At 32.9% G+C, this 68,261-nt stretch overlaps 3 protein-coding genes, 1 long non-coding RNA gene and 1 other non-coding gene across 7 annotated transcripts in view; 4 read left to right on the forward strand and 1 right to left on the reverse strand.

The window, feature by feature from the left end:
• Nucleotides 1-17,034: 17,034 nt before the first annotated feature.
• Nucleotides 17,035-18,912, reverse strand: LOC124440124. The gene is made up of 2 exons (XR_006946565.1): nt 18,743-18,912; nt 17,035-17,694 (listed from the first exon to the last, which is right to left on the reverse strand). It is a non-coding gene; the product is annotated as an uncharacterized LOC124440124 (long non-coding RNA).
• Nucleotides 18,854-45,298, forward strand: LOC124440118 (macrophage mannose receptor 1-like). Of its 2 annotated transcripts, none has more exons than XM_046990446.1 (34): nt 18,854-18,950; nt 20,791-21,219; nt 21,313-21,363; nt 22,571-22,755; nt 23,227-23,443; nt 24,961-25,386; nt 26,148-26,296; nt 27,301-27,447; nt 27,691-27,829; nt 28,547-28,633; nt 29,541-29,759; nt 29,845-29,937; nt 30,568-30,612; nt 30,799-31,288; nt 31,530-31,696; nt 32,391-32,588; nt 33,643-33,834; nt 35,356-35,412; nt 37,141-37,443; nt 37,645-37,795; nt 37,933-38,204; nt 38,289-38,324; nt 38,436-38,520; nt 38,851-38,999; nt 39,993-40,160; nt 40,286-40,330; nt 40,416-40,599; nt 41,193-41,419; nt 41,494-41,544; nt 42,594-42,750; nt 44,041-44,282; nt 44,394-44,435; nt 44,658-44,800; nt 45,050-45,298. In XM_046990446.1, exons 1-33 carry the CDS (start codon nt 18,896-18,898, stop codon nt 44,771-44,773), a joined length of 5,574 nt encoding a protein of 1,857 aa, XP_046846402.1. In that variant the 5' UTR covers nt 18,854-18,895; the 3' UTR covers nt 44,774-44,800; nt 45,050-45,298. The 2 variants fall into 2 exon arrangements, with proteins under 2 accessions (XP_046846402.1, XP_046846403.1); XM_046990447.1 differs by having other exon boundaries at nt 31,539-31,696.
• Nucleotides 42,332-42,406, forward strand: Trnaa-ggc. The gene has a single exon. It is a non-coding gene; the product is annotated as a tRNA-Ala (tRNA).
• Nucleotides 45,299-49,633: 4,335 nt separating the features above from the next.
• On the forward strand, nt 49,634-56,177 carry LOC124440120 (lactadherin-like). Its single transcript, XM_046990449.1, has 14 exons — nt 49,634-49,772; nt 49,845-49,982; nt 50,090-50,220; nt 50,434-50,601; nt 51,124-51,265; nt 51,730-51,872; nt 52,037-52,186; nt 52,448-52,616; nt 53,370-53,405; nt 53,906-54,015; nt 54,118-54,176; nt 54,996-55,135; nt 55,531-55,560; nt 55,621-56,177. Exons 2-14 carry the CDS (start codon nt 49,952-49,954, stop codon nt 55,806-55,808), a joined length of 1,497 nt encoding a protein of 498 aa, XP_046846405.1. The 5' UTR covers nt 49,634-49,772; nt 49,845-49,951; the 3' UTR covers nt 55,809-56,177.
• A 561-nt stretch (nt 56,178-56,738) lies between these two features.
• LOC124440116 overlaps nt 56,739-68,261 on the forward strand; it is a 32,470-nt gene continuing 20,947 nt past the window's right edge. The window contains exons 1-16 of one of the 2 annotated variants that reach the window (XM_046990442.1): nt 56,739-56,853; nt 57,228-57,317; nt 59,120-59,557; nt 59,717-59,767; nt 60,391-60,575; nt 61,241-61,457; nt 62,101-62,526; nt 64,079-64,227; nt 64,641-64,784; nt 65,292-65,430; nt 65,689-65,781; nt 66,095-66,322; nt 66,405-66,494; nt 66,993-67,037; nt 67,239-67,728; nt 68,046-68,200. In XM_046990442.1, coding sequence (XP_046846398.1) covers nt 57,263-57,317; nt 59,120-59,557; nt 59,717-59,767; nt 60,391-60,575; nt 61,241-61,457; nt 62,101-62,526; nt 64,079-64,227; nt 64,641-64,784; nt 65,292-65,430; nt 65,689-65,781; nt 66,095-66,322; nt 66,405-66,494; nt 66,993-67,037; nt 67,239-67,728; nt 68,046-68,200 — 2,905 coding nt within the window. In that variant the 5' untranslated portion in view covers nt 56,739-56,853; nt 57,228-57,262. Of the gene's footprint in view, nt 56,854-57,161; nt 57,318-59,119; nt 59,558-59,716; nt 59,768-60,390; nt 60,576-61,240; nt 61,458-62,100; nt 62,527-64,078; nt 64,228-64,640; nt 64,785-65,291; nt 65,431-65,688; nt 65,782-66,094; nt 66,323-66,404; nt 66,495-66,992; nt 67,038-67,238; nt 67,729-68,045; nt 68,201-68,261 lie in introns of those variants that run through there. The other variant, XM_046990441.1, reaches the window with a different exon arrangement.

Consider the following 68,261-nt stretch of genomic DNA (forward strand, 5'->3'; position numbering starts at 1 on the left):
GTAATAGTAAACCGTTTAAGGTATTGTATTGGTGGTAGTATTCAGTATCAGGCACATATATTATAATGTATACATATATGTATAGAGTGAAAACACTTCTTATTTTAGTAAAGGAAGTGTCATTGCTGATTTGGAGTTGGTATTCAATCCACGATTTTCTCGAAACGAGAATGTGTCCAAACCACTTATGGATGCGGTGTATGCTGGGAAAGTTGGAAATTTGACTGTTGATAAAAATCATTTTACTATTAATGGTATGCTCGTTAAATAAATGATATGAGTCTGATCTTTCATGAAAGATGGTTATAAATGTACGATGGGTCATTGAAATACAGTCATTTTTGTTGTATTTCTTTCACACTTAGAAAAATAACAATAATTAATTACATCATCAATCTGCATGATTTTTAAGTTGGACTTATAGTCAGTCTTTACGCAAATGGAAAACTACTTTTTACCAATTCAACTTTTTAACGTAACTGAACAATGAAATGTTTGATTCAATTTGTATGCTGACTTCTTGTATTTACCATGTTTCTCGACCAATATCTTTATATTAAACTTATTGTATTGCTTATTTAGAACCACCAAATGTGTCTTTTGTTTCTAAATCACGTAAGTTACTGCTCTATTTATATTTTGTATGCTTTATTGAACTATGGAGGAACTTAGATATTACACTGAAATCAATATTTCATTACGTAGAAACAGCAATAAATTATCTTATCCGAGCGTTTACTGGGTTATTTTTGCAGAAAGCAATGGTCTCTCAAATGGTATGATAGCTGGAGTGGTTATAAGTGTCTTGTTTGTGCTGTTAGCCATTATTGGTATGGGTTTGTTATGGAGACGTCAGAAAAAGAAGGAAGATTATAAACATGAGCGATTCAATAATCCAATTATGTATCGGGCAGATGAGGACGATGCAGATGACTAGGACTAATATAAATTAGCTAATGAGCTCCTTCGAAAAGTTGCTAAGCGTTTTTTCTTGTTTTATTTTATGATTCATTTGACATGTGACGATTATTTTGTCGTTATCTCAATATCTAAACCAATTTTTTTTCTTTTGAAGAAAAAAATAATTTTCTTTGATCCCAATTTTATACACAATAAAACTTCCCTACACGAGTACTTAAGACTATTAATTACTTGATGAACAAGAATAAATTGTAGGATGATAAGAGTAACCTGCAGAAAATTCAAAATTGTGTGTTGACAAGTTTTCTAGCAATCTTATTGAGTCTTTAACATTAAATCCAATAACAGCCGAAATATATAAAGAAAATACTCCGAAAAACGGTCTATTTTGTCATGGATTTTGCAAATATTGAGAAATAAAGATGGCATTGTATGGGGAGTATCTTTATATTACATACATGAAGTTTTATCATTTTCAAGTTAAACATGCAAGTAGAGAGCAACAAAAATCTGCATAACCTAGAGAAACTGTACATTTAGTCGAATAGTTTACTTATATACCAGACCTACCGAAATAAGTCATCAATTGCTGCCTGTTACGATCTATTTTTCGATTAAGGACAAGAGAATCTGACAAAATTGTTATATTTTTACGGTTGACAAATGAACAACCAAAAACAGAGTTATAAGTGTTGTTCAAATTTCATGGCAATTTGCCTTGAGTGTACGAGTAAAAACATATTGTATATCTACGATAATGACGTTTTAAGAATTTGACAAGTGCAAACAAAAATTACTTTGAATTTATTAAAACATATATGGGAAATTCTTTAGAGTAGTGGAATTCTTAAATAATACCCGTTGAAGACATTGAACGTTTGAAATAGCTATAATCATGCACTGCATAGGTTAACTTTTGAGGAGGACGCGTATATGCTGCTGACACCTGTGCTTGAATGGCTTTTTATGGAGGGTCGGAGGTCGAGTGTATATCAAAAGATTATGATCGAACGTTTGGGCTTAGTGCAGAAGATCTCAGCTATCTTATTGAGTCAATTATCATAAACCTTTTGATTAACCTGAACTTATTTAACAGATGTATTATTATTTGAAAAATGATAAAAAATTCTACCTCAAGTTTGAACTAAAATATTAAATCCTTTATGTAAGTATTAACAGGTGTCGGTTTGAGTTTATTTTTTCTTCCGTGCATGCGTGTGATTTTAAAGTATTTCATTACTGCTACAAATATCTAAAATCCTGAATAGACCGACTTTTGCTATGTATAAGATCATCTAAATGAATATTTATGAGACTAATAAAAATGGTAATTATTTTTTTTCGTTAAATGACCACAAAAGTGCTTTTTGTTATCGCTCTTAGCTTCGTTTTTTCCTGCTCTTTAACTCGTATAAATTATCTTCGTTATAAGAATTGTATAAATTATCTTTCGTCACTATAAGAAGCGTGTGTTGCGTTGTATACTCACTATTCATAACGTTTCATCTTGTGAGGTGACGAAGAGAATACTGGACATACCACTATTCATACACTCTTAATATTTCATCTCGTGAAGTGATAAAGAAAATACTGAAGGTAATTGCCAGGCATTGTATGTATCATATTGTAAAATTCTGTTTTGGGGGGAAATATTCAGTGAAATTCAATTGCAAATACAATGAATATATATTATCAAGCGCAGGGTACAACAGTTGAAAATGCATGTTGCATGATTAGTATTGGACCCTCGTTTTAAATAGATAGTTGGGTAGTTGAGCTCAACATTATTTCAATTTTCTTTAATCTTCATATTTGGCACAGATGCTACCCACCTTATATCGAATCAAAATATTGACAGGCACACTTGACTAGGTCATGTGATAATTGACGTCATCACTTTGTTAAAAAGGCCAAAGATTGTAAATATTTGTATTGAGAAGAAAATTTAATGGTGATTAATTTTTACCAATGGATTATTCCAAACATTCATAAATCTAAATTTACAACGTTTAGATACATCTTTATTGTTTACAGTAGTTATACAAACATGTTAGGAAACAGTTCACACCTAGGTGAATAGCAATCATCTTAATATGGCCAATTGTGAAAAGACTGACTAATTCGGTTAATTTATGAAAAAAACTAGTGTGTTTTGTTTTTAATGCAGATGCCTCATTTAACAAAAATCCGCCATGGAACATATCAAAAATTTTACATTTATATACTCGACAAAATTTGCACAAAATGTGTTGACGTCATTAACCACGAGACCTAGCAAAAATACCAAATCAGCATAAGCTGGTATTTTCTGGGCCAAGTTTGAACATTTTAGAATAATATTGTATTGTTGACCGAAATTATAATTCATATCGTTTCAACTTTAAAAATACATGCAAGTATATGTAAAAAGTTCAATTTATTTAACTATTATGTATTACGATTAGTTTGCTCTTAAAACCTGTGAAATCTCTAAATTCAATACTGTTGAAATTCAATTGTAGATTGCTAATAGCTCAATCGCCTAGGTTTTCAACACCTTAAGTTGTAGCTTATACCGAAAAATCAAATTTTTTTATTTTTCTGTCAATAATAAGAATTTATATTGTCAAAATCTTATTTGCCTTTCAAACCGTATTTGTACTCGCTTTTAATATAGAGACAGAAATAATGGCATGATTTGAGAAAGGCTAGATGTACATTTAGTTGTGGATGTGGTGCTTAAAAGAAGTGCATGAAAAACGGATGATATCTTTTGATTTCAGCTTTTATTCGTTACTCTATGTAGTATCTTAACTGAAAAATAAAAAAAAACACGCAAGTATAATAAAACAGACTGTTCCTTTATTTTAAACCTGCAGCACACAAAAGCGAACAGCTGAGCTAAAAGTTACTTGTGCCCGTGAGCTCACGCGATAGCTTGCTGTGTGCGCATGAATTTTACTGAGTTTTATGGCTCGTGCAACCTTTTCTCGCATATCAAGCATGTTTGATATTTTTGGCTACGTGAGGCAAAAAACTCACTGTTTGCGCTGAATGTGAGCCTGGTGCTCGCATATAACCAAACAAAAAACCAATAGCGACGCGTTCTTTTGACTCGTGACCAAACATCAAAATATAAGCCACCACTAAAAACGAATAGATGAGCGAGTACATGTTAGACAAGTTTAAGTCTTTGACAAACTCGTTGACTTATGGCAAAGATACCCCTTTGTGTTTGATGTAAGTTCTCCAGATTTTAAAATAACAAAGGCTACATTGCATATGAAGAAATCGCAAAGGAATTAAAGCAGGCAAGTGACAAAATCTTGGGAATAAAATTATTTGTATGTTGACCGTTAAAACATACTTTATTCTCGGCTTTATTCTCATAACATCATGAAATTTTTAAAAATATGTAGTTGAGCGGGTAAAAGCATGAATGGGTATTCATTACCTCTTTGTAATCGATATTTTGCTGTTTGTTGCACGAGAGGAAAAGATGTATCAATATTTATTCTTTAATTGGTTTTATGTGAGCATCTAGATCCCATTCAGTGAGTTTTTTACCTCACGTGGCCAAAAATATCAAACATGTTTGATACGCGAGAAAAGGTTGCATAAGCCGTAAAACTCAGTAAAATTCCTCCACACACAAACAGCGAGCTATCGCCTGAGCTAACACGTACAAGTAACTTTTAGCTCAGGCTCAGCTGATAGCTCTCGTTTACTGAAAGTTTCCACTGCAAGATTCAAATGCTCCTTTCTAATAATGTGTTCTGATTTATGATATTTCATATTTTTATTATTTTATATGCTGATGCAGTATTTCATATATAATCTAAATTACGAAAACTAATTCTAAATTCATATATGTGATCAAATCATAAAAACACCCAGGTTTTCTGGATACAACGATTATTAAAATAAAGATTTAGTATTAACGATAACGAAAATTCGCTTCAAAAACGCTATTTTACACTATGTTTCTCACTCTTATATTTTTTTAGACTAATATTTTAGCATTTTTCTTGTAATAATTTAGCATATTTTAGCATGGTAGCTGCTGGAATGATTGTTAAATTACAAAATTAACACTTAAAATTAATGTCCACATTTCTTAATCCAGATTTGTTTTTCAACTGATGAAAAATATCGAGTACTTCGATGTTTTCCATAATATGAAAGCGTGTTTTCTATGTTGTTCAATCAAATTTACGATTATCCATTTATATTCCGTTTTAAGGTCTTACAATGATCCGTTTCATCGTTACACTGGGGTTAATGTTAAGTGTGGTTCGTGATTTTGCTGTTAAATTGGGATGGAATGAAGAGTTTGAATTTTGTGAAAATCAATGGAATGAATTTGTTCACGAGAAAAAACAATGGGAACAACGATGCAAAAATTTGTCTTCAACTGTTGGTTGCATCGAAGAGGAAGGATATCTTTTGGATCGATTCATAATGTTCAGTGAAATTTGTCCACTCGAAGGTGCTTTATATATATATCTTCCGGAAATTTTGATATAAGGTTTTTGTATAAAAAGAAATTCTCAGTCAAACATATCCTTTACAACATGCTTCTACTCCATACTCTATGTTTGCAAAAAATGCATTTTGACTTTTTTGAATGAAGTAAACTGGCTAGATATAATGTTTATAGCGGCAATTACTAAGTAAATTCATGATCACGTCAGATAATTAATCACGAAGTTCAAACCAAGTGCCTCGTTTCTACTGTTGTGTCAATACCTACAGCTCCTTCTTGTGGTACAGGTTTTCCACGTTTCCCAGTTCTCAGCTATTTTTTTCATGTTGGCAGCATGCTTACTTCTACTCATCCTTTTTCAGTTCATTTAGCATTGCAATCGCTGTCTTCCTTTAGGTGTTTAACCATTAAATACTCTCTCTCTCTCTTCATCTGCCATTATCAGCATTTTTTATTTTCCTTTCTATTCAGCCTATACTATTCATTCTTCTCCATGCAGAACCACGGCATCTATGTTTGTCATTTCCTTCGCTTTTGATGACCATGTCTGATCCATATGAAAACCTTCAAACAATTGTGTTCATAATTTTCTTTTTCATTTTCTGTTACAAAATCTGTTGTGAGTAGACCGTTCCTTCTGTTTAAAGCTAATTTTTCCATTGCTATTCATGCTTTTATATCTCTTTAATGCAGCATTCTTTTAATCAAATGACGAAACTGTGTCAACTGCCAAATTTTTTTTCATTTAAAACTATACATTCGGTTTGCTACCACTTTGTTTGGAAACGATCATAACTTTTTCCTTCATCATAACTTGTCTACCATAACTTTTTGATATATTGCCCAATTTATCAACGATGTTCTGATGTTCTTTCTCCGTCTCTTTATCATTTTGCCTTTATCATCTGTAAACATATCTTTGATCAAATATCCTGACACTGGGACATCCACTGCTGCTTTGACCTCACAAATCAGTCTTCTGTTTCGACTCGTATTTTTTCAAAATATCTGTGGTCATTATTGAACTTTACCCTGTCAAATGCTTTCTCGTAATCAACAAACGGACAAGCACCCCCTTTTCATTATCTATATGATTATATCACATATGCATTTAATGCAATTTGATATAAAGCTGGTTTTGTGGGTCTTCACATGCAGTTAGTTAAGCATGGGTACTTCAAAACTGACTCTGGACGTAATTGAGTGAATGGATTATTTTTTTATATAAACATTTGCAGAACGACTTCAGCGCACTGCAGCTGCTTCACAATAATGAGACCATACATGCCTATTTTTGTTGAGTTATTTCAATTGTTCACTTCAGGACAATGCGGATGTGCAAAGAATGCGGTGAAAAGTACTCTTAAAGTTGGAGAAAATTACGCAATTGTATCTTGGAGCCAGCCAGAAAATTTCACCTGCCCTCATAAACACATAATGATAAGAAAACAAGAAATGTCAAATTATAGTTCTCCATATTTATTCCTAGCTGGGCGATATAACGTTCCGTACATGTACTTTTTATACGGTGGAAAAAAATCAATATGTTACGTGCATATAAACGTTGAAGGTAGGATTACTCAAGTTTACAATAAATTAATACAGGATATTAGTTATTTTGGAAATATAAGTTGGGGTTTTTGGTGAATCTCGATTACGAGACGGAAAATAGTCTGAAGACCTTTCTCTTTTATCAGAAATAAATTAAAGGCCTATTTACAGAATTGTTGCATTTGACATCAGCTTGACTTCCTCAGTTTATCATTGACATTATGTGAATCAAAAACATTCAAAAGTTCAAAACAATTTGAAATACAACAAAAGAATTATACTACACAATATTGGCTATTCAAATTATCCAGTTTTATTGTACGTTTCATCTAAAAACTTTGATGTTTTTATCTTTTCTTATAAGCAAACCCATGCTTTCTGGGATTTTAGTGATTAAATGTCTTGCAAATCGAGGGAGGTTTAGTAAAAGTCAGAGGGCGCTGCCCAAGGTATTTTTACTAAGCCTCTCGGGGCTTAAGAGAAAATTTAATCACTAATATGCCTGAAAGTATGCGTTTAATTTATAATAACTTGGTTGCAAAGGGAATAATCTATGCATTAGACTCTTCTGTTGGTAATTTCATCCAATTCTGAGTTGACGATTTGAATATTGATAACCATTGATGGTGTTAAAAGGGTATCTTGTTAATTGTCAGCGAGAGAATAAAAAAATTTACCTAGCTATTTAATTGTGAAATCTGATGTTGAATTGACTCGGTGAACTTGTATATGAATTTTCCTTTGCAAATACATAGTAGTCCGACTTTTTAAATTAATGTTGATTATCGGTTTTCACAAGTTATTGACAAGAAAGTTGCCGGCACGAAGGAAAAACGATATTTATGTTACCACTTAACGACATAAAGTGAAAAGCAGAGTCTGCAGAAATGAGCTAAGGCTTGTAATAATGGGTTTGGACACTTTGAAGGGCGAAAGATTTACTTATATCTCAATTATTGAAAAAGTAACAGTTAAAAGTAACTTTTGACTTGGTAAACTTGCGCTCAAAGTAGTATGGTTTTATTCTGCTTGCCAAAGAGATCATGCTCTTGACCTTTTCCTTTCACCAGATTTAAAAATGATTCAGCAATGGAAAAGTCAAGAAGCAAGCTGATCCAATTTATACAGTCAACGAGAAAATAATGTGGAAAAAACTCGTACTCATTTAATTGATAAAGGATATTTAGTCTAACGTCCCTAAAGAATGAATTGATGAGGGATATTTAGAACTCATCCCTGTGTTTGGAGGGAAATACGTCATTAAACGTCCCTGTAATAACGAAACATCCCGGGGCAACCACGTTATTAGTCTAATAATTATTCACAAATCCAACGTAAACGTTTACGTTTACACGTGGATAAATATGCCGTAAACACGTGCAGTAATTTTATGTGGTATAATATGAAGCATACTCCAAATAGAAGACTCATGTTTAACTCAATATTTGAGAAAGAAACAATAAATTTTTTTATTTGAAAAGTTGTATTTCGAATTCGTTACATTTCCCTCCACATTTTTTATTTTCGAATGAAAAATTTCTTGTTTGTTTCTCAAATATTGAGTTAAACAAGAGTCTTCTATTTGGAGTATGCTTCATATTAAACGTGCAGTAATGTGTATAGAAAAAGAAATGTTCAAGTATTATTAATTACATGTTTGTAGAAGTATATAGTCGAGGTTAGTAAAATCCTGAGAAGAACTTTTGATGTTGATGTTGAATGACGTTTTGACAACCCTAGTGGTAGTCATCTTCAGAGTCAAGTAAGGAGTAAATGTCAAGTTTGCCATATATACTTGTTCATACGTCATCGCTTGTGTGTACAGGAAATTTGTGCATGTGTTGGTGTCAAAAATTGTGTATTGTAATCGTGATTAGTCTGAGGTAATTTAATTATTCATTTGCTTGAGGTTGTGAATAAAGTCGTCTGTAAGGTGCTGGTAATTGTTATGATCTGTTCAGTGGGTTTGTCTCTAAGTTAGTATAATAACTTTCTAACAAAAGCCGGTTGTCTGTAGTCGGTACTGTAAGTAATTCATTTCTTCTAGTCCAAGTCAATGCTCTGTTTTATCAGTCAGTGATTTTTGGCAATGTAATTGGTAGTTGTTTTGTTTTCAGTAAGTTTTATGCTTAAGTTCCTGCTTGTCTCCCCGATATAGAAGGCGTGGCAGTCGGAGTATTTATTTTTTGTATAACTGCACCTTTTCGTTTGTTTCGAATTCGCTGTTCTCTGTCCTCGAGACTTGTCCTTGAGGTACTAACCTGGATTATCGATAGCTACAAATCTGGAACGATACTCCCGGGTTCAAACCATTTACTTGAATTATTAATGAATTGATATACAACAGTTTTGTTGTTTTCATGGTTTTCTGTTTTCATCACTTCTCTTCTTTGGCAATTAATCCCATTTGCAACACGTTCCGTTTGAGTTTTTAACTGTTCATTTTGTGAAATCTGAAGTATATGTGATTCGTCTCACTCGGAGTTTTGAACAGTGCCATTTCTCTGAACTGAATCAAAGTCTTTAACAAAGTCTTTGTATATTGTAACAAAATCCTCTTTGCATGCTCATTTTCTGAATACTGAGCTCTAAATCTATGTTGAACACTTGTAATTTAATGTTAAATGATTTTCTGTTGGATTTTCAGAACCTGTTACGCAGAATTTACTAAACTACGTAAATTGGTTCGATGACAAAAATACTTCCTACGCTCTTTTTCGCTATTCACATGTCATTCAATCAAGGTCTTGGGAAGACGCACGTGTCTATTGCAAAAACATGCGTGGTGATCTGCTTTCGATTGGCTCGCACGCCGAGAACAAATTAATTACCAGTAAGATTGCTTTCTATAGTCCGCTTTCCTTTTGGATTGGATTGCATCGTTGCTTTACGGTAAGATGTAACAACATTGAGAAGTGGATCTGGGTGGACGGAGCATATGCAAGTTATACTAATTGGTCAAAGAATGAACCAAATAATTACACTGATAGGAAAAACTGTGGTGAAATAAACAGCAAATCAGGAAGATGGCACCACAGAGATTGTCGCATTCGGATATCATTTATTTGTAAAGGGAAAAAAGGCAAGTTTGAAAAACAGCTTCATATAATTAATTCGAATCTATCACATAAATGGCACATCGAAGAGTGTTCTTAATGTAGAAAGTCTGATACATTTTTAAGTTTCAAAGTTTGAAATTTTTTAGCTACACTTCTGGAGAAAAGTTATCGTGAAAAATGTTACTTTAAACATGTGCTAAACATATAATTTTTTTAATTTGCCAAGTTGATCGCTATTTTTGCCCCTTTTGTCTATTTTTTTTTTTTTACCGATGTATTTTGAATGAATGTGAATAAGAATTCAGTGGTTATAATTTAATATTTTTATAGCTATTAATTGAAATTTGGTCATAAGGCTTGTATTTCACAACAAGGAAGCCTACTGTGAATTTTTGTAAAAATTTCACTCAACATTGTATCTAATTATCTACAAAATATTGCTCAAGTACGACAAATAATGATTTTGATCTTTGTGGATCATGCATTTTAATGTGCCTCAGATAATACTTCACTGCAGCGTTGCGATATTGTCTTACTCGTATTAAACATAATCATAAAAGTTGTATTATATAAAACCGTTCGAGTGTTTTCAGTATGGCAATTAAAATCTAATTTTCTTTGACAGATGAAATGGGACTTTCAACTCAACAAACCATTCCATTTCCAACAACCTTAAATTGTAAGTTTAATTGACTTTCACTTTCGTAAAAATATTAAAATGTGTATATTTATTTTAAGCCATAAATATGAACCGTGATTGGCTACGATAGTGCTTGGCTGGTTAATAATAGTTTTGTCGGGAATTGCTTGCCCAACACAGAATTTCTCTCACTTAGTAGTTTTGTATCAGTGTTAATTATTGATTTCGCTTCCACAATTCTCAATATTACGATCACAACTTCGTTCAATGTGCCTTCTCTCTCTTCCGTTTCTACCGTAGCTTCTGTGGTTACTTCTCTTGGCCTTTGTCCGAACTTGATGGTCTTTTTAGCCATTTCGCACATAATTGATCTCCTTGACGGCCTCGGCTTCCAATATCGGCGGTCTTCTCCTTTGGTCTAAAATGCTTTCATGAAATGTACTTTTCCCTCTTATTGACTTTACCGATTTGCTGCGAAATTTCTTGTAATTTCCACATCCACCTATTTATTATAAGGCAACCTCGCTGTTGAGACATCCAAAACTGTGTCTCAGAGGTAACCCGTCAAAAACTGATTGCACGTTGTCCATCAGCCTTGCCGCCATTTGAGCAGAGACTAACTCCAGTCGTTGCATGGTCAACCCCTTTTTCTCCAATCTTGATTTTACTGTTATTAGTTCTTGACCAGTACCTTGGCTTTGTTGAATATAACTGCATACAAAGCTGCTCGCGTGCTTTGTATATTCCAGATATATTATTCACAGAAGCGATTTATTTATCAATACGTAATGACGCTTATGATAATATAATATAAATGTTTTAGTTTTATAAAGTTACACTGATTACTTTAATAATATTAAAAGTAATCAGTGTAATTTATCTCCTTTGTGTGAGTGCAACCGCGAGTCTTGAGTCTTCAGCGTTCGTGAACCCTGATCATAATCCAGCAATGACTCACAATAGTCTTCCAAATATATTAAAGTTACAAAAAAAATTTTTTATGGCACAAAGACGAGGGTCTTCTTTTAGTTTGAATTGTCTATCAACCTACCTCAGTCAGTGAGCTATGCCTCTTAGGTTGTCTGATTTGCCTCCTCGTAGTTTGCACTCAGTTGTCTCAACTACTCATATACATGTATACGCATGCAAGCAACCTTGTAGATTTTTTATTGGTTAAGACAAAACAAAATTGGCTAAAATTAAGACATAATTAAAGATAAGTAAAATATATAATAACTATAGTGCTAGTTTACACATGTTATTACATATGATACTTGCTGTCATGTAATATTAATCCACTCAAATTTTATAAGAAAATCTGCGTACCATTACTTTGAATTTTTATTGACCAGGATCGAGGTTAAGTGGTGTTAAAGTAATGTGACCATATGGTCATGATTCTAACCACAATCCTGCATCTGCATGGGTTAAAATTTCAATCAACACAGGTTTATTATACAGGACGTTTTTAGAATTTAGAAGTGAACATTGGGGTTTTTTTCCTCTAGCTACTACGATCTGTGATGATGGATGGAAAGCTTTCAAAAGTTCCTGTTACAAAATCATAAATAACCGTATATCGTGGTCACATGCCAAGGACAGTTGTATTGACTGGGAAGGACATTTGTTAATAATTGATGATACAAATGAGCAGGATTATATTTATGGTGAAGTCAAAAGCAGAGATTATGACGTAAGAATACATTTTAGGTCACGTCTCGAGTTGTCTCCTTTAAAAATTTTTAGAATCCTTTTCACCTGCCAACCCATCTGAAAAAATACTTGAACTATGTGTTGAGTGTTAGGTAAAGTAGAATTATAAACATTAAAGAAACGTCATCAGTGCGACAAACATGCAAGCATTGTTAAATATTTTGCCAATTTTAATGAATTGTTTGAGATAGTGTCGCATGTTAATTGTCTTTTATTTTTGAGATAAGTTTTAAAATATTTTTAATGTTTTGTTTATTATATGTACTATCAAGCATTACTGGATCGGACTTAATATGCTTGATAATGACAAACAATGGCAGTGGACTTTTACTAATGCACCTCCAAATTTTACTAACTGGAATATCGGAGAGCCTAATGGCGGTACGAATGAATGGTGTGCTGAAATGTATGGTGGGGGCTAACTGGTTTGTGGAATGATGCACCGTGTGATCAGGAAAATCAATATATTTGTGAAAAGGAAGAAGATAAACGAAAAAATTCATCAGTAAAAAACCCTTCAGGTAAGAGTAATCTTAAAAAACGACTATGAAACGACTAAAAATAAACTTAAAGGACTTACAAAAGGCTAAAATTTAATTTACATTGCTTTTCTATGTTTATACAACTGCAATTTAAAATATGTTTCATTTTGTGTTTTTGTGTTTGTGTTTCGGTTCCATATAGTTAAAATAAAACCAAATAGGACTCAGACCGTTCTCTGCTTCAACGCAAACTGGTGGCTGTCTTTTGATGAAACAGGATGGTCAACCTGTGGCCACAACAGTGATTATATAACTGGCTTTTATCGTAACACGCTCTCTAGTGTAAGGAATGATGGAATTTACAAACTTGAAGAAGCTAGATGCTGTACTTCTCAGTCACAAAGACCAAGTATATGCAAAAATGCTGACTGGTGGGATTCTTTTGACAAGTCAGTACAAAATTTTTAAACTAATATTTTCTCTATACTGTGAAGAACAAATATCAATTTTAAAAAACATATTGTTCCCCGAAAACTTGGTATACTGTAAATGTACAAGAAACCATAGACAAAAACGGAAAGAAGTCCATCATTTTGCAAAAGTAAAAATTTTGATTTTCTTATAAATGAAACTGAAGTCTTACAATCAATGTCTTTTTTCAAATACATGTTCCTTAAATTTTGTGTTGTCAATGCCATTATGGTTGCTCAAAATTTTTTAAAGAAGTCATGCATTTTACATAATATGGCTATAGCTAAAATGCGATTGGTTTTTCCATTGTTTATCCCCTACTTTTAGTTTAAAATGGCATTTAGAAGTTATGTTTTTTTTAACTTTTAAAGTTAGAATGAAACATTTTTGTATTAATTTAATGATTAACAGTAATTAAAAGCGGGAATATAATATGTTTGGTGGGTAGAAAGTCTGCATGAGCAAGATTGCAAGGTTTTACATATTATTTACGAAACGTTAAATAATAAAAGAGCAGTGTGTCGGTATTAGTTAATATATAATCATTATAGCTAGACCAATTAAATTATATTTTCAGACCCAATACTTGGAGTCTTTGCCCATCAGGCCATTTCTTAAGTGGTCTCTATCGTACCAAAGGCAACAGATTACACAATATTGAAGGAGGAAAATGCTGCAAACCAATCAATCATCCAAACCAGTACAGTCACTGTTACGATGAGTACGTCAGACATGGGTTTGACAAGAAAGGATGGACTACGTGTAAAAAACTTGGCTACTATATCACTGGGTTGCACAAAGATCATAAGGGGGACTGGCTTCACAATATTGACTACTTCAAATGCTGTAAAATGTGAACAGGTAATATTTTATCATTATATTTATATAAATACTATAATTACAGTGGTCATTAGCGGTGCTAGGTCAAAATAAATAGGGAAACAATTCAAGGGAGAGGGGGAGGGTTGAATTAATAAAAGTGTCTGTACTCAATTTGATCGTTTAGTATCCTTTTGAACGCTTATGGTAAAGCTATTTATGAATTTAATGAAGTATGGTTTAACCCCAACTTTTTATTGTTTTTAACTCGACTTATTCTATGACCAAACAAAATATGAGTGACTGGTGAATGCATTTATACCAAAACGTCATTTTCAAGTGTCTTTTTAAAACAATGCAGCTGTTTGGAAAATCTTTAAATACACATGTCAACAATTAAGAAAATGATCAGAAGATTTTGATATTTGCTTTGCTAAGATGTGTGTTTAGCGCGGCTAGAAAAACGTCAATGACAGGATAAAACACTATTCTTCTCATGTCTAAGGATCTTAAAATAGTACTACATTTGCCTATTTGATGAAATCACATATTCTAATTTTCCAGGCTCTTTTCTACCCTATATTTTATACTGATGATTCTAGATATGATTGTAAAAATATATGTATGGTTGTATGTTTAGCTTAAAGACTTTCATGCATTTACCTGTTTATCAAAGAAAATGATGGACTTGGGTCGAAGAAGTTGCTGTAACTCAGAATGAATGTATTGTTCTGTAAAACTTGTGTGACGAAAGATAATTCAAAAACTTTTCATCAAAGTACACATACTCATTACAGTATATTTAAGGTTAGCATTAGTGCTATAATTTCTTAAGAATTTCCCTATTTATTTAGTGTAATTAGCTACAATAAATAATTTACCTTTATGTTATTCACCCTATTATATATAATCTATACTAGTACTAAAGGCTGCCATCTTTCCTTTGCTTTGGAAGATGAGTTACCAAATATTAAAACTGAATGTTATTAATAAAATGGATTGCTTCAACAAGCTGAATTATTTTGCATTTAAGCGGAATATTTTGTATTTTATCCCTCAAAACAACTTAAAACGAAGTTTATAAATTACACGTATTAAAAAGAGATAAAGCAAAAGGGCTGAGTGTTGGTAGTAGACTAGAGATCAAGTAGCTCTCTTAACTCTTGAGCAACGAGGGTTTTGTAAGCAGAAATATGAAAAATGTCAAAAGGCAGAGTTCAGCAAACCTTGTAAAAGCTTTGAGAAACTAATTCCAATTTTAGGATAGCATGATATGATTGTTAGGTGGCAAAGTTTACTCAATACTTACTTGAGACTTTGTTCTATGTTTACATGAAGAAAAAAAACGGTGTACCGAAACAGAACTATGACAGCTGAAATGCCTGAAAACATTCAAGTAAAAAGTCCAACAGAAATGAGAAAGTCTGAGACTTATAGATCAAACAAGGGCTTATCTACCAATAGTCATGATAAATTAAAGCAGCTCAATTTTAAGTTGATTTGAAATGAAACTGAGATGAAACGCTTTGATGAAACGTTTTAGCAAAACTTGTACAGTTGAGCCACTGGGTTGACCTCATGTTGAACTGGTTGGGCTCGAAGCTTGAACCTTGTAAATGTCACTTGAAGTACAAAACCGCAGACATAATTCAACTGGATTGCGGGCGTGGTCAAAATTGCACCGAATTTGAATTGAACAAAATTTTGCTACACCACGATACGGAATTATATGCTCAAGACGTCATGAAAAACTTGAAAATAATACTGTCTGAACTAACTTGGGTACTAATTAGAAGCTTTTTAATTAGTATCTATGATTAACTGTGGAGTAATGCAACAAATTTGGTCCAATCCCAATACGTTTGTTGGCAGGAGGTACGTATGTGGCCCTTAATAAGGCATTATATAATAATTATTTTCTTAACAAAATATGAACTATTTTATGCCAAATCAGGAATTATATGTTAAGAAAATACCCATTGTAGTAATATAAAGAAAATTTAGAAACAAGTTGTTGTTCAATTACACTGTTGTTTTTTAAAGCCTGAAATTGATCATTTCGACATTTTGTGGTTTCAATTTTGTTTGAACCGTAAGTGCTTTGGATGTGCACTTCCTAATGAGCACTGAAGCCATAACTATTTAAGTACCATATTGAAACAAAACCTGTTTAATTTATTTTTCTTCAACACTTGGGTGCAGTGAGATTATCTTTCACCTGGATGCAGTTTGAGCATAATTCCGATGTTGACCATCATGGTCAATTAACCTTTATTTGGTTGTAATTATCTTCGGCTAAAATTGTTCTTGTTTTATTTAAGCTCTTTGATACAGTGAACTGTAATATAATAAAATGACAGCTCTTTTGAAATTCCTGACTAACATCCAGTAAGCTTTCAAAGGATTATGCAAGATCTTTTAGGATACAAATAGAAACAAGAAATTTTTCAAGATCCTGTACAGGTTCCTGGTAAAATCCATAAAATCTAAAGCCAGAAATTACCCTAGGTTCACTCAGTCTGAGCACTTTGGAGCAATATCCAATCAATGCTCATTTGACAGGAGGTGCGCAGATTTTTCAATGCAAGTGCATCATTGTGTTAGGTAAAGGTGATAGGGCCTCAGGCTATTGTAGACTTAAAGGCTTATAGACAAGTGAACCATGAAAAATAAAAGTGTTGTTAGTTTTTTAAGAATTATTTGTAAACATAAGTAAATTTTAAATCCAAGATGTATAGCTGTACCATACTTCCTCAAATAATCAACAAAGCTTCAGAAATTATGTATCCAAATATTGCCAACGACAAGTGAAACGCGATTACATCAGTTGTTTTCACACTTGACAAACCAGGGACAAGCAAATGAAGGTCAAATAAAGTTGACAAGGAAAAAAGTGAAAAAGTAACAGGATACTTCATGTTTAGAAATTTATTTCAATTTTAATGTTTCAATTAAAATTTGCATGCTAGAAACTCTGTTGCAAATGGTGATAGTATAAAATATTTAACTGCCTTTGAAATGATAATTTCCACTTTTTACTCAGTCTTACTGATAGTCTACAGTACATAATACCATTTTATAATTTTTCCTTTGGGGGGGGCTTTACAATTTAGGGGGAAGTGTACCCCCTGGATCCCCCTAGAAAATATGCACATGCTTACGAGGTACGCCCTGTTTCTACTGGAGACCAATATTTTTTTGGATTCTAAATATCGTTACTATTCCAATACTATCTTGAAAATAGGATTTAAAACTGTGTATCTTCATGTCAGGATCCTAAGATATAATGATTCCAAGTGGAATCCTTGATACTTTGAGATCCTATGTTAAAATCATGACTACATTTCACAATTAAATTAGGATCATCGTTATTCTTCATCAGGATCTTCGCTGTTGAGAAAGTTTTAAACTTCCCATACCTATTCGCTTAATTTGCCAAAAAATGAATCATTTTCCTCATCTTCAGTTAACAGCGAGTCTTCATCGACATTGCTTTGACTCATACCTTGCTTCGCCCGCAAATTAGTAATCCAACTTTGCCCACTTTAAACTAATACGATGTTGTGTCACTACCTGTAAATTCATTTATGGCCATGAGAGCAAAACACAATTTTTTACCCAAAAAACTAAAAATCGCATCAATATTGGCGTATTTCTTGTGGTCATATTTCAGATACCACTTCTTTGTATTGCTAAAACTTTTGTTAGGCTTACACCACGAGGATGAGGACGTCGGTACCCCTATGACATCACTGATGGCCAGCAAAGCGTGTATGACTAACCTAACCGTGTATCGGCCTCTTCATGGTTACATTTCGTCACGTCAGTAACTTTACGCTTAATGCATTTGGGAGTAATGAGAAAATGAGAAAAGAATTAGCAAATATAATTTTAACTGTCAAAAAATTTTTATTGAGCATGATATGCTATACATTTTTAGTCGCTTTCATTGGTCCGTTGACTTAATAGAGAAATAAATTCCACACCAGTATGCAAAATGGTAGTTATTGGTCAAAATCCGAAAATTGAAAACAAGACTTATTGCGAAAAAGTTAGTAATGTAACAATTTGTACAGATGTGGTGATCTCTAAAGATACCGACGTTCTTAGCCTAATTGTATGGGTCCATCGAAAGATTCGCATTATGAAGTAATGGTATCTGAAATATGACCACAACAAATATGCAAATATTGGTGCAACTAAACTAGCAACCTAAACTTTCGGTGTTAAAATGTTTAGTTAAGCATTTCCTTAGTACGGTAAAGCATCAGCCCCGTCTATGTAGTAGATTCATGTGCAAGATACTGAAAGGTATGTGTACAACTGGAGTAGGATTCTTGTGAAGGAAACATTAATTTTAAGACTTTATAGGACCCTGGATAAAATATACTATAAGGATGCTGTTCAGGATTCTATACAAGATTTTCATAAATGTGGCAATATTTTTCTATCTAACATACAGAGATTTGAAAGCGTAAAGAGTCGGGAAGGGTTTATAATTTCAGTTAAATCATTAATCCTTTTTTGTTTTCAATTGATAAACAAAAACTTTAAAGTCACAAAAGTTCACGTTAATTACAAAAATTAAGAAATTTTGGGAACGATGTATTTATGTACTTACAATCCACTGGAGTAAGTAACTTCCTGTGCAAAATATTAACAAATATCATTTATTAATGCTGCAAATACTCTCATCACACATATCTCATTTCAATTCACTTGAACACTGGTGCGAAGCGCCATTACAAACACTAGAGCAAACGACAAGCATCAGATGGAGCTTTATAAATTGTATATTGGGCTTTTTCTTGTGACGTGTGCACTTCATGGTGAGTGAATATGAGAACTTGTACTGGTTTTACTGCAAAAATTGCTGGAAGTTTTGACATCACGCGCTAAGTAAATACAAATTGACTCTGGTGTCAAACGTTATCATGTATTGGATGACGCAAAAATTGCGCTTTTTTACTATTATTGCCGTATCATTGTCTGTTTGAAAGGTTTCTTATGATTTTGAAGTGCTTATTTATCATTGCTGTACAAATATTGATTACGTATGACTTATTTCATAGAAATATAGTCAATTTTGCATGCTCTAATTTCTATATTTATTATTCGCCGCTAACGAGGTCATCAAGTCACATGCTTGAAATAAGTATTTTGACATTTCATAGAAGTTGTCATTAATTGCTCCTTTCTTATGTGTTTGTTTGTAAGAATTAAGAAAATACTAATGATAACATTAATTCCTTTATAAATACGCAAGTGTTAATTCTTCAACCCGATACTTAAATTGTTATGTTGTGCTGTTTATTTTATTATTTTTGCCTGTTCATCGTAGAATGGACAGCCAAAGCAAAAAAATTTTTGTCTTTTTTATCTTGAATGAGTATGAGCTGAATTGTATTTTATATCTGAATATCAAACACTACCACTAAGCTAATAGTGTAATTTAAATAAACGGGATTGACATGCATACCATTCTTGGCGTGTGGACGTGACTGAATGACGGTATCATTTTCAATTTGAAGTTGAATTTTAATTTATTGAACTTTATGGGGTTGAATTACAAAGGCTGTAATTGCGATATTAATTTTAGATGTGATTTCCAACTCGTCAGTGAAAAAAGTTTTTCAGTTTTTTGAATCGTTTTATTTTTACGGCTGTTTAAAGTTGTCGAAAACACTCCTTTTGATGGACCTTACCCGTCGTTTGAAAAGTCTAGGACGACTTAATTTGTGACGTCATGCACGTGATTTCTCAATACAAGATATATACGTCAACTACCTTGGATGACGTCAGAATTTGGCTAGACCCAGACTTCATGCCACGACGGACAAGGTCCGTTGAAAGGCGACTTAAACCTCCATAACAAGAAGACGATTTGATCAAATTGAAAAATTTTCTTCACCGATACGTTAGATATTACACCAAGTTTTGATATCGCAAATAAAAGTTTTTGTTGTTAGGGAACTTTAAACAAATATTATTACAATGTTATTATTACTTAATTCGTGCAACCAATAAAACAATTAAAAGCATAATATCTCCTAAAAATATTTCTGATAATATTTTGTAATAAAAAGGAGTTTTTAAAACGTTCGGTCATGCAACAAAGATGATCTATTAAGAAGGAATTCTCTTTGGCAAAAATTCCTGGCGTTTGGGATTGATATTAGTGTTCTTAAAAAATTTGACATAGCCTGTCACAACCTTAAAATATTCACATAGTTCAAGGCCTTTTTCATGACTCAATGACGATACAATTCTTTTCAACGCACGTTTCTGTTATTCAATGTCTTCACATAAATAGTAGGTAATATTAAAATGCCATACAGGGCAAGCAAGCATATTCGAATACATGTCTAGTCAATGTAGTATATTGTAGTCTATATTCTAGCCAATGTGGTACATTTCTTGGAAGTCGTCATTAATTGTTTTTTGTATTAGTATTTGATCGTTTTAATGTTCTTTAGTTTTAATAAAAAAGAACTTTTGTGTTGTTTGTCAACATTTTGCAATCCACTTTAACCTTGACTATCTTTAGATTCCGTGCCTAAAAAAAAATTTACATTGTATACGATGCATTGGAAATTTTCAATGTTGAAAAATGATTGTTCGGATTCAACTATATAGATGTAATTGGTTTAATCTTTTGAAATTTTTCAGTGATTACAAGTCAAAGATGCCCAAAAGAGTGGAAGGAATTTGGAAGTTCGTGCTACCGCTTTGTCGTACCTACTCTACAAATTCGCCAAAAAAGTTGGGAAGACGCCAGAGCAAACTGTTTGGGCTACGGTGCAGATTTAGTGTCAATTCGCAACTCTACGGAAATGGATTTTATATACAATACAACCAGCCAATTGGGAAATTTGAAATTCTGGATTGGTTTCTTCCGCAATAAAACAACAAACTTTCCCAAAGAAGGTTGGGTATGGAGTGATGGGAGCAGTTCAAACAACACAATACCATGGTCACGTGGGGAACCAAATAATTACAAAAACAATGAAAATTGTGCTGAATTTTTTGCACGAAGTAAAGATTGGAGTGATAATGATTGCGCCAAATCGTTTGCTTACATTTGTAAAAGAAGAAAAGGTAAACTCTGTTTTGTGTTTTTTATCGATGTGGTGTGAAATAACTAAAAAGTCTTCATTTATCATTCATGCTTTAATTTCATATTTTAATCAGGTCTCCCAGATCCAACCACTCCAAATGTTTCAGCCATTACTCCTACAAAAGGTATTCTTCAATTTCATTCTTTTGTTGAGTTCATTTTGTGTAAGAAAGAAGTTTTACTTTCATTGATTAAACATCTAAAGGAAAAGTGTCCTCGTAACATGTTTGATTTACGTTACAAGAGCACTTTCTGATTAAATATTGCATGGGAAATTGTGCTTGCATTATGTTTTATGGTTAACTGGTTATAAATATACATGCAAATTTTTATTTTCGTGTATGATTTATAGATATAATCAAGACATCATTTTTTGTATGTTTTTAATATGGCAATCATTCACGGAAGCTGATATGCAAACGACTTGATTTACATTACACGAGGTTCATTGTCACAATAAGCCAGACACCTATTTGGTGTTTTCTCAAGCTACTTGGGAACAGTGTTATATTTGCGAATTATTGTACATGGCTAACATCACAATGAAATTAACGTAAATGCAATTTCACATGTGAGAATGAATTATGTCAATCATGTTTCATTTTACGTTTCATTATTGACAATGACAAGTGAAACGATTCAAGAAAGATTTTGATTTTCTCAAGGATTTCGTGTGAATTGTGCAATCTTGCAACACGACAGGAAAACTAAACTTAATTTTAAGCTCAGATCTCATTCATCTCCAACGTTGGCGATAGAACTTTTACGACTTTGGCGAGCGTTTACGATTAATGAGAACGCATTAAAAATTGTGTTGCCGATTTTTTATGACGTTCGCTGAACCTCGGCGCTGCCATTGCAATAAACAAAACAGTTTTGTTTCTTGCGATCATCGCTGATCATTGCCGAGTGCTACTTGCTTAAAAAATCATTTAGAACGAGAATCTGTTTAGTCAGGCAACTTCGGCGACAACTTCTATTATAAACATTTCAATCTGCACAAACATTATCAACTTTATATTAAAAGGAGCAATTTTTTCTTTGGTATGAGTATCAATGTGCGTTGACTAATATATCCTCACCGATTTATGAGAACCTTTCGTGCACCGGCCATCTCTGACTATCGGCAATGAAAGTCGCCGAGTATAGCGACGCTTTGTGATGAATGAGAACTAGGCTTTACCTTCGGTAGCCCGAGTATTGAGTTGATGGGAAAGGGCATTAAATATAAGAGTCGACCGTATGATCATTAGCATTTGGTCACTAACATTCAAAGGAATCAAAAAATATATAAGTATAGGTTGATAAAGAATTTTTCTAAAAATTTTATAGCTCCTCCTCCTTTGTGTGATTTTGGTTGGATGCCATACAATCGATCATGTTACAGATTTTTTGAAATTCCAAGATCATGGAATGCCGCAAAAACTGCTTGTCGAGATACCGGAGGACATCTTTTGAGAATTAATGATGATAGTGAGCAACATTTCTTGGCTTATATTGCGCGTCCGAAGACTGAGGTAGTTATTTTCATGTATTGTTGTGTATTAGTCTGATAAAATTACTAGGCACCTGTATTCAAGTTAAATTATTACATCAAATCATTATTTTATTAACTATCTTATTGCCTAATATTTTAGCATAATGTTTTTAAACATGCTGAGAATCATAGGTTGACAGATTTGGATGTTATTTAGTTAATAAAAGAATGCAAGACGTAACTAGAACGTTAATTGGGGGTGGGGGGGTTTGCCGTACTGGTTTCTTTTGAAGTTCAATTTACTTTCAAAAGAAATCAGTAGCCCCAATTAACGTTCTAGTTACGACTCTGGATGCAAACGTTTGGTGATAGTTTTAAATTTGTCGATTTAAGATATTCTTAACATTCACTATAGAGGAAAACTGTTGGTTTAATACAACCTACGACATGTCTTTTTTGACTGGATTTAAACTTAATCATTATGAACTTTTTCTTAAAAACATTCATCTAGAATTTCTGGATCGGCTTGAATAACCTTAGTAAAGCTGGACAGTGGATGTGGGAGTTTGGCAATAACGATACATTGACATACACAAATTGGCAAAGTGGTGAACCAAATGGTTTTGGAATACAACAATGTGTTGAGATGTATAGTTCTACTCAAGCTGGTTTTTGGAATGATGCAGGTTGTCAAGAAAGGAAATTTTATATCTGTGAAAAAGAAGAAGGTAAAAAGTCTATTGAAAAGATACAACAGTAGAGAGTTTTTGAAAATGTTTGAAATGAACATGTATCTACGTAGTTTGAGATTGTATTTTCTTATTTCAGACTGCGAATTTTAAATATCTATGCATAATGTTGGATTTGATATATTTTAATTTCAGACGACCTTTCAAAGCACGTCTCCATATAAAAATGATGTGTAGCTACATTTTTCACATGTGAAGAAGTATTTTTAAGTACAAAATCTAGACCAATTTGACTTACCAATGTTGTGCTAGTAAAGCTATCTCTCTCTATATATACAAAGATTTACTTATTAGGAGTGTGGCTACAAATTACAGTAAGTTAAGTGTATGTAATGAAGAGACAAAAAAAATATATTAGGAAAAGTGTTAAGTGAGTGAAGAAAGTCTTAAAATGGTCGAGTGGGATCGAACTGCCTTGGATATTCAGTGTGGGTGCGAATTTATAGATCAGAAGGCTTTCATGGATCATTAAATCGGGGATGTATTGTGAAGAAGAGATGATAGTAAAGTCGGGAAAGGTAGCTGACTGACCTGATGTGTTAATATGGGACAAGATGCAGGATTATGAGCTTTCGCTGTACCCAAGAAGCTCATCTATTTCTGCCCTCTACGCTCTCAACTTAACTGCAACGCTGCCTTCTCTCACATAACCATTAGGTTTGTTTTCTGTCCTTCTACACGTATTTCTTCCTTCTTTTCTTTCAAGGACAAGATCCCCAAGTTCCTGAGGTCTGGTGTTGTTTATCCTTTTTAATGTGGACGTTGTAACGCGTCGTATATGGGTCAAACCACTCGTCATCTTCACACCATAATCTCAGAACAATTAGTCATCTTGCCTTTGACACAAAACAGTTATCATGCTCCACTAAATCCAGCATCTTATCCCATATTAACACATCAGGTCAGCTTCCTTTCACGAGTTCACTATCATCTCTCACCCTACATCCTAGAATTATTTAAATTGAAAGTGTTAAAGCCTCCTGATCTCTAAACTCACCACACACTTAATATCCAAGGAAGTTTGATTCCACTCGACCTTTTTTAGGTATTCCATAACGTTTTGCGTTCATTTGCAACATCTGTATTTTCGCTAACACTTTATACTTTACATTTTTTCTTGTATTTTTTTTGTCTTGTTCATTACACTAAACTCATTCTAATTTAACATTAGTAACCAAACTCCTTATAAGTAAATCTTTGTATACATGCATATATAGCCGGGAGGCACATGGTTATACACGTTGTACACATATAAACGCACTCCTTGACCATTTTAATTATCACTCTGATTATGTCTTGTGTAAAAAGCAATAGCAAATTATCAATAGCAAAACAGATAGTTCCTTGATAATAATCATTTTTTACTTGCTTTTTATGATAAATTATAATTAAATTTGCTGTATTTACATGTATTATATTCATAAGAAATTTTCTACCCTAATTCAAGAGTGTCATTTTACATTATAAAGCCTGATCTCATGTTATCTATATTATAGGTCACAATGTATGCCCAGACGGTTGGATTGCTTATGGTAACAATTGCTATCAGTTTAACATGCTACCATCACAGAAAATTACCTGGTCTGCTGCTGAAGCGGCGTGTAAAGCTTTTGGTAATTTTGCTGCTCTAGTTACAATAAGGAGTCAAAATGAACAGGATTTTATAAAGAGAATGATGCAACGGTACAATGGTTTAAATGCTTGGATTGGTCTCAATGACATAGCACATGAAAATGTTTTTGAATGGACTGGCGATAAGTCGATTTTGGATGGAAATGATTTCAAGATTTGGGCGAATAGAAAACCAATTGAAAACAGAAAAGAATGGGATTGTGTGACATTGTTGGGGCTAAGAATAGATACTGCATGGACGGTTCAAAACTGCTCACAACTTCAAAACTATATTTGTATGAGACATAGAGGTATGTTGTTGATTATAAAATATGGTGCAATCAAGTAACCGAAAATTTTCCTTTAGATTTTAAAGTGCATTAATTTTAAAATTAATGTACTCTAACACATAATTCTTGTCATTATATCCAGATTTATAATCATTAATAACAACCGACCGAATTGTTCATTTGAATTTTCTTCAGAATTTTGTGAATGTTAGCAGTTGAACTGGATACTATTATTTTTTCAAAACACGAGATGGTTTTCAATGACATAAAATCGGCGCATTCGAGGCTTTTATGAACGTGTAGCAAATGTGAAACAATGGTGGAAAATTGATAAGATTATTTGGGATATTTTAACGAACAAAAAATTTTCTCAATCTTGCTTCTTTTAATATATTACTCTATAGGGTTTTTTGAAATTTGAGTATTTACCTTCATTTTCCAATAATCATTCTTTGTATAGTTTTGATTCTTATTTGAGTCGACTTTAAGTATCGACAAAATATATTGTTATATAAAGTTACGAAGCAACCTTTTACCGAAAATACATAAAATCATACGTGGTAGCTTGTTATGGAAAATCTGAAGCAGCCTAAGCTGCAAGATTTTGGTCAAATATTTCAGAAAGAATCATAAGACAGCCAAGCGCTTTAAATTGGTTTTGTTTAGGTCATTTTATATATGGTTTGATAATTTTCACCTTCAATCATAACCATTTTACGCTATATTCAATGCTAACATGGTGTATACAAATGCTTAAGATATCACATTGGTTTGGTATCTAGATCTACCATATTGTAATGCTCCCTTGGGAATGGAGAATGGAAGAATCTTGGATCGCCAAATTACAGCCAGTAGTTTCCAGGCTTCGCATGAACCAACACAGGCTAGATTGAAACACAGTGGTTCATGGTGTCCTAGTATTAAAAATCAGGTAAGAGTATCTTGTGTGTTAGAATAGCTTCTAAGCCATAGTACGACAGTATAATACCATGAAGTGTTCACGTATGTGAGATTAACGAGAAATGTTTGTTTGGCAAATATAAATTCAGACTGTAATTGCCAAGAACGTCGAAACCACAATGCATGTTGTGAATACTGATCTGCAGTGCAAGATTGTTTTCGTATAAATTATTTATTTGTCCACTAAAGCGTAATTTAGTAAAATCTTTGTTGATCGTTCTACAACAAAGCTAGGTCGATCAAAGCAGGGCAGAATTAAGCACTTTTAAAGTTGGACTTTATTATGTATATTTTGACAACAACGAAACGAAAACTTACATAGGTGTTACTGCATGCACTTTTAAGACACGATACCGAAACCACATTAAATCAATGACGAACAGTAAATACCGCAACGAGATAGAACTTTTTAAACACAAGTGGACACTGAAAGAAAACAAACGAAACTACAACATTAAAAGGGACTTCATCAAACAACTTCCACCTCCGAACAAAAACCAGAAAACCTGCCGTCTTTGCCTTGAAGAAAGACTACTAATCCTAAAAGGACGTAAGAAGAACATTTTAAATAAACGTTCCGTACGATCTCTTTAGTGCATGCCGTCATGTAACCTATTACTTTTTAATGAAATGCATATATTCAGTGAATAATAAATAATCGGTCAGTTGCCTGAAGATCGCCCTACGGCGTGAAACTCCGAGTAGCGACAGCAAAAACTTGTCTGATTTTATTTTATAACGTATATATTTTTATATATATATATAACGTGTATACAATGTGTATGTTATACATATATACATATAACACTTTAAGACTATTGACATATGGCCCAGGGGTGAAAACTCAACATAATTCTAAGAAAAATTTGATTGGCTTGCTGAAACGTTTTATATTTTACAATTTAAAAAAAACTGAGAAAGTTAGCCCAAAGACTGAAGATACGCGGAATTTATAACAATTTTTTTGTACTTCAGGAACAATATCTCCAAGTTGAACTCCCTTATTTGGCTGATGTAAGAAAGATAGTTACCGAAGGAAATATCACTTCTTACATACTCAAAGCTAGCAGAGATGGAAGGGGATATAAAACATACAAGACTTCAACTGGGAAAAAAGAACTGGTACGGAGTCACAATAATTGCGTTGATCAATGCAAACATTGATGAAAAGTTATTTAAATTTTGTCTGATTTTGTGTCATATATTTTTCATTTAGAAAAATTAGATTTGTTATTTATCAAACTTACTGAGACTGGCCTTCTTTCAGATACTTATGAGTCATGTGAATTTTTACTGATTATGGCCAAAATTAATGAAAGAGTAAATTGATAAAATAATTAACAATTAAATGGTTCTAATTTTCAGACACCGACCAAATTAGATAGCTTTGATTACCTTGACACAAAATCCTTGGTGGCAAAGTTCATACGAATATTTCCTAAACGCTGGAATATAAATAAATCTCCATGTTTAAGAGTGGATTTTTCTGGTTGTCCTGCACAAGGTAAGTATACATATATACTATAACCATTATCCCAAGAAAGACATTCAGCAACAGGTTTTGCAGGATGTTTTACTCATTTACTGTATGTAGGAAAGTACGTTATGTAAGGATTCACGATTGATGCGAGCGAAAAGTATTTTATGTGTGTTCTTTCTGCTCTATAACAATGATCATATAAAGTAAATGGTTTGAACCCTGGAGTATCGTTACATGTTTGTATATGAAGATCTTCCAGGTTAGTAGAGTCCTGAGAAGGACTGTTGGTGTTGATGCTACCGCTAAAGTTGTCGAAACGTCAGTCAACATCAACAACTGAAGCCCTTCTCAAGACTCTACTAACCTGGACGATCTACATCTACAAACATGTAACGATCATATAAGTTCACATGGAACATATTTGCATTCTAGTGTACTTTTATCAGTTGCCTGTTTAGTTCGTCGGGAATATTTCACAACATTTAATACTACACAATAACTAACGCCATATTTCACTGCGTCTGTATATGTATTAGAAAGGCGTTCTGATGGAACAAATTTGAGCCATTCACATTACACCTTCTCTAACTAAAATCGTTTCACTACGCCTGTGTATGCATCAGAAAGGCGTTTAAAGAGCAAAGTTAAATATTTCAAATGTTGCATCCTTTAACTATGCATATACGTATAATTCAACTCTCAACTTCCATTTCTATTTCAATTTCTTTCATTTTGCTCCAGTATTCAGCAAGTGTGGGGAGAAAAACTGGATCAGTGGACCAGGCGATCTTTGTTTACAAATCAACAAGAACTATGCAACATGGACTGGTAATATATTATGTACAGCTGAGTCAATTTTAATGTTTTCACGTTTGCGTATAAAGTCATTCTTATAATTAGTGCATGATACTGAAAAATAGCTATACATCACGTAGCTATAGTCTTTCAATTTTGGTTTTTCAAGTACCTTCTTTTGTATCGTACGCACAAATACTTGAAGTATGAGTTCATGATTGTTATTTCTGGAAAAATGGCAGTGTTCTTAGTGAGAGACAAACAATAATAATAAGCATGCTAAATTTTGCTTCAATTTCATGTTTACAGCTTTCTTCGATAAACGTAAAAATTGCAATTGCCGTGCACTTTTGCAGAATTGGCAATTATGATTTTATCTGACTAGGAATGACATGAAGTCTTACACTTGATTTTGTACTTTAGCTGAGTCATGCACGATGAACTAATGTTAAGTTCTTCTTTAGAACCAGTGAGATAAGCATGAAAAAAATTCTTCCATATTTTTACTCATAGCTATACACTGAAAATAAATTTAAAATATTTTTACAACCGTATTAAAGTAAAAGGGGCAATATCTGTAATGAATACTGAAATATTTAAATTTACAAGCTAATTTAGTAAAACAAGAAAACTGCTAAAGGATCTAAAAATTAGTTGGACTTCTTTTTCACCATGTTTGAGATCACAATATCACATCATTATGCAGTTTTGACAGTGTTAAAATGTAAAAGTCACATTTAATTGCTATTTACGCCCAATTCTCTCAAAATTTTTTCTTCACAACATAAATAAACAAAAAAATAGAACTTTTGCGATTGTCTGTAACTTTACCCCTTGCACCTAGGCTAAAAAACTTAAATTTAAAGGTAAAAAAATGTAATTGCTCTCAAGATTCGTTTTTATCATTGGTCTCCATAACCATAATATTGTTTCTATCCAGAGGCTCGGTCATCCTGTATAGAAAAAGGAGGAGATTTACTGACAGTCTCCACGTATGACGACATGAGCACGATAAAGACATTGTTACAGAAAAACTCTGCATATAATGATTACTGGATCTCACTGAATGATCGGGATTATAATAACGTTTATTATTGGACTAATTCTGAGAATGCTGCTTACTTCAATTGGGGTTCTGGATCTCCTAACCTCTGGTCTAGTGAGTATATCCAAATATAATTGTATATTTCTCATTGTTCTTGATTATTTTGTTCCATGTTTTAACTATATCTTATTTGTTGTAGAAGTGAAAAAGTGTACTTATCTGGAAGCATGGACAAACTATTTCAAGGACGAGGATTGCTCACTTCGTTTTCAATTTATCTGCATGAAGAGAGGTATTTGTATTTCATTTTTTCTTTAAAGAATATCTTTATTATGCCATACGTACAGTGTTGAATAAAACAGTGTTGAATATTTGAATAATATGTAGAGAACAAACAATAGGAAACGTCCAATAAAAGTCTTTTTGTGTCTCACATCATATTACTTTGGTTATTACCATAATGGAGCTAGTAAGTTGATTTTCTGACCTATAGGAACGCTGAGTTGAGACGTAGCCAGTATTTTTATTAAATACCCACACGACTTTGTTGCACAGCGAAGTTTTTATTATGCTTCTTTTCTTTATTAAATCAGTATTCAAACTCCCAACGTTACATAAACAATTACCAATTTTCCCATGTAATGTTTTATTCTATTTAATATCCAAATGTTTTCCTTGTATCCACTATATGGCTCCTACAAGCTAAAAAAAAATAGTTAAGTTGGAACCTCTGGTGGATAATCTCACGTACATGTAATCTCAATTACATTTAGTATATCTCAAGACTGAACGTAATTTTTTACTATTTTCAGAATTATGTCTTAAAGTCAATTTGTCGTAAATGTATGCAATCCTGAATATATTACTAAACTAATTGTAAAAGTGAAGTTGAATAATCATTTATTTGCAATTTGACATTTAGGGCAACGTTTGAGAACAAACATCATCCAGTCCGGTCCAACTGGTGGTATGTTAACTATTATTAAACAAAATATTGTTTTGCATTTTGATGGTATAATTCTTCTGCACAAATAAATAATATATCATTAAAGAACTCACCGACCTCATCTAATTTTCTCTTTTTTTCGTCAGTTTTCTATTCTGAATTTGTTTAATTATTTGTATGAGATGCGTATGTTATATTTTTCGATAGTATGGGTGAGCAGTACCAAGTATTACTGGCCATTATCTGATGATGAGGTTGTACTTGGTACAAGATCTGGTAAATTAAATGGAAAAATTACGCTTGCAACTGGCGTCAAAGGAAAACCAAACTCTGCCCTTCAGTTCTCTGGTGAAGGATCTTTTATTGATGTAGGAAAGTTTGATAAGGAATGTTTTGGAAATCCTGATTACTGTTTAGCTCTTACTTTATCTTTCATGGCTTGGTTTGACGACAATTCAATTTCATCAACAAGACGTTTGAATATTTTGGACTCCATCGAAGGAAACGAAATGACAAACAATGGTCTCGGCGTTTACCTTCAAAACAATGAAATGTATTTTGTGATCTCTAAAACATCAAACTATTTTAAGAGTTCCATATCCATTGTGGCAAACGAATGGCGACATTATGTTATGATATTTAACGAATCATCTGGAATGAGTATTTTTGTGAATGGTCAAATTGTTCCTTCGAAAAGGTATTTATAACGTTATTTCCCCAAGATTGCTTTTTATAATGTATGAGTGGATAAATGGGGTGTTTAAAGTACTTCATTGTTATTTTTATCAGAAAGTTGCTATCATTTATACATCAAAATATATGTAGCTATTTTGCAAAATCACATCACGCAGATTACTTCCTCCGACATCATTTTGTGTGCTTTGATTTGTTGTTTTAGTTTTAGGCTCATTATTGCATAATCGATATCTTATCAATAGCATTTCTAGATCCACAAGAACTGGGAAAACTGATAAGTCAACAAGAAGTTTCAAGATAGGACTCTACTATCACTCTCCTGTCAAAAACAGTAAAATTAAGCTATCGATGGTTGCCTTTTGGGAGAAAATGTTATCTGCAAAGGATATTTCATCTATTTATAACGCAGGTGATTATTTTGTTGACACTATTCAATTGCTGAAGATTTCAATTCATGCAACCCACAATGATTAGATTTTTGGGGGGGAGGGGGGCGGCTGGGGAAATGTTCATGTTTCGTGTCATATAATCCATAGAAAACAAAAGATTTCAAAGGAGCTAATACGCAGAACATGCAAGTATGGGTATATTAATATTGCCCCCACCGCGATCGACAAACTTAGACGCCACTAAAAGACTGCATACCACACGCAGCATATTCGCCAAATAAAACTATGGATCCAAGCAACATTATAGCTGCATTTTTGTTTAAACTTTAACATACCAAACACGAATTGAGTGAATGGGCTTAATTGATCGAGAAAAGCAAAAAAATGTGACACTTCATTTTTCAATTTTTAAATCAGATTCATCCAAATTATATTAGATAGACACAGATAGACACACACACATTCAAGCTTCGGTCTGGCTGAGGGGATGAGACTGATGTATTTAGAATAAATTAATTCGCAAACATACCATCCAGTAGTAATTATTGGTTAAAATAATGTGTCCGAGCAAGAATTTGCCGATAGTTTGCCTGCTGGCTAATCTATAGAGTTAACTTCATGTAGCTGCATACAGTAATCGTCGAGTCGTATATTTTGATATGCCTTTAATGGATCTGTTTTGTTTATTTGACATTTCCATTTATCTTGGTGTAGAGTTTGGTGTTTGTCTCAAGAATTGGATCGAATATGGAATGTCTTGCTATCAATTAAATAAAGATTCAAGATCGTATTATTGGGCTCAAAGAAGATGTCAGAGCTCAGGTGGAGACCTCGTCAATATTGGCAGCAATGTCGAGCAAGCGTTTATAACTGCATGGCATTTAAAGTACAAAGTGGTTCGATCTTGGATAGGTAAAGCTTATAAATGAAATTGCTTGTGCATGTAATATTATTTTTTTAAAAAGATTTTATTTACAATACTTTATATAATAACCAGAAGAATTTGAGCAATTTCATTGGTCGAGAGTAATAATCTACAAGAGGACATACGCACGGAATTGACGTCACTGAAAATTTCATGTTTATAAAGACAAACAAATGGCGGATATATTTGAAAATTTATCGCAATACCTCCGTGAATGGGAAAATAAAGATATTCACAAAGACCTAGTTTAGGCAGTTGACGTATTTGAGCAAGAAGAAAAGAAAAAATCCGGTTTTCAAACATTAATTTGTGATTTCTATCAAGGCATGTCAATTTCTTTCGTCATTTTCAATAAAATTAAAACGGACATTATTGTTTTTAAACAAGCACTCATACACACACATGGCAAGTACCTAGAATTGGATACTGCGATGCGACTTTTTGGATTGGGTTTTAAATTAGTTATACAATAGCAAATGAATATATTCGACAAATCGACTTCAAGGTAATTCTATTCAAAATCATCAGACATATTTAAGGCTGGCTAAATTCTAAGTTAAAAAAAAGGCTGAAGTTGTTTCACCGTTTGCAGTATCCTTGGATATTATAGTTTATTTGTGAAAAAACTCCCATTTTAGGACTATGCCTCCTGATACCTTTTCATGATTTGTACCTACATTTACCTGTCGTGTACAAATGAGCTTGGGATTACACTTGCCAAAAAATCTGATGGTTTGAGATGGAGTTATCATTTCTGACTTTTAAAAATATTGACATAGGGGTAATGAGGAGCTCTTAATTAAGCGCAGATTTAGCTATTTTCTAACAAATATATCAAGTTGACATTTGAAACATATACATGACTTGCCTTGTTTACGTTTAGTTGGCAGGCAGACTTGTCCCAATGGAAGTAAAGCATTGTTGCTAGTGCTGTCTAAAAAAACTCGACCAAATCTGCGCGACAGAAAACGTAAACAAGGCGATTCATCTATAACTGAAAATGATGACTTTTTTTACATTTAATTTTTTCAACCATTTTAGGAGTTCACGATAAAAAAAAAGAAGGGTCTTACGTTGACACTGATGATAATTCAGTTGTATATTCAAACTGGGCGCCAAAGCAACCAGATGATTGGGGGAACAACGAAGATTGCATTCACATTTTACGTAATGGCATGTGGAATGATTTGCCGTGCTATCGTTACAACGCGTTTATTTGCGAGAAAAGTAAAAGTAAGTGATGTTTTTAAAAATTTTTATAACTTGTTTGCTTTTTATTCTCAATGATATGTTCTTGTTCTTTTACTATTCATTCAGAATAAGAAAACATGTAGTCATCATTATGACTTTCTGTACTTATAGACTGCTGTACTGATTTTCTGTACTTATAGACTGCTGTACTGATTTTCTGTACTTATAGACTGCTGTACTGATTTTCTGTACTTATAGACTGCTTTACTGATTTTCTGTACTTATAGACTGCGTTACTGATTTTCTGTACTTACAGACTGCGTTACTGATTTTCTGTATTTATAGACTGCTGTACTGATTTTCTGTACTTATAGACTGCGTTACTGATTTTCTGTACTTATAGACTGCGTTACTGATTTTCTGTACTTATAGACTGCTGTACTGATTTTCTGTACTTATAGACTGCTGTACTGATTTTCTGTACTTATAGACTGCTGTACTGATTTTCTGTATTTATAGACTGCTGTACTGATTTTCTGTACTTATAGACTGCTGTACTGATTTTCTGTACTTATAGACTGCTGTACTGATTTTCTGTACTTATAGACTGCTGTACTGATTTTCTGTATTTATAGACTGCTGTACGGATTTTCTGTACTTATAGACTGCGTTACTGATTTTCTGTACTTATAGACTGCTGTACTGATTTTCTGTACTTATAGACTGCTGTACTGATTTTCTGTACTTATAGACTGCTGTACTGATTTTCTGTATTTATAGACTGCTGTACTGATTTTCTGTACTTATAGACTGCTGTACTGATTTTCTGTACTTATAGACTGCTGTACTGATTTTCTGTACTTATAGACTGCTGTACTGATTTTCTGTATTTATAGACTGCTGTACGGATTTTCTGTACTTATAGACTGCGTTACTGATTTTTCTGTACTTATAGACTGCTGTACTGATTTTCTGTACTTATAGGCTGCTGTACTGATTTTCTGTACTTATAGACTGCGTTACTGATTTTCTGTACTTATAGACTGCTGTACTGATTTTCTGTACTTATATGCTGCTGTACTGATTTTCTGTACTTATAGACTGCTTTACTGATTTTCTGTACTTATAGACTGCGTTACTGATTTTCTGTACTTACAGACTGCGTTACTGATTTTCTGTATTTATAGACTGCTGTACTGATTTTCTGTACTTATAGACTGCGTTACTGATTTTCTGTACTTATAGACTGCGTTACTGATTTTCTGTACTTATAGACTGCGTTACTGATTTTCTGTACTTATAGACTGCTGTACTGATTTTCTGTACTTATAGACTGCTGTACTGATTTTCTGTACTTATAGACTGCTGTACTGATTTTCTGTACTTATAGACTGCGTTACTGATTTTCTGTATTTATAGACTGCTGTACTGATTTTCTGTACTTATAGACTGCGTTACTGATTTTCTGTACTTATAGACTGCGTTACTGATTTTCTGTATTTATAGGCTGCTGTACTTGTTCGAGCTTATTTACATCAATTTTTTTGTTTTCCACTGCCGTAGGTGTACCAGTGCATTATTCGAATGTGACCCAAACGAACACCACGTTACTAAATTTAGGTAAGTTACAAATAAATCATTATATTTCTTAAAGGTCAACATTTACATTTACGTACGTCTGTATTCTAAAGTTCACTCATACATACTGAGTGCAACACAGAAATCTCCCTCTCGCTAGTCTACTGTGAAACTCATTTCTCCATCAATGGAAAGATTTTTGCCGAAACATTTCAAATCCAGCAACTAGTGGATTGAAAATACTGTTTTGGAATATTTGAGGTAATTTTGAAGACCCACTTTGTGGGTGTGAGGGTTTCTTTCAGAATACAGGCGTTAGTATGTTTGTCTTCCTGTTACATAGAATTTCACCTCAAACTATGTATATTGTTAAACATTGAATGTATTAAGGCCTTGACATATTATAATGATGATTTGGCCCACAAACGAAGAAGTGTTGGAATACTTACACTTATTTTTCTAACTAGTTACGTTTGCGTACGTCATCAAAGTTATCCATTTGTTTGGCTAATACTATCAAGGAAACATGTTGTTCCTTGAAGTTGCTTACTTGTGTTGCACAAATCTTTTCATTTAATTTGATCAGAGGTGAATTTTAAACTTCAAATGGGCGAGTAAAGAAAGAAGCCTCCCACCGAATATTGTCGTTAATAGGTTCAGAGCTTATCAAATTTCATGAAGTGATGATATAAGTGAAGAAAAATCCTGTTGAACAAAAAATGTTACGTCAGCGATCTTAAACTATAACTACAATCAAAACAATTAAAAGAAAAATATATTTTTAGCAAGAATAATGCCATGCTTCTCTAAGTAAGAAATGCATCAACTTGACATATTTTCAACTAGCTTAGTTGGCTATTCATTCCAACGATTTCCAATCAATAGAAAAAGTTCATCGTCATTTAATGGTTTTTAGTTTTTTGTCATACCATCTTGTTCTGCCTATAAGTTTTAAATCTAGTGACTGAGTTTGCCTGAACATCACATCGCTCAACCTTATTCTCTGTGAGATATTCTAAAACAACTCTACTTGTGTGTTTGCGGTCATTTTCATGTAGGAACACGCACCAGACTATATATTGTGTGAACTTTCCTTTTAAAGATAATGTGCATACCAAGCTATAACAAAACGGCTTCATCACCGTCAAGTAATCTAATTATCTATGTAATATTAATAATGGGGCTACTTTTTTGTCGACCCCTTGTACATTTCGTCATTGGTAAACGATGTGGTCTATTTTAGTCTTGTACAGTTAAACAATCTTTCGAAAGCTGCTCTTTCGGGTACATTTGTGTTTATTTCAACAAAAAGTCTCAGCAACCTTAGCAAACACGCGCATAGAGTTTCTAGTTACCGTTTCAGTTACTCAAGGAAGTAACGAGTACATGCGTATATAACTATGATTACTTAAAACGAAGCTACTTCTTGTACTGATACGAAACTTCAATGTTATAATTTCAACTGATAAAATTTTAGCCGGAATATATCATTATTAAGTTGACTGCTACGATTTCAAGCTCAAGTATAAGTAATGACGTTACACCTTCTAAAAATAGTAATTGCTTAGTAATGAGAACAATTGGAATTGTTTAGGAAATAAATGAGGTATGAACAAACCATAAGCACACCATGCAATCGTTTATTTACCCCCTACTAACAAAAGAGACAATATAGAATAATTAGCCAAAAATTCGTTTAATGATAAATGTAGATTTGCAACTTCCTCACCGCTGGTCACGTCTAAACGTGTAACATTTTTTTGTTTCTAGTTTCAACAATAACCAAATTCGAAACATTTTGTCATTACACGCGCTCTACAATTGGCTGTCCTAATGACTTGGTCATCAATATAACATCAGCATTCTGGGGAAGGCGTGATAAAAAATTATGTGTGTACATCATTGTTTTACCATGTGGAGAGAAAGACATTCCAATTATCACTAAAAACTTAAAGAAGAAATGTGATGCTTATGGAAGTTGTGCTATCCATGCTTCTGAATCTGAGTCCTATCTAACCGATCCTTGTCCTACAATCCATAAATACTTGCAAGTGAATTATACATGCGTGAAAGGTAATATTCTTGAAGACTTTCTGCTCAATTTTTTACCAAGAATAACTGACGGGAATGACTCCACATTTTTGATCCCTATTTTATTTGTTTCTCGTCGTCACTTGTCCAACAGATTTATTATCATCCCCTAGCAGTATTTATATTGATTAACAAACGCAACATTATTATTGATATTCTTTTTTTGATATGATATTTTGATAGGTCATTCAAGAAAATATCCTTTATCTGGTTGGAAAAATTTTGAACATGACAAAAATCTTTACTATCGTTTAATTGACACTCCACGAACATGGCATAATGCTAGGAAGTTATGTAGAGAGTATGGTGCTGAACTTCTTTCAATCAAAAATCAGTAAGTTATCTTGAAAATTTAAAAATAAAGTTAAAATTGCTCTTTGAGCGTTGACAACACGTGCAAAGCCCATAAAGTATGTGCCAAAGTTAAACATGAGAGAAATTATGTTTTTGAAATTTCCTATAAATATATAGATTCGAGCAGTCTGCTGTGACAAGTCTCATGGAGAGAACATGGTATGAAAAAGTTTGGATTGGTTTGAATGATATTACTGGTCGGGGTGTTTATGGATGGTCAGACGGTTCTGAAGTTTCTTGGACCAATTGGTATGTTGGTCAACCTGATGAAAGGCTCCTTCGAAGTAGTTGTGTATCAATGAGTCTACATCGTGGAAAGCGAGGCTGGATGTTTTGGAGTGATGAAAATTGTACAAAAGAATATCCATTTGTATGTAAAAAGAGTTTTAGTAAGTGATTGATATAAAATTCCCTTAAGGTGAGCCCTGCTTAAAAAGTATAATAATGATGATGATATGTTTGTACTTTTGCAGAACCAGTGATAAAGCCGACGCCTACAAAAAAACCGAGTAAGTTTTATGATTACAAATGGGGCAAAGGGTTAAAACTCTCTCGAGTTACTTCGTTTTCTTTCGAAAATTATCACTGTCAAAATAGCATTCACTTTAATACTTTGATAGGTTATCCAGGAAAGTGTTATCCACATATTGGTTGGTTCACTAATGACAGATTACGATACTGCTATTTTTATAAATCAGGACTTAGGTAAATACTAAAATATGTGAAGTTATTTATGCATTTAGAGAGCGGTTTGATTCGTTTTCTTATTATTATTGGACGTTTTGACTTTAAAATAGCTCAAATAGTTTAAAGTTTTTGCTTTAAGCAATCTACGTATAAAAGGGACTAAGTTTGGATTTTTTTGTAAACCAAACTATTCATACTCGGTGAAAGGTTGAAAAATGACACAATATTTTACGAGATATGTAATGATTACTCTAGATTTTGTGTTCGTTGTCACGGAACAAGCAAAAGGCAAATATATTACTTTTAGTTTTATTAGACATTCATTGTTATCAAATTTATGTTATACAGGAAAAATTGGTTTGATGCTAATCTTTACTGCAAAAATTCACTATCTTCGACGCTTGTAAGTGTGTATAGCGCAGAAGAAAACGCTTTTGTCATGAAATTATCCAATGATTCCATGTGGATTGGTTTAGATTCGAAGGGTGTGTACCGAGGTAATGTCCAAGTTTTATATAAAAAGTGTGTTCTGCATGTGTTGGTATGATCTTATGGATTAATAGTTAAAACTTGGGAAAAATATTGCGCCTGCGTATTCTAGAAGTCTCGAGCAAGTGATTTTAACTCTAATCTCTGGATAAACTACTATTTAAACATCGAATTCAATGTTGTAGGCAGCATTTGGTTGTGCTATGTGTAAATTTTAATGTGTTCATTCAGTATATAAAAGCAATGAGTTTCTAAAGGAATACATAACCGTAATGATCTGAAAATTACATAGCAGGACTAAAACTTGTAGGCTGGCTGCGCTTGCGGGCTGGCTACGCCACTGATGTAATGTGATGTTTATTTTCTGTAAATTCATGGCTCATTCAATTAAAAGCTTTGCTAATATGAAGAAAATACATGAAGAAACAAGACATGTTTTGTTTTGATATGAATACTGTCATTCAATCATATGTAGAAATTAAAGTTCCTAGCTTGGGAAAATAACATCTTGAGAACATTTGCAATATATTTGATGAGTGGAAAAGTTTACCTTCAAAGACTTGTTGGGTCTAGAAGTAACCGCCGGAAGTGACGTAAAAAGGAGAAAACACAGTTCTACTTTTTGTACGTTTTCTTTGAGCATTCGCTCAAACGATGTCGTCAAACTATACACCTCTTGTCGTTGTTATTCAGCAGTATGAAATATAACTTAAATCGACTTTATAAAAGTGCTTCTCTTCACCAATGTTATGGCACTTTCTTCTACGTAATGAAAAAAGCGTTGTTGCAGAAATTAATGCATGTTTCAAACGTCGTACTTTACATGCACCGAGCGTATTAAAGACAAAAGAAAATGTGATGAACGTCCTCGTTATCTTTTGTTTTAAATGCGTTTGACTTATGTAAAGCTCGACGTTTGAAACGGGCCTAACAAAACCTGAAATACAAGTTAATAATAAATACACAACTAGTTTTTTCTTTAATTTTTGTGCTGTTTGTAGGCTATATTTGGGCGAAGGGAGGACCGGTGAAATATACAAACTGGGAAATTGGTCAACCTGACACTTACAACGGTCTTGAAGCATGCGTTGAAATTAATCCTGACACTGGAACTTGGTCTGATAGGGATTGTCGTGAAACTAAAAACTTTGTTTGTATGAAAGAAAAAAGTAAGGAAGTCTTGCGTATGTTTTGTTGTATTACTATTTGATAATCTGTTTTATTAGAATAATAATCAAAAAGTAAAGCAGAGTATTAGCAAGTGCACACTTTACATTGTTTTCTATCTTGTAAGGAAAAATCACACCAACAGCATCACAAAACGTTTATCCGACACCAGGTATCCAATAAACTATATATTGAAGTTACATCAAGTAACGATATATTTGATAATATTACATTTTATGTTTATTTTTATTTATTAGGTTCAACACTTTGTCGTCAAGGCTGGACTCTGTTCAATGGAATGTGTTATATTGTTGGTAATCAAACGTCGAGTGAATATATCTCGTGGTTTGAAGCTGAAGAACGATGCAAAAAACTGGGAAATGGAGGGCATCTGGTTAGCATTCATAATAAAGATGAAGGGAATTTTTTGAAATTCTTGAGGTACGCAACTCATAATGTTATACGTAGATTTTTTGCTCACTGCTATAGAGTGTCAATAAATGCATGGTGTCTGCATGCATTCTATTATGTTTCTCGCAGTCAGTGTAATTTTCTAATCGTTCTAAGACGCGCAACAAAGGAGGACTATAAACTTAACCAAAACAAAATGTTGTTGCTTGGTGTAATACTGTAATAGTTTAGTGATCACGTGCGCATGCTAAAGGTCGACATATCAAATATGCAGTAACCTGCAAAGCACATTGTTTATGCTATGGTTTACTAAGTAAATATGCAGTAACCGTTATTTACCTGCAAGATACACTATTTATGCTATGGTTTACACTAAGTAAACATGTAGTAGCCGTTATTTACCTGCAAGATACACTATTTATGCTATGGTTTACTAAGTAAACATGCAGTAACCGTTATTTACCGGCAAGATACACTATTTATGCTATGGTTTACTAAGTAAACATGCAGTAACCGTTATTTACCGGCAAGATACACTATTTATGTTATCCAGTAAATATGCAGTACCGTTAAAAACATACAATGCACACTATTTATGCTTTGGTTTACTAAAAACGGGATAGGAAAAACAGTAGAGCTACCAACTTCTGGATTGGCTTGAATGATGTCGGTACTGAGGCTCATTACCAGTGGACAGATGGCTCAAATTATGATTATGTAAACTGGAACTCAAGAGAACCGAATGACTTCCACCGACAAGAAAACTGCATTCACACATTCATCTATAATGCAGCATGGAATGATAATCATTGTCAAAGAAAATTTTCTTACATATGCAAAGCCTACAACGGTGCATAAAGTTACATTTTTGATTTTTACATTGAAGGTTAATGCTATTGCTTAGTGTTTATTTTTTCTTGTTAGAATCTTACAAACCTCCTATACAGCCAACTGAAGTCCCAAGGCCGGGTAAAGGTAATATATCGTCACTCGTATTTTCTAACAAACTCTAGACATTGTTTACTCCAAAGAAAAGCGCATCTTTTATGTTCGCTTTTACAAGTGTGTTGACATTTGTTTTTCTTTTTTCGATTAATTAGTGATGCGCTATCCATGTAATATACATATCAATGACCAGAACTAGGTTGCGTTATCCAGTCTTTATTTATATCAGTGCTCTAATACTGTTATATTAATGCCTACACTACTTAATACCAGATTAATACCCTTTAGAATTTTTTTCGTGGGGGGGAGTGAGATAGAGAATTTCGAGGGTACCGGTGTACACCCAGCAGTTCTCTAGAAAATCTGCCACTTGTAAACCATCTGACTTATTATCAATATTTTTAAAATGGGAATGGAAAGTTTTACATCACCAACTGTAATTTTGTAACGTTAGTCAGGGTCGTTGACCCACCTCGTTTGCTGGTCGTAATATCTTCTGAAGAATGTTTTATGCAGTGCGGTGTTTGAAATTAAATGAAGATATGATCTTCGCACTTTGCTGGACAATTTAAGCAATTGTCTCATGAACCTGAAAAATTCAGGTGACTCAACGGGATTCGAACCCATGACCTCTGCGGTGCCGGTGCAGTGCTCTGACCAACTGAGCTATGAAGTCACACAGTGGTGAACAGGTCAATTTTGTTGGGCTCATATCTTCATTTAATTTCAAACACCGCACTGCATAAAACATTCTTCATATGACATTCCTTTCACGAGAAAACATGAGCCCAACAAAATTGACCTGCTCACCACTGTGTGACTTCATAGCTCAGTTGGTCAGAGCACTGCGCCGGCACCGCAGAGGTCATGGGTTCGAATCCCGTTGAGTCACCTGAATTTTTCAGGTTCATGAGACAATTCTTAAATTGTCCAGCAAAGTGTGAAGATCATATCTTCATTTAACGTAATATCTTCGTTAACGTTGTGTGGAACATACAACAGTTCTTATTACGCGCGCGCTATTTTACATGATTCCTTAAATGCCTGCAAGATTTTTATCCATAATGTTTTATACTTAGATGAGTATTGTCCTGATGGTTGGGTGGCTCATGCGCAGTATTGTTATGAATTTCATACTGATCCACGTGAATACAGAACATGGGATGAGGCCAGAGATGCTTGTGAACTTGGTCACAATTCAAGTGCTTATGGAGAGTTAGTCAGTATTCATGACGAGTAAGTATTTTCCTTATTTCCTTCACCATATTTCTTAATTTTCGTCATTGCCTCATTTTATCACTTTATGTTTGAAACAGCCGACGAAAGGCTAATCGCCTGGGTAATACTGCTGATTTGTACAGGCCTGCTCTTTTAGGCAAGCCTTTTACATTACCTCTAGTATAGAAATGAACAAATGCAGCTCAAAAAATTAAAACAATTTTAAAAATACAACGATTAAAGCAATATATGTGGGAAAATAATCCAAGTGAGGAACATACTATTGTCACTCGCTTAAAAGGATAAATATCATTTTATTTCAATTAATGTCACCACTTTATGATTATCCGTTGAAATATAGAATTCGGCGGTCGTTGTCACTCCATCCTAAATAAAATATTAATATTTTTTGAACTGCTTTTATATGTACACATTTATTTTCATCTTTCTCTACTCCCGTGACGTGTGGCTCATTTTTAAATGCGTTAAAAACTTATGTCTTTTGAAACTAAAAGCAGAATTGAGTACTTATAGCTAGGGCTTTGCAAAGCCCTGGCTGTCTGGTTGTTTAGACATTCACAGTTTTGGAATGTGGTTATACCTTGAAGGGCACCCGAAGATTTAGCTTCGTAATGTTTATGATATATTGAATTTCATGTTTTTATACAATGAACAGACCTTTTACTCTGACAAAATGCAGTTAAAATAAGAAAGCCAAATTAAAATAACTAAAACATCAACTATTATATGCGTCATCACATAGTGAATTTGTATCACCCACAACCTTTAATAGCTTTCAATTAAAGCCCAACTTATAAGTAGAATTATAAAAGCAGTAAGTCGTCGCTCAAAGTCGCTTTATATAAAGCTAGTAGTGTTATGAAATAGTGAAGTCAATAATCGAATGAATGTCAACATTTTGATCTTATGTTTTTTTACAAGCTAAAACATTTGCGAGCATTTCAAACATATTTTTTGTTCTTTTGAGATTTTTATTTAACGTTGACAAACCGTACATTCATGACTAAATGTCATGTTTAAAATATTATATGTATGATGTAGCTATTTAGACGTCACTGAAATGATCAAACAGGAACAAATTAATTTTATTGGATTTAACAAATTAACTTTATCGCTCTAAACAATTCATAACTATATAATGGACTTTGTTTGCTGAAAACATTTTTTGTAATTTTATTACGTCACAACATCTTGTTCAATTATATGTTTTGAAAAATCCTGCCTTCGTTTGAGTTCTCATTTTCCTTGTAGTAAGTGACAAGATTTAAATTATTGCGTATTTTATAGATTTGAAGAGGCGTTTATAACGACCAGATTGAAAGGAGCAAAGCAATGGCTATGGATTGGATTAACCAATAAATTTTCTGCATACTTATGGTCAGATGATTCACCTACTAACTATTTTAAGTGGAATACACGTGAGCCAAGAGGATGGTCCAAATGTGTTGAAATTGTTCCGTATCGTTGGGCTGCTGGACGATGGAACGCGGCCAGTTGTTTTAAAAAGAATGGATATATATGTAAAAAGGGTAAGTCTTTTTCTTGCATTGCGAAATACATCATTTTATAAGAATAATGATGATGAAGTTCGTTAGGTATTTCAAATAAACAAGATTACATTTTTTTACCTTTGATTTTAGTTGCCACAAAGACACCGGTGAATTCAACAATTACTCCTAAAGGTAAGTAATAATTATCAATAATATAGTAACATATAATTATACGGACACTCTGTTAAATAAAACCTGTTGAGAATATTATATATTTGTGATCGAATTGTGCTCAAAAGATCTCGATTACGTATTTCCAGAGTATTTTACTGGCATATGAACTATCTAGGTACGAAGTAAAAACTATGCTATAATTCATAGCAGTGAACTCATTTTTATGTTTGATTTTTTTAGAAAAAAAATGTAAAATTGGTTACAAAAGTTACGATGAATCTTGTTATAAATTTGTAAATGCAAAGAAAACATTTGACGATGCGAGAAAATTCTGTAAAGAGGAGGAGGAGATCTAATGATAATTAATGATCAGTTTAAACAAGGTACAAATGTCAAATGTACATATGGGATTTATAGGCCCGTTGCATGTATATTTGCTTTGTGTGTACTAAGTTTATGAAATATGTTCTTTGCCTTGCTTTTTGCGTTGATCTTTGTCTTGTTCTTTATTTGTGTTATTTATATGAATTCTTATTTACTATAAAACTTATTATAAAAATATGGTTAATTTCTACATAGGTTGTTTTAAGGTTTTTTCGGTGTTGATTTCTTCATCCCATGTTTATTTTTAGCTTATCTTATTTACTTGTTGGAAAGATTTGTTGGTGATGTCTGGATTGGTTACATTCACGAACCTTACTCTGTGTTTAAATTTGTGGATAACAGTTTGACAGCTCACACATACTGGGGTCCAGGTCAACCGAGTCGTCGGCTTGAGCAACGATCATGTGTACAGGCAAATGTTACAAGATCTGTCGTAGGCTTCTGGGATGATGTTGACTGTAGCTCTAGTAATTCCTTTGTTTGTGAAATCTACAATGGTAAGTTTCTCGTGCACCCATGTGAAAACATTTACCATGTCAATAAAACTTTTTTCTCATTAATTTTCTTAATTATTATATCATGTAACTTTTACTTTATAAATTTGTCGGTAGAAGTTTTCATATGTTGTTATTGTTGTTATTGTCGTCCTTGTTGTTTTTCTTGCTGTTGCAGTTATTGTGGTAGTTGTAGCGAGAGACTTGCCGAGCGGAAATCGAATACGTGTGATAAAAATCAATGCCCAACATAAAGTTCTGATTAGAGCCATAGAAATAGACCAAAAAAAAACAAACTGTGAAATTTAAATTTATTGTGACGTTTCGTCTTTACTCTAGACATCTTCAGACAAATAATAAATAGGACGTTAAGACGTTAGGTATTATATTTACAAAAAGGTGTTAAATTACTAGGTGCTAATTTCTCTTCATTTCACTTCCAAACTTCCTTATCATGTATCCATTCGACACCGCTTCCTTTAGTAGTAATTTAACACCTTTTTGTAAATATAATACCTTGTCTTAACGTCCTATTTATTAATTTGTTTTTTTTTGGTCTATTTCTATGGCTCTAATCAGAACTTTATGTTGGGCATTGATTTTTATCACACGTATTTTGGTAGTTGTTATTGCTGCTGCTGTTGTTTTTTTATAAGCATGAAAAGATTCATGCAGTCTAGAGGCTCAGACAACGCAGAGAGCTCATTTTTTAACCCTTTTGTGCGTTTTATTTGAAATTTGTGTGAATTTCAATTTAAATTTCTATTATTTTCAGGGGATCCGAAAGTTACTGTTCCAAGTAAGTATAAATCAACGAACTGCCAACAAACAGCAGTGCAAGTTATTCTGTAAAATATTTACTTTCGAAAGTTGAATATGGCGGAATTTTTCTCATAAATGCTTTGAATATTATCGTACTTTTGCCGAGCTTGCTAGGTTTGGAGTTTTGAATTTGTGTTAGTAGAATGTATCTGTCGTATGCTTCCGCAGTCTCTTCGTGTTTTGTCCGTCTACGTGGGTCACACGTGCAGTTAGTTCGTATTTTGTCAATCTACGTGGATCACACGTGCAGTTAGTTCGTGTTTTGTCAATCTACGTGGATCACACGTGCAGTTAGTTCGTGTTTTGTCAATCTACGTGGATCACACGTGCAGTTAATTCGTGTTTTGTTAGTCTACGGGATCACACGTGCAGTTAGTTCATGTTTAAAAATTTTTCATAGATTTTTGTCAAAGCGTGCCTACAACGAGAAAGTGTAGCCGTGGCGTTGAACTTGACATTTTAATGTACAGAGAAAGCGATAAGTCATTTTTTTCCATGAATTATTTTTTAATGAATGATATAACAGCGGCATAATTCACGTTATCGAAAAGTACGTCAATCTCAAGACATTGTTTGAAAACCATTTTAAAACAAAGAACACGTGCCTAAAATTGCTTTTATAGAAACTACACATTTTTCAGAAAAATAGTTTAGTAACTTGCCAATTATGTCACCGTGACATTGTGGCCAAAAAATTATTTTAGCTTTATGGTTTTCAGTGCAATTTGGAGAAAAAATCATGCATGAATTATCTTTTTTGTGTCTGATACGAATTCAACTATTTTCAATGCACAAACGCATACTTTAGTAGACGATACTTGCGTAGAGTAGACGAGACAAAATATCACAATCTCCCTGATACTTTTTTAAAGACTTCTACTCTTATTACAGTCACAATTTTGGGGCAACAAATTTTATGAGAAATAAAATGTGATAAAACGTTAATTGAAACTTTAATGATGTTGTAACTTCTCTTGTTTTTTTTTGTTTAGTAAATGGAACATGTCCTGATGGGTGGAAATTCTACTATAAACATTGCTATAAATATTTTGCAAGATATCTCTCCTGGTCACAAGCCCAGTTTACCTGTTCTAAATACAGCGCCAACCTCATTAGCATACACGATGACAGAGAACAAGATTTTTTGATTTACTTTTTTCAGAGTGTGCATCCCCGAATGATCTGGACAGGTAGGAAAATGAATTGAAGTTAAACATTACCAAGGTTTATTACAAGCTGCTTGAACGATAAAACAGTTTTATTTTATTTTGTTTCATTTCGTTACTGTTTTACTATGGAAAAAGCAAGTATATATTTTCGAATTTACACTTGGTTGGTACTCATTTCATTTTAAGCATTGAAATGCGCAAGTTTTCAACTTACTATCCGATTAAATTTTGCAAAAAATATGAACTTTTGATGAGTAATATTCTTAAATACTGATGTTAACATTGTTAAAATTTTATTTTGGTTTTATATTTTTGTCAATTCTCAAAGCAAAATTTGCCACGAAGCCAGTTGTTTGGGGAAAGGGTGAGCCTTAAGAATTAGGTTTTACTCCAAAGGCAACGTTTTTATAAGAAATATATCATGTTTATTTCTACTTTTATATCTAATTCATGATTTGTTCTTTGCTGTACAATGTTGTTAGTGCTTTTTTGAAGGTTTAAATGACCGTGCAGTAGAACGAGGCTACGAATGGATTGATAACACTCCGTTAGATTACATTAACTGGATGTATAACGAACCAAATGATTACTCACAATCCGAAAATTGTGTGGAAATGCAGACAAGATCTGGTCAGTGGAACGACCTGAGATGCTATTATCGTCGCCACTTTATGTGCAAAAAAAAATTAGGTAGGCCTAATAGTAGAATTTGTTGGGCATCATTGTTTCTAAATGCCGTCAGCATGATGCAATTGCAAAAAAAGAGTCGATTGAAAGTTTTATTTTTCAACATTTTGTTTCGAACGTGTTGCATTATTAAATCCAATTATTATGTGGCAAGCGTCACTTCTGGTGAAATAACGCGCTTTGATTGGCTCAGAAACATTTTTGCCGGTCCATTACGCGTAATAAATGTAAACAAACTTCGTGAACGCGTTTTGTAAAAACATAAAAATAAAGAAGAAAAAATCAGGCACGAATGTGCGTCAAAGGAACAAAACTCGAATGGTGAGATTAGTTATCCAGACGACACAATTTCAAACGATTTATGTTTTACTGACGAAAACTGTAGACAAGTGAAAGCCAGTTTTTGGAAAACAGCAAGGATGAGAAAAGAAAGAAAGCTTCGTTTCAGGTCAAATAATTCCATACAATAAACCTTTTATTTACCTTGCTTCCTCAGTCCTTTTTAAAGAATATCGTACTCGGTCTGTACAAAAACTTCGGTCCGATATTTCTCCGTAAAGACCTCGGGCTCCGGTAATCGCGCTTACGAACGATTCTAGAAATGACATATGAATTAGCAAATCATAACCATTGTAACACACTAAATATAATTTTGTGAGAATATGTAATGAAAGTTGTAACATTCCCCTTTTTCATTGTGTTATTTACATATCCCTTCAATGATCACAATAATTTTTATGTCCAAATTACCTTTTAAATTTCAATGACTCCTTTTACATTTCAGAATGTTCTGGAGATATTCCCATCGATACCTCGATGGTCACTGTAACAGATACTCGTAATTCCACCACAATGGGTGCTGACAAGGCAATTTTTACTAATGAAAATGATGGTCATACTTGGTGTACTAACAACACAAGTGGAAATTCCAAAATCATGGTAATTTTTTTGTAAAATTACTTTAAATAATATTCATATTTGTTAAATGTTACCCTTCATTGTTTTATTATTACCACAATTCATCTGTTTTAAGTAATTTATACATGCAAATAATACATTTTCATTTTTCAATGATTATTAAACAATATGGTTTTTGAAACATTCAAGGTGACACATGTTGCATGATGTAATTAATGGATATGATCAAAATAAATGCAAATAAATGTATAAATCAAGGATCAATGAGATTTCTAAACAGTTTTTTGGAAATCATTAAATCAATTGTCATCATTTAATGAAGCCATTATTTGATGAATTAAGCTATAGAGAATTTTGGGAATTTATGAACGAGCACTCTAAAGAAATACAAAGTACTGCTCTTTGTTTCGTTGATTACTGAATACTCTAATATTGATTCCTACTGCCAACTATCTTGATTTAACAAAATGTCTTGACGAAAAAAATTGTTATCAGAGTTTATTTTACCCTTAATTACGAGAAATTGAGGAAAATGCTCATACCACAATTCATTCTTGAAGGAGTCGTTATTTAAAATAAGAAGTGATCGTAAAGAACACTAAATGAAGTTGTCGAATTACGTCATCATTTTAGTTCTGCCAAAACTTACGTCATCATTTTAGTTCTGCGAGGCTTTTGATTTAAGAACACAACTTCAACTCCTTTACGGAGGATATGAAAATTCAGCTTCTTTTTTCTTGTAGATCGATTTGAATAATTTATACCAGGTGACCGGTATTACTGTCGCAGGATTTAAAAATAAGTTCGTCAAAGAATTTCGCTTGGAGTATGAACATGATGAACATTGGCGTGTGTACTATCCTTTAAAAAACTTTCAAGCTGTAAGTTCAATTTCTATGTGTGTGTTATCAGAAAGTTGAAAGCGCAATGCATAAAACAACTGCTTATTTCAGCTGATCCAATTGTTTTCACCAAATCCATCGAAAAAAGAATTTAAATTTCCATTCAAAGCTGATGGATTAAAAATCACTCCTGTCACGTGGTCTGGAGAGACATTTGCATGAAAGTAAAACTACACGGATGTTCTTACGGTAGGAGAAGTTCAACTTGATTTACTGTTGTTCATTTTACTTCATCATGTATTGAAAAAAATTATTAAAAATTTTTTCTATCAAACTAACTTACTGTACTTGTTTAGTATGTCAAAGGCAGCTGTTTTTTTCAAGCCCATCAAGAATAAAAGATTATATGATATCTGCTTCATCAGCAAAATATCCAAAATATGAGCCAAAACAGACTGCAATAGAAGGTCATGCTTGGTGTTCAGTGGTATGAATATTTAGGCATATTGTTGAAGATGAAAAAGTACAAATTTAATGAAATGAACAGTTTGTAGCCATTTACATGTTTCTATCGTGTACATACTAACTCATGATGATTTTTCATAATGGGCTTCCACGTTGAAATAATAAGACGGTTTTTCAAACATAGTCATTTAGTTTGCTTTACATATTTATTATAAATTACGTTCTATATGTGTAGAAAAACGACAAAAAACAATGGATTCAGTTCAAATTTCCAAGAGAAAGCAAAGTTTCAACAATTCTAACATTTGGTGACAGGAGAAAAAGTTATGTGAAATCATATTACATGCAGTTCAGCGACGATGGAGAAAATTGGAGCAATTATGTACAACATGGAACAACTAGGGTAAGTGACGCAATTTGGTTTTATCTCTTATAGATTTTTGTGAACTTATGAACAAGTCACTTTGTTATTGAAAATTTTACAATCAATGGATGTTCTCAAATTGTCGTTGGGCAGTCGTTATCAATGAATTTGAAATTTCAAAGTATGTTTGCCTTGTAATCTTACAATGCCCATTTGTAATTATTTACTAATTACTTGAGCTGTCAAATGTAAGAGATTGTATAAATCACGCGTGACTGACACCTGATTAATAAGTCCTTGAAACAATTCAAAATTTTTTTTCAATCGTTTTACGCGTGATTGTCACTAAGGAAACGTCAAATGAAACATGATAAACATAATTTATTGTCAAAGCTATGTGAGATTGCATTGACGTTAATTTTGTTGTGATATTTGGCAACTGTTATCATACGCAAAAATAACCAAACACTGTTCTCGACAAGTGAACGAAGTGAACGCCTAACAGGCGTCTTGTTCGTGCATAATTACTATGTAAATTTCTCCAATCATGGTACATGATAGATATTTCAAGGAAACAACGACGCCAACAGTCCAGTTCGACATACTTTGGCAAATGAAATTGAAGCAACATATGTTAGAGTTTTACCTGTCTCATGGAAACATAATATATGTATGAGAATTTCTTTACTTGGATGTTACGCAGGTGAGTTAAATATGTATAATTTATTGAAGGGCTGAGAGATGTAGATGGAAACTATTTTTCAGAGGGGGGGGTATTAAAAAGAGTTCACGGAACATGTAAATTACGTATTTAATTTTTAACTAAGTTTTATTGTATTTACCAACTCCGACAAAAAACAGTCTAGACTTTTCTTATTCATTTAACTATGGAAAAGTCTGTATGTAACTATTAATGATAACTAATAGATATATATAAAAAACTCGCGTATTTTTTAAGCACGTTATTTGTATTTTTTCTTAATTTGAATCTAGCTATCAATTGTAAAACCAAATAAAGCAGCCTGGTAATGATATCAATGATTAAAAGAAAACAAATAAATAAAAAAATGAGATTTGTGGTATATAATGAAAGCATCACTAGTTAGTGGATAAGACTCCTTTTGATCAACTTTGTGCATCTAACGCTTTTTATAAAATGTTTTTTAGATTGCAGTAAACCCTTACTGGCATCTGGTAGAGCTGTGAATCCTCAATTTGACTCTTCAGTTCAAAATTCTCATCCTGAGTATGCTTTATTCAATACTGGTAAAGCTTGGTGCACGGGGAACACTCCAAATGAATATCTTCAGGTAGCTACGTAGTTTCCTTAGGGAAAATGTGAAAACTGGAATGAGTGATATTTTATCATAAAACTTTGTAGCTAAAATTCTTTGTGTTGTGGTCTCTGTCAGTTTTGTACAACGGACAAAATCAACTCAAATGTAAATTTCGGATTTCGTGCTGTTTTTTCTAGATCAAATTTGGCGAGCCTTATATTTTATACAAGATAGCGACATTGCCAAGCCCAGTTGGTTATCACAATGAAAGTGGACTGTCACAATATACTTTGAAAGTACGGAAAGGAGGGAGTTATTTTGTTTATGGACCAAGAGGTAAAGCAAAGGTAAATTAACAAGTGCGTTTTTATCATTGTATTTTAAGGGAATATTTTTTTTATTTGCGCTACCTTCGTTTGTGAGAGAGAATATGTTATGTTCTAGCCTGGACAATGTTTGGTTTCAAGATACTTGGAGGCAAATTTACTACAAGAATTTTTGCAAATGTTTAGTAAATAATAAAGTTGTCATTATACAAACCTCCAAAAATGCTCTGGCTTTGCGGATAGTATTTTTACAATTTTGATGTATGAATCAATTACATTCAGATTTTCGTCGCCATAAATGAAAATGATCCGTCAAGGCCCATGATTCATGATATTACGGACTTTATGCGGCAAAGAAGCGGTTTGAGGACAAAAGCCATACGAATTTATCCGCAAACAAATGATGGGTCATCAGCATGTATAAGAGTAGAGCTTTATGGCTGCCTATCAGGTTTGTTCATATTTTTGTATAAGAGTAGAGCTTTATGGCTGCCTATCAGGTTTGTTAATATTTTTGTATAAGAGTACAGCTTTATGACTGCCTATCAGGTTTGTTAATATTTTTGTATAAGAGTACAGCTTTATGGCTGCCTATCAGGTTTGTTAATATTTTTGTATAAGAGTAGAGCTTTATGGCTGCCTATCAGGTTCGTTAATATTTTTGTATAAGAGTAGAGCTTTATGGCTGCCTATCAGGTTTGTTAATATTTTTGTATAAGAGTACAGCTTTATGGCTGCCTATCAGGTTTGTTAATATTTTTGTATAAGAGTAGAGCTTTATGGCTGCCTATCAGGTTCGTTAATATTTTTGTATAAGAGTAGAGCTTTATGGCTGCCTATCAGGTTCGTTAATATTTTTGTATAAGAGTAGAGCTTTATGGCTGCCTATCAGGTTCGTTAATATTTTTGTATAAGAGTAGAGCTTTATGGCTGCCAGGTTTGTTAAAGCTATTACATATCCTGCATTATGGCTGAAAACACTGGGAAAAGGTTTTTTATTACACATCTACATGATGCCAGTTTCAAGAATCTCAAATGTTGTTGAACAAATATTTCATTTATGATTCATAATTCAAATCGTAGTATTTTTCCTTTGTAATTTGTAAACTGTCTTTGCAATGCTGTGTTTTTAGACAATGCTTTCTTTTAATTTGTTAACTGTACCATTGAATAACTTTTGCATTTTGTTTTCTTTAAAATTTAGGCGTTGAAATTCTTCCCACCACTCCCCCTACGACACGTGAGTTAAACCGTTTGCTTCTCTCCATTTATATCCACAGAAGTTGATTCATGCAATAAGATTTTGTATGGCTTGATTTTTCAATATCAATGATTAACAACATTTATAATGTACAATGTTGCTTGCTAAGCTCGAATTGCAACATCGCACCTTTATTTATGTGACTGTGACTTCAAACTACATCTTTTTAACACCATATGCAAGCCTTAACATGACACTTTTGTAGCACTTTTTTAGATCGAGTATCATGACATCAGAACTGTGCCAGCGGCTCATTTTTTATGTCTATATTTTTTATGGAATACTTACAACGAGTACTTACTAAATTAGAAATAATTTGAATGACAAGCGCAACTCTTTTGCATGAAAAAGATTTTTTACCAGATTTGTGTACACATTGCAATTGCTGGTTGAATTTCGTACTTTTTAGCAGTTTCATTCAGAATTCGCTCTAATTTTTTCCAATCATTTTTACAAAGATAATTAACTTATTTTTACAGAAAAAGTTGTCAATGTATCATTACGTTTTACCAGTTTGATATGGAATGATAAATTGAGTGATCCAAAGTCGGAAGAGTTTATTGAAACAAGCAAATTAATTATAAAAGCGGTAAGAAATCCAATTAGCTATAATTTATAATTATTTAAAGTTAAGTTTGGTTATTTTTTTTGTATTGATTAGTCCCATTAAACATATTCTCTGTTGTTTTAGATTGAAAGTGTTTTTACAGAAAGTGAATCATTTCGGAATGCCAAAGTCCTAAAATTTATGTATGTTACAATGCATAAATTTGGGTTTTTTAAGATTGATTTATGCTCATCATACTATATACATATTGTCAGAGTCATTATTTATTTGTTGAAATGAGAAACATTTTTAGTGATTATGGCAAAATGTTTTATAATTGCTATGGAAAGACCCGAATAAATGTTTAGTAAAATTTCAGAGTGCATCATTTTTCATTTTGATAAAAATATTTACTCATGAACAAATCAAGTGTAGAAAGGTATTGAAAATTGTGTATAACGGTACAAACTTGCATATTTTGCTGCAAGAAGTCGATGAAAATTGAAATGACGTCATAATGACATCATTAGCATGATTGAACGAAGTCAAATATTTTAATATTTTAAAAAGAAGTAAACCAACACAAGTAAAGTGAAGAGTATTTTGGTCATTTTTGATGTTATTTACAAAACAATCGAAAAACTATGTAGCTATTTTTTTTTGTCATGAACATGTCAAGTGACGAGCTTGTCACTCGTGAAACTTTGTTATATCCATTGGTTTTTCATGTTTTTTCTGATATATAAATGATATGGATCTGCACAAACAAACATTATAAATAATTGAAGGTTATTGTGTCAATGAAATTTCTCTACTGCAATAAATAAAAAACTTGTCTTTTTAGCTAATGTCTAGAATAAGAATAATGTTGTTTATCCTTTACTGGACTTGCCTTCCCGTATTTTATGTTGCTTTTCGTGATAATTAGCTCGATTATACAATTAATCATTCGCTGTAAACGTCTGAGTATGATGAAAGCGTTGCTCACTTTCAAATTGTAATATCTCTTTTTTCTATTTTAGCAAAGGAAGTGTTGTAGCAACAATTGAATTGGTGTTCAACCCAATCTTTGTTCAAGGTGATAATGCTACATCACTATTGGAAAGTGCCGTTCATAAAGGAAAAATTGGTAGCCTTAGGGTGGATCCAAAATTCTTTAATGGTATGTGTTTGGATCGTTCCATTAGCTATAACATTTACTGAAGCAAGTATGCATTAAAATAATGTTTAAGCCTCGTTTACACTAGCAACTTTTATTCAGCAATTTTTATTTGGCATAAAATCTCACTTGCCAGCTTTTCAAAAAATACATTTGTTACAGAAAAATTTTCAAATTTCTCTCGTTCTGTAGAGTAAATGAAAGTTGTCATATAGCTAAAAATTGTCAAACATGTGTAAACAAGGTTTTACTAAAAAGGCATAAATGCTTTAGAGCTTTAAATTATTATAATATTTAATTTTTACGCATTCATAGCTATATCAGATTGTCTTTAAAAATCACGACGCCAAATCAGAAGATTTCTACTCATAATAAAATTTAAAATTTCTTTCTTGTAGTAAAAACCCCAGAATCTTCTGCTAGAACAGGTAAGAGACCTAAAATTTACAGATTTTGCAACTTTTTTAACGAGATTTTTCATCTTATAGAGTCAGATTCTCGTTTGTCTGGAGGTATTATTGCTTTAATCGTGCTCATTTTACTTCTTGCTGTGGCGTTAATCTCTGCTCTTGCATTCTTTGTGTATCGACGTCGAAAGCAAAACACTTTTTTTGCACCAAAACATTTTGATAACCCAGTTTCTTTTTCATCGAAAGCTTGTGATATGGATGATTAAATGCTTTGGAGACATTTCTTAGAAGACATGCTCGTTCGACATACAGGAAACCATAAATTGACTTGAACATTTGGAGCAAGGGATTAAAACTTACATATTAGGCTCTCAAGAGCTATATACTCTTTTCTTATCGATATTCAAATGAAAAGCACTTATTTTTGCTAACCAATCACTTGGCACCTTCTGTTGAAAAGTTACTTGATCCTGTTAAAGAATGAACTATTCAGGATTGGCTTACAATTACTTTACAAAATGACAATACGTGTTTAGTACTTACAACATTAAACCAAACAAAAACAACGACAAAAAATTTAAGTGCTGGAGTTTAAATGGATTTTACTGAATAAAGTCTAAAAAGATGATAAAAAAGTTCCACAATATTTTTTCACTTAATCGAATAGTTCGTGAGAAATAAAGCTTAAGACATTAAAATTTTAAGAAATCCCCTTCCTGTTTGTGGAACTACAACTCAAAAGTCTCAATAATTACTTCAAAATCAATTTCTGTTTCTGCACCTAAGACCCATTTCAAACGTCCAATTTTGTATGCATTGTGAAAGAAAAAAATTTTGAGATGCTTGAAACTTAAGCTCGCTGCTGCCATATATAAGATGTTGGCGAACATTCTTTGAACGCCACATTTCCTAGAAGGGATGGTCGTATAAGCTCCTTATACCCACGCAATTGCGAATTGCGACGACAGTATTTCATCATGGAATCATCAATTCATTCATATCATTCCGTAAATTCTTTTGCTAAACCCTTATATATATATATTTATGTATAAGTTGATGCTAACTTTAGTAGTGGCGCTACTAGTTTGCTTATGACCAATCGAAACTAACATTGAATTACCAAATAGTAGCGGCCAATAAACTTTATGCATTTTCTGACCAATAGGAGCGCTGAGCTGGCTAACCGCGGCCAGTAATTTAATCAAATATACAGCAAGTTGCAGAGCGAAGTGAATCTAATGTTTATTTTCTATACTTTGGCGTAGCTGGAAGTCTTTTCTCCATTAAAAGCGGTCCTGCTTTTCCAGTAAGGTAAATCCTTTGTCTTGTCTTTTGCATGGGATGGTAATCTGATATCCTAAGATTATGTTTATTGGATTTGTCATCAATTACCAGAAGAATAGACGCCTATAACTTTATTATTAAAGGGGAAACAATTTTCTATTCCGCCATTAATAATTCAACGAATACAATTTTACTACTGTCCTATGTCATTGTTAAACTTTGCAAAACTATACGAAACGCTGGTCCCTATGGTAGTAAATTTATACCTAATTCACCATGTAGTACACATTTGACATCACAACAAGCATATTGCATATTGCCTCCATGATTTGATTAGTCGAATGAGCACTCCTGCGTATCTTATTTCATTTCATTTTGTGTTCGTGTGTTATCGTGGAAAGACGAGTACTTAATGTGGAAGAAAAACATTTTGTAAATGACGTTTCCTAAAGTATGGATTGCCATTTCTCTATTGACCTATGCATTCGTTGGTAAGTTAGTACAATAAAATGCGTCTTTCTTAGACATTTAGCAATGTACGAAACTCGAGCGTGTTCATCAACAAATTTACACAATGAAGTAAAACAAAAGTTTTATCTATTCACTATAATGCATGACTAAAAGCAAAATTGTGCAAAAGTTATCCGCATGTGCATGATAAACGAGCTTCCCGAATGATCATGTACAAAATTGTCCACCTATTTACTACGAATAGGAATAAATATTGTTTCGCGTAAACATTGTGAAGTTAAAGGTCAATTTTCACTCAAAGTATTGTGCCATCAGAATTACAATAATGACGCTTTTTTGCTGCTGTTATATAACATTCAATTACTAATTATGCTCATTCTACTGTATTTCATGCTTTGTAACATTTTTTGAGCATAAAAATACTTTTCTAATATTATTTCCCATAAGTGTATATTTAGCAAATATTTTAGTTGAAAATAAACGTCCTGTGGGGTAAAATAACAAGAGTATTTGAAGTAGGGTAAATCAACGAAAGTTTATTCTGAGTAAAATTTTGAAACACTTGCTCATAAGTCAAAATTGTTTTTGTCCATTATAGTATTAGTTGTTGCAGAATGTAAATGATAATGACGTGAGAAGAATATTACAAATTTCAACACTCTTTAGGAGGTGATCACAGTAATGCATTTATACACATCTGTTGGAAATTTGTATATTCATTTGTTCATGTGTATTGTCATATAAATTTGTCTATCATTATACTATTTTTAGGTTGTGTCTAAAATTACCAATTATACGATTATAAATAATGATTATCCTTATCAACATAATGTACGGATAAAGAAAGTAGCTATACTTCATCCAAAATAATTACGCTAATCGACTATTTTCGATATATAGGACAGCTATCTTCAAATGAATCCCCCAAAAAATGATGAACATGGAAGTTAAATTATTTTTTGTATGTTTAATTTCAAACTTACTATGAATAAAAGAGTTAAAAAGGTGAAAGCCAGCAGTGTCTGTATGAGTGTAAGAGTTTGCGTGAAGGATGGATTTACCCCCAACTATCATTTTGACATTATTTTCTTATTCGCCTTAAGCAATAACGCGGATGTCATACAAGTCCTTTAATTGCATTAAAAGATTTATAATTGCATGTTTACGCTCAAAAGATGAAATAGTGATGAGCTTTGTTCAAAACGCTCTATGGCAAAAAATTTAACAAGTTTAAAATTTTTGAAGAAATATAGATTTGAAATGATGTAGACTGAGTTTATGCAAACTCCAGAATTGAGGGGACATATATTCATATAAGCATGTTTAGCCGCTGTAGATTGATTTGCAATGCTCACTTTTTAGACACATGCACTTGAGCAAAAGTGTTTACGTAATGTTATGTAAGAAATAAAAAGATGGCGATCATGATTTGTTTGCTACTTGAAAGCATAATTTTTAGCTGCCTTTGTTTACACTTCCATGTGTCTCTGGAATTGGTAGCAAGGTTTAAGGTGTCCTAATTTTGTTAAAATTCTTAAACAATTAAGTTGATTAGTTGTTTTTCCAGTTATCGATCAACGCAAAAAAGCGTTTTCCAGCTAGTCTCACTACCACAATGAAGTTATGCTTCTCATTTTAATTAAATGCGTGACTTTGTTCGCGTTCTGTTTCTTTAACTATTAGGTTTGAAATCGATTGCAAAAATCATGAACCTCTCCTGTTTTAGCAAGTTTTACATACTGCAAAAACACTCTCAATTTACTAAGACATTTAAATGATATAAGCTATATGCAAATCGATATTTTTCCTTTTTTTTTGTCAGTGGCTACGAGTCAAGAATGCCCGAAAGGATGGAAAAAATTTGGAAATTCGTGCTACTTGTTTGCGTTACCAACTTTTCAATTCCGCCAGAAAACATGGGAAAACGCTAGATCACACTGTTTAGGCTATGGTGCAGATTTAGTCTCGATTCTTAACTCGACTGAAATGGATTTTCTGTACAATAATACATTTAAATATGGAGACCGTTGGTCAGCCCTGTATTGGATTGGTTTGTTCCGTAACAAGACAACTAGCAATCCAAAAGATGGATGGGAATGGAGTGATGGAAATAATTTTACCGAACTGAAGCTGTGGAAACCAGGAGAGCCAAATAACAACCAGACCAATGAGAATTGTGCTATATATCATGGTAAAACGAAAAATTGGAGGGATTGTAAATGCTCAGACAAGTTTGCTTACATTTGCAAAAGAAGTAAAGGTAGTTATTATGAGCATATTCTTTAGTCATTTCTCTGTTTGAGAAGTATAGCAAGATTTGAATACTAGCATAAAAAAGCGATGGTATTTACATCTGATGTAAATACCATCATATAAAAGCGATGGTAATTTTATTTTGCTTGAAATATTTTTCATGCAGGTCTTCCTCGTCCAACGACTCCAACACTTGGAACCATATCACCCACTAAAAGTAGGTATTCTATAAAATTTTTATAGGTTTTTAAGTTTCATTATGATTATGACAGCCCAACATGTAGTTCTTAATACACCTTGTACAATTACATGTGAGAAAACGTTTTTATATCGTTTCATAACAGGTCTTTCGATGTCCTAATTTATACAACCAGTGACGTCATATTGAATAATCACTATCTTCATTTTTATGTTACATGTTTGTAGATTTAGATCGTCCAGGTTGGGTTGGTATAGTCCTGAGAAGGACTGTTTTTTTGTTGTTGACTGACGTTTCGACAACCTTAGCGGTAATCATCTTCAGAGTAGTAGTCAATATATTTTTTTTTTTGACTCTGAAGATGACTACAGTTAAGGTTGTCGAAACGTCAGTCAACAACAACAAAAACAGTCCTTCTCAGGACTATACCAACCTGCATCTACAAACATGTAACGATACTCCCGGGTTCAAACCATTTACTTCATTTTTATGTGTCACGTCTGCTGTGCCGTAGCCACTTTGATTTTTTCAGGCTCCGCTACTGCCTCGTGCAACTTTGTTTCCTGCAACACTTATTTACATTAGTTATGGAAAACTTTTGAATACATAGAAAATCTGTTTTTCTCGGTTTTTCTTGAAAGGTGACTCTCTCTCGTGTGATGTTGAATGGATAGCATATAATCGATCTTGCTACAGATTTTTTGAAGCAAAAAGGATGTGGAAGGGGGCAAAAGATGCATGCGATTATAGTGGAGGGCATCTTGTTAAAATAGAGAACGCAGACGAACAACATTTCTTGGCTTTCATGGCGCGGGCAAAAAAAACGGTGATATTTCTTTTTCATGCTTTATATAGTAATGTTTAAATGCTTGTGAATGATTTATTTAATTACTGTTTTATAATCATGAAAAGTCATCTTTATGTCATGAACATGCGTTGTTTTGACTTTCTGATTGTAGTCATGATACACATTTCAGTTTCTGAATACAAATATTGGTCTAGCTTTTTAACGTATTATTAAACACATATAACATATATGACATGTCGTATGACGTATCAAATAGCATATATCTAACACGTACAAGATGACAAATAACACATATAGCTCATATAACCCCTCAATAAACCAACCTTACGGGGACTTTGAGAGTTCTAGAGGTGATTAAACTTTTAAAAATATCTGTGCTAACACCGCAAAAGTCAACATTCATTTTATTTCATAAAAAAAGCTTAAAGACAGGGATGAGTTAACCCACAGGATATAATGAATGAAAAACTCATTTTTATTAATACTGAATGAAAAAATTTAAAAAAATCATTAGGGCTATTTCGGAATTTTTCTACTTGGATTTTTCATCATCATATTTTTTTCATAATTTTATCGCATTTACATTTGCTTTACACGAGCGGGGACGTATTTCAAACGTATTTTGGTATTGGTTTTCAATTCGAAATGTAAATATTTCTATAGACTTTCCAAAATTTTTGTAGTCTTTCTGGATTGGTTTAACGAAACATAATAAAACTTCTCCTTGGCTGTGGGAATTTTTACCTAACGACATGTCTTCCTTTACAAACTGGCAACCCGGTCAACCAAATGGTTTGGGAACACAACTTTGTGTTGAGATGGACGGGTTTTTTCAACCCGGCTTATGGAATGATGCAAATTGTCATGGAACGAAGTCTTATATTTGTGAAAAAGAAGAAGGTTGGAGGAAAAAACTGTTGATTTTGTTTGAAAAAAAATTGTTTGTTTTACATGACGATTAGTAGCTAAAAAAATTTAATTTAATGATTTGTTAGAAAACCGTGATCATTGACAACGACTTGATCTTTGAAGTTTTGTTGAAACTAAAAACGTGATTTTTGCAAATATTCACTTTATTATTATTGCATTCTTCATAAACAAAGCTAGGCATAGTTTCGTTTGCTGCGATTATACGTATCTATGATTGGAATTGGGGTGTCGTTCATCCAAGATAGTTTTGATAACTTTGTTTGTATACAAAGTTGTAAACAAAGTTGTATACTTTGTAAACAAAGTTGTAAACAAAGTTGTATACTTTGTTTGTAACTTTGATTGTATACAGTTTTGATAACTTTGATAACTTTGATAACTTTGATAGTTTTGATAACTTTGTTTGTATACAAATGTTTTTGCGACTTTGCGTGATCCAGAAATACTTGCCTTTTGATGTTTTTCACGTCAGCCATGTTGGAGGTCTGATACGAAAGAATATTTTGTCAATGCTATGGTGGAGTTCAGCCGACCTGGGAGAATTTTATTGTTTAATAAAAATTGAAAAAGATTGGTTGAAAATCAATAATAGCTACGACATTCCTATTCTTAGGTCGCAACATATGTCCTGATGGTTGGATCCCTCACAATGATATTTGTTATCAGTTTAACATGTTTCCATCACAGAAAATGACGTGGTTTGACGCGGAAACTTCATGTAATGCAGTCGATCATTTCTCTTCTCTCGTTAAAATAAGCAGTCAAAGTGAACACGATTTTATACAAGGAATGGTGCACGTTTATAGCAGTTCAAATGTTTGGATTGGTCTTAATGATATAAAGAGAGAGAATGTTTTTGAATGGACTAGCGATAAGTCGATTTTGGATGTCAATGATTTCAAGATTTGGACGAATGGAAAACCAGTTGAAAACAAAGAAGAATTGGATTGTGTGGCAATTATGGGACTTAGAGTAGATGCTGCATGGACGGTTCAAAACTGCTCACAACTTCAAAACTATATTTGTATGAGACATAGAGGTAAGCAATTCATCATTTTTCTGTGATAAAATATTCTTCTTTTCGTCAATTTCACGAGAAATTTGACTCCAATGCCTAAATACTTGTACTCGTCATTAGTGTAGCCAGCTTCCAGAATTACTGTTACAACGTGTATAAATTTTGTTTCAATACCAAATCTGATTCCTTTAGATGTTTTGATTTTACATACGTGCGTGAACATGAAGATGTTTGCATAGCTAGAGTAAAAATCAGACTAACTTTATTGCTGTTGCTAAAGGCTCAACTCCCAAGCAATAATCTTTCACTGTCTTTTTATATTTTTGTAATGTTGTTTTATTTCATCTTTACGAAATTGACTGATTTACAAAATATGTCTTTTCAATAAGTATTCCTCCTAATCAGGTAGTTTTTCATTATTCATTTGCATTCTGTGTATTTAATATGTTCATTTTTTTATGAAGATCTGCTTTTTGGATGTATTGCATTCTTTTTTTGCAAGTAACTTGACGCGTTTCATTTATTGATCAAATCTCAATTTTGAATCTCTTTATAAAATGACCAGCCTTGATTGATATGATCAATTATATTGATATAGATTATACAATTACATTGTTCAAAGAAACTCAATTTTTGGTAAACCAAACTCACGTGGTATGATCACTACAATTGATCATAGTGTTGATTGGTGCATAAACTATAGTAATTGACAGATCTTATAGGATTAATTAGCTACAGTGATGTAAAAATAAAACTTTGATAACTTTAGCTGAGAAACTTTAATGTTCTATTCTTGACTTGCAACCGTTCTCTTGAGATTTACCAAACAATGTTGCTCGCCACGTCGGCTGGTGCCAACAATAGCACTGATAAAATATTCTTTTGTATCATACCACAAAAATGGCTGAATTGCAAGTCAAGAATTCGTTTCGATTTCAATGCACAGAAATTCAACGAGTAATTCCAATCTGACAATCTTATAATCATTGAAAGGAAAATGGTTAACTCATGACATGTTAGGTAGTACGGAATAAGTTGTCTTAGATGTCAGTTTGTTTAAGCTTGGTTTTCACTACGATTTAAGCGTAAGGACAAGCAAAGACAAAAGAAAATAGGAAATGGACCCTCTGACACAATCATCAACATAAGTATAACCATAAAGCCTGGTTTTCACGAGTAAAATAAGCACGTACGTCGAGACTTTTGTTTCCATTGCTCTAGAGGTTTATAAAGACAAAGACATTGGAATTTTCTTTAAATCTTCTTTTTTCTTCTTCTTATAGCTTATGCTTTAATTTTTTTCCTTATGCTTGCGCTTATTTCGATGCTTATGTCACATGCTTCGTTAATTATCTTTGTTTTTATCTTTTGTCTACGCTTGTGCTTATCCTTATTTCCCTCGTGTGAACCAGGCTTTAAGCGCAGCAAACACAACAACTTGACTTAAGCGTAAGGTGAAACAAAAGCAAATTGAAGGGAAAATCCTTTTTGTTTTGTTCATCAAACCTCGAGAGAATATGCTATAATGAAAACTATAGGCTTTAAGATACTTGTTATGTTTTTTTAAATCTAGATCTACCGTATTGTAATGTTCCTTTGGGAATGGAGAATGGAAGGATTTCAGACCGTCAAATTACAGCCAGTAGTTTTCAGCCTTCGCATGAACCAAAACAGGCCAGATTTCGACACAGTGGTTCGTGGTGTCCAGGAATCAAGAACAAGGTAAAAAGTTGGTAGTTTTAATTATACAGACATTGAGTAATGGCTTCAATTGTTGATTAACAAGAATTAACTCAGGCTTTTATCATATTACCCGTGTCATAAATATTGGCATTAAATCGTTAGCAATTTTTGTTTGAATATAAATACACCCGCTATCTTTCAAAGACAAAAATTACAAATTTTGATTAATAATTGGTTTGCACAGAACACTTTCATATTAATTAAAGAAAACTTTGTATTAATCAAATGTAGTTGTGGATTTTACATTATTAAATTTGTATTAGGATACTATATAGATAAAACATGTCTAATCAACTAGACCTCGTTAATCATCTCTAATAAGCACGTTTACTCATTTTTGGATCGACTAAGATTCCTGAAAATAATGTCATTAAATTTTTAATACATTTCAGAAAGAATATCTTCAAGTTGAACTCCTTTACTTGTCCGATGTTAGAAAAATAATTACAGAAGGAAGTGTTCTTTCATATATAGTGAGAACGAGCATAAACGGAGAGACGTACAAAGATTATAAAACATCTGGAGGAAAAGAACTGGTATAAGTTATATTAACTGATATTAGATAGGATCACCTCTGCCAAACATCTACATAGAAAATTAAGGAGGCTCTATCATAATACAAAATATGAAAAGAAAGCCTGGCAAGTTTTCTATTTCGTACATGTTATATTACTAATAAAATCCTTTTTCTTCTTTCATTCAATATATAAATATTTATGGTATGGTTAACCGTTTGTGTAAAATTCGAGTTTTGTGGCATGCTTAAGACAAAGATGGACTGCATAAATTCTTCCCTTACTTCACAAATAAAATAAAATTAAGCATGTTTAACTGATGCTTACTGCAGATACGTTTTACTTTAACTTAGCTCAATTTTTTTGTCACTAATGAGACCCGAACTAAAACTGTGTGAATTATTAAAATTTAATATGAGTCGTTTAAGCAAACGATGAAAAAGAAATAAATTTAATATTTACAAACTAAGATTACGAGCTTCTAAAACATCAAATATATGTACATTCAACTGTTTTTCATATTTTTAGACGCCATACAATTCAAAAAGCTTTCAGTATCTTAACACAAAATCTTTAGTTGCAAAGTTTGTCAGAATATATCCAATACGCTGGAATGCAAGTACATATCCATGTTTAAGAGTGGATTTTATTGGTTGTCGTGCAGAAGGTAGCTAAATATTATTAATATATAGATGAGCATAAGGATAAATTTTCAGGAATCTTGATAGTAAGTTGTTATGCAAATTTGTGAGGCAAAATTATGCTTTCCATGCTTCACGATACCTCGATCCCCAAAACATAAAATATGCTTATTTTTTTATAATTCTTTGTCGGTCTGTATAGTTTCTTATGTATTATTTAGCATGGATAGGAGGGCTTTTGAAGTGCTTATCTATATAACAATTAATTACATTTTTACATCTAGTTCCACAGTCAACAATATGTGAGGGGAAAAACTGGATTAAAGGACCAGACAATCTTTGCTTGCAGTTTAACAACGTTCAAAAGTCATGGACAGGTAATAACTGCTGCATAAATATTTATATGTGAATCTAGCCTGTCTACCCTGTTTTTAATGCTTGTTGGGCCATAAAAACAGATAAGATTGGTAAAACGGCATGTTAAAAACTTCATTTTTTAAAATATCATGCGCCTTTAATGGCATCTCTTTTAAACGTATTCATATGATATTCGGTATTATCATCACTCGATAAGTTTGGGGAGGTGACAAGCTTTGTGCATGCTCCTAATACGATTCTTTTATATATCAGGGTCATGTTTTTTAGTCTTACAAAGCAGTTTTTACATTATGAAGCAATTTTAATGTCCAGATGCTCGATCGACCTGTGTGGAAAGAGGCGGCGACTTGCTGTCAATATTCTCCAATGAGGATATTTATCAATTGAAACCACTTTTCCAAAAATATGTTCATGATTATCACTGGATTGCATTGAATGAACTTGATTATAAGAAAACATATTACTGGAGCAATACTGATGTTAATGGCTACATGGATTGGGGCTCTGGTACCTCAAATGATGTTTTCTACAAGCCAACCAGTGAGTATATACATGTATATATTTTTGAGGTATACTTTTCAACATTACTGAAGTCATTCCGTTTCACTTTTATTGTTTTAAGGAACACAATGTGTCACACTGAAAGCGAATAAATTTTCATTTAAAAATGAAGACTGCGCGTATCATTTTCCATTCATCTGCATGAAAGGAGGTAATGTTATTTTTTATCATCATGTATTATCAAAACACTAAATATTTAAAACCAGGGGAATGATAAAAAATATTCTTTTGTGGAGATATATACAATCACCAACAGGGGCCTTCATATAAACACGAAAGCGTAACCAAAAGGTTTTTAAAGTGCCTCAATTAAGGCTTGCAAATATATTTGTGAAATCTTTATTCCTGCAAAGTGTATATGAACTATGAACTTTATGGCAATGTCATACAAGGAATCAACTGTTTAATTGGATGACTTTGCATAACATTAAAGGGTTAGATTTTAGGTCCTTTCAATAGATTCAACTATATAACAGCCTTAAAAGCATGAACACGTTGGAAGCAATAAATATAAAGTAATAAACGTGTTGTTTTCGCACAAAAACATGTATTTTTGCTGAACTTTTAATTATTTGGTCATATAAATACTAAAAACTTGAGCGAAAAGTAGCTGCTGTCGTAAAATAAAAATCTGTTTCATAATACCTAGAACGAAGTCTTGGAAAAGATGTGGTCCAATCCGGTCCAACTGGAGGTAACTTTCGGCTTAAACAAAGTTTTGTGTTTATATACATACTTGGTTAGATTTGAATTTTTATTACAAAGTTAAGTAAACAAACTTTATGTTACATAACAATTTATGATTACAGTAAGTAATACCATTTTGAGTGTTTTCAAGCAACTTCTATGAAAAAGTATATTTGCAAGTAATGAACTATATGATATTTTTTGATAGTATGGATGAGCAGTGCCAAGTATTACTGGCCACTATCTGATGATGAAGTTGTACTTGGTACAAGATCTGGTGAACTTAACGGAAATATTACGCTTGCAACTGGCGTCAAAGGAAAACCAAACTCTGCCCTTCAGTTCTCTGGTGAAGGATCTTTTATTGATGTTGGAAAGTTTGATAAGGAATGTTTTGGAAATCCTGATTACTGTTTAGCTCTGACTTTATCTTTTATGGCTTGGTTTGACGACAGTTCAGTTTCATCAACAAGACGTTTAAATATTTTGGACTCAATCGACGGAAACGAAACGACAAACAATGGTCTCGGCGTTTACCTTGAAAAAAATGAAATGTATTTCGTGATCTCTAAAACATCAAACTATTTTAAGAGTTCCATATCCATTGTGGCAAACGAATGGCGACATTATGTTATGATATTCAATGAGTCATCTGGAATGAGTATTTTTGTGAATGGTCAAATTGTTCCATCTGTTGGGTAATTATTGATCTTCGTTATATGGCATGCGACGTTTCCGTTGAAATATAGTGCGCTTTGATTGGCTTAGAAAAATTTATAGTAGTCCATCATTTCCAGTATAAAACTTAAGTTTACGAAAAAAAGCAAGCTAATTTCCTAAATCAAGCAGCAAAAGTTTTGTCAAACGTTAAAAACAAAATAAAAAACCATACAATACATTTACGAATATATGCGAGATGGTGGAAAAACTGTGAGTTTTATTGTGTATGCCATGCTTCTGTGAGCATTTCAAAAAACAATATATTATACCTAACATATATTTTACTATCTCGTAGGTCCACAGGAAACGTAAATACAGACAAATCCACAAGCAGCTTCAAGATTGGACTTTATCGCTCCCCTTTAAAAAGTAATAAAATAATGATGGCGATGATTGCTTTTTGGGACAAAATGTTACCTATGAACGACGTTTTGTTTATTTATAATGCAGGTAATGGTTTTAACTATATATTTTTCATTTTTACCCTTGTAAATCAAGGTAGTGATTTACA

This window comes from Xenia sp. Carnegie-2017, unplaced genomic scaffold (assembly GCF_021976095.1).
Source record: "Xenia sp. Carnegie-2017 unplaced genomic scaffold, XeniaSp_v1 HiC_scaffold_2, whole genome shotgun sequence".
Taxonomy (NCBI): domain Eukaryota; kingdom Metazoa; phylum Cnidaria; class Anthozoa; order Malacalcyonacea; family Xeniidae; genus Xenia; species Xenia sp. Carnegie-2017.

Coding starts and splice junctions, on each gene's coding strand:
- LOC124440120 (XM_046990449.1), top strand. CDS start 49,952: ATGAAAGTAAAACTACACGGATGTTCTTACG. Junction 51,266..51,729: donor TTTACTTGGATGTTACGCAG/GTGAGTTAAATA, acceptor AATGTTTTTTAG/ATTGCAGTAAACCCTTACTG. Junction 55,561..55,620: donor AGAATCTTCTGCTAGAACAG/GTAAGAGACCTA, acceptor TTCATCTTATAG/AGTCAGATTCTCGTTTGTCT.
- LOC124440118 (XM_046990446.1), top strand. CDS start 18,896: ATGGAGCTTTATAAATTGTATATTGGGCTTTTTCTTGTGACGTGTGCA. Junction 29,760..29,844: donor ATCTCCTAACCTCTGGTCTA/GTGAGTATATCC, acceptor TATTTGTTGTAG/AAGTGAAAAAGTGTACTTAT. Junction 37,796..37,932: donor CTTCTTTCAATCAAAAATCA/GTAAGTTATCTT, acceptor ATAAATATATAG/ATTCGAGCAGTCTGCTGTGA.